General features: G+C 25.6%; 4 protein-coding genes across 5 annotated transcripts; all 4 read right to left on the reverse strand.

The window, feature by feature from the left end:
* Positions 1–6,838: 6,838 nt before the first annotated feature.
* Positions 6,839–16,362, reverse strand: LOC145830026 (NADH dehydrogenase [ubiquinone] 1 alpha subcomplex subunit 9, mitochondrial-like). Its single transcript, XM_082937921.1, has 11 exons — positions 16,268–16,362; positions 14,494–14,631; positions 14,144–14,241; positions 13,932–14,026; positions 13,460–13,613; positions 12,201–12,309; positions 10,798–10,954; positions 9,078–9,210; positions 8,534–8,662; positions 7,740–7,898; positions 6,839–7,594 (listed from the first exon to the last, which is right to left on the reverse strand). The coding sequence occupies exons 1-11, from the start codon at positions 16,302–16,304 to the stop codon at positions 7,532–7,534; spliced, it is 1,272 nt and encodes a 423-aa protein (XP_082794047.1). The 5' UTR covers positions 16,305–16,362; the 3' UTR covers positions 6,839–7,531.
* Positions 16,361–19,584, reverse strand: LOC145830025 (catenin alpha-2-like). The gene has a single exon (XM_082937920.1). The coding sequence runs from the start codon at positions 19,557–19,559 to the stop codon at positions 16,866–16,868; it is 2,694 nt and encodes an 897-aa protein (XP_082794046.1). The 5' UTR covers positions 19,560–19,584; the 3' UTR covers positions 16,361–16,865.
* A 17,249-nt stretch (positions 19,585–36,833) lies between these two features.
* On the reverse strand, positions 36,834–58,550 carry LOC145829694 (polypeptide N-acetylgalactosaminyltransferase 2-like). Of its 2 annotated transcripts, none has more exons than XM_082937549.1 (14): positions 58,396–58,550; positions 57,776–58,167; positions 55,017–55,186; positions 53,802–53,867; positions 51,244–51,453; positions 49,946–50,033; positions 49,099–49,202; positions 47,002–47,128; positions 46,565–46,657; positions 41,309–41,392; positions 41,038–41,167; positions 40,335–40,457; positions 39,515–39,672; positions 36,834–37,268 (listed from the first exon to the last, which is right to left on the reverse strand). In XM_082937549.1, exons 1-13 carry the CDS (start codon positions 58,510–58,512, stop codon positions 39,523–39,525), a joined length of 1,854 nt encoding a protein of 617 aa, XP_082793675.1. In that variant the 5' UTR covers positions 58,513–58,550; the 3' UTR covers positions 36,834–37,268; positions 39,515–39,522. The 2 variants fall into 2 exon arrangements, with proteins under 2 accessions (XP_082793675.1, XP_082793676.1); XM_082937550.1 differs by having other exon boundaries at positions 36,835–37,268; positions 39,536–39,672.
* A 6,713-nt stretch (positions 58,551–65,263) lies between these two features.
* Positions 65,264–70,899, reverse strand: LOC145828526 (ras-related C3 botulinum toxin substrate 1-like). Its single transcript, XM_082936281.1, has 4 exons — positions 70,894–70,899; positions 66,062–66,267; positions 65,751–65,922; positions 65,264–65,476 (listed from the first exon to the last, which is right to left on the reverse strand). Exons 1-4 carry the CDS (start codon positions 70,897–70,899, stop codon positions 65,264–65,266), a joined length of 597 nt encoding a protein of 198 aa, XP_082792407.1.
* Between the last annotated feature and the right edge of the window lie 1,190 nt (positions 70,900–72,089).

Genomic DNA, 72,089 nt, shown 5'->3' on the forward strand with positions numbered 1-72,089 from the left:
ATAATATTAATAAATAAGATAAAAAAAAACTAATAATCATAAAATAAGTCAACCTATTACTATTTTAAATTTTTATCTGTGATTTTAGCTCATGATTTAAACTTTTAACTTTCTTTGTTTTCTGGAAGAAATATATTTAGAGACTAATAATTTTATTTACACTTATAATATGTAGACTATGAAATATAATCGTTTAGTAATACACTAACAAACTACAAACAGAAAAAATACATATATTACAACTGTCTACAAACTAGACTGGACCAATGCTATTGAAACCCAGTTTATAAACCCCTACTCAATAATAATAAATAAATACCTACTCAGATAAAACATGGATACTAACCTACTCTTTATAAAAAAAAGTTCTTGTTCATCTTATTTAAACTCTATTGAATTAATTGATCATTTAATAAGTATTCTTTTAGTTCAACCTGGAACCTTCCAAAATGGCTTTGGTATTTTAACTTAATAGGTACGTCTTTCCAAAGTTTACTACCCTGATAAGCTAGTAATTCATGACCATTATTTCTTTTAAATTTGTTTTTGAGCACCTAGTTGAATGGCTATGTACATTATTTATATTTCTAAAGTAACACTTAAAATTTATCGGTAAAAATTATGTACAAATTTGAACAAAATATAACCTCATATACTCATCAGTAAAGTTAAAGTTTATTAACAATGTTTAACAGAAATTTGGAAATTGAAAATTTTATAACTATTATGACGTAATAATGATACAGGTTTTTGTACAATAAGTTAAGTTTGAAAAAATACGCTGACCTTGTTAGTTTAAGAATTTATGCATTTTGAAAAGTTTGGAAAGGTTGTATTAGAAAAACGTTTTAAACTGTATTAGAAAGATGTTTTAAACTATTCGTGTACTTGGATCTACAGGAAATACTTTAAAACAAAGATATAGGAATCACAAATTTTCATTTAACAAAATTAATAAAAGACATACAACAGAACTGGCAAACTACATTTGGAATTTAAAAGATAACAATACGGACTACAAAGTTAAATGGGAAATACTAAACAGGACAAAATCAAAATTCAATACTAAATTCGGCTGCAAACTTTGCAACTTAGAAAAAATAGAAGTTGATCAAACAAGAACATAACACTAAATAAGAAAAGCAACAGACAAAATATATGCATCCATTACCAAAAATACTTTTTTAGCAAAACTAAACCTAATTAAATACTAAGTTAAATCTAAGTAAAATTAAGCCGCGAACACAAATAGTTTAAAACATCTTTCTAATACAGTTTAAAGCGTTTTTCTAATACAACCTTTCCAAACTTCTCAAAATACATAAATTCTTAAACTAACAATGGTAAAAATAGTATGGTAAAAATCATCGTAAACTGAAAAGTTGAAAAAAAGCAAAACGATAAAAGTGTTAATAGTATTACTACAAAAATGTAAAAAGAAGCACCAAGTTTTGAAAACTGAAAAATAAAAAAATAATTTTACCATTTGTCTGCGAAGTAGAGTTTTTTAAAGCAAAGTTATTAAAAATATAGCTTTTCTAAATGTAGAGATTCTAAAACTGGTATTTAAACAATTCCAATATTTTATCCAATAAAAAGTGCATACAGGTATAAAGTTATGAAGTCATAAATAATGTTTGTAGTGCAAAGGTTTAAAAACTAAGTTGATATCAACTATGCTAACAAAACAAATATAAGCTATTAGTACTTAGTAATATAATATTTTTCATCAGTTGATCTTTTTTTGTTATAAAAAGTATCAATTGTTATACATCTTACAAAAATTAAAAAGAAAATTTAACTTATGTGAGCAAGATTTACAACCTTAGCGCCCTTTATGGGATTAATAAAAAAAATTATTCTTACAAAACGTTATACGTACTACGAAAATTAACTTACATGAAAGCTTTGAACATAAACTAGTGTTTTAGAGAAAAAAGATTTATCAAATACCTTAAAAGATATATATTTTTTTATTTAGTTGTTGCATAAACTTTTAAAAAATAAATTAGTTTACTAAAAGTTGCTTATATCCAGTTTTTTATTCTAAATAATCAAGTTTCAAGGATTTTTGTTTGCGCAAGAAAGTATTAAAATGGTTTTCATTTTTTATTAAAAATTGTACTTTTTTAAGTATGGTAACTATTAAATTCTCAACGTGGTACTTCAAAAAAATTAAAACAACTTTTAAATTTAGATAGTGTTAAAGGTTCCATCAAACGACTTTATTAACTTTATTTAAATTGAAAAACATTTCAATATATAAAAATAAACATTAAAAGTGCAATTTAAGCAGTAGGCCTGGTTAAAAAAACATATACACAAAAACTGGAAAATATTTTATTTTTTGTTTGTTCAAATAAAACATGAAACTTTTATTTAGAAACACACAACTTACATTCAATTATTTTAAAGACTATTAATGTTGTAATAACTAAATTTTTCATTACTTAAAAGCTCGGATTGGTCCTGGTGTAAATTTTTCACTTTAAGATTGAGTCTTTAATGCGAACTCATTAAATACTAATTAAATATTAGTTTTATCATTACGAATTTTTTAAAACAAAATGTAAACGACTGTAATATAAAAGAACAGTAAGAATATTTTAGTTTTAAGTGTCTCAAATCTTCCCTTGGTTGTGTGATTTTCTTTGTGATTTTTTTTTGTCTTTATCGATCGTTTTAAATAAAAAAGTATTTTTACTTAACAAAAAAATCTACAAATTTATTAGTATTCGTTATATTGCCTAAAGTACTTTCAAATTCTTCTTCAGTAGGCAATTAGAACTGATTAATTCAAAATTTTCTTGCATATAAAAGTTTAAAAAAGGATATTATTACGTAACTATTAATCAAGTTTTAAGGTAAATTTTGTTTTAAAAGTCTGTCTTTTAAAAGTTTTTCAAATAGTAAATCTTATTAGTATCTCTAGTTTAAACTCGCAAAAACTAAATGAAAAAAAAAAAAAAATATGAAATAAAATCAAAGACAAAGGACTAAATGAAATTAAATTGTTAAACTTTGATGTGTTTGATTTAATGTTTTATAATACTTTAAAATGTAAAAACAAAATAAAAATAGTAATAAAAATAGTAATCGAGCTTATTGTTGGTTGAAGTTAAAAAATCAAAAATAAATAGAGTAAATAATCGTAATAAATAAGTCGATAAAAGTAGTAGTGCGTATAACCTTAACTTGTTAAGTTATTAAGAAATGTATAATCAAAAAACTTTATAAACATTAAAACATGTTAAATAATAGTAACCTAGTCAATTATCTGTAAAGTGGTAATATAGTTTTGTTTATATTTATTGTTGCTTCGAGTTTATTGATCCATTTAGTTTCTAAAAAATCTAAGTCTGAATAATTTTTAGTGGTGTCTACAAAGATAATTGAAAAAGCTTCTTTTAAACATCATCTATCACTAACATCATCTGTGGTTGTACTCTTCCAGATGTGTCTGTGAGAGCACCATCTTTGCGAAAAGGACGTGATTGTCTGGCCGACATAGAACTCTTCGCATTCACTACATTTCGCCGCATATATCCCAAAATTTTTGCAATTTAAGTTTTTTTTCAATTTTATCGTTTTTCTGTTTTTTAACTTTATTAAGCTTGTTTTTTTTTACCATTTTATCTTTGCAAAGCAAACATTTACCACAAGGGGATGAAATTCCTTCTTCATTATTAACTTCATGAGCTAATTTCTTGTAGTTAGTTAGTAAAGTTGCAATAGTCTGCGGTCGTTTGTATGTTATCATCACGTTTTGATTCAGTTGTTTTTCTCTTTCTGTTAATTTAAGAAAGTCTGGAAAGATTGTCGTCCAAATGCTTATGTTTTTGTTACTTTCCTTCGTTCTTTTTGTTGGTGGTCTGAACCGATCTTTCCATTTTTCTGTTTTTTCCAGCATCTCTACAACTAAACCCTCGCAAAAGTATGATTTTATGCATATATCTTTTAATAGTTTCAAAGCTTCTAAATAGTCACAATCCCGTTCACAAAATCTTCTTAATCTTATAGATTCGCTAAATACAATAGATTTGTAAATTGAGCGAGGATGATAAGATCTTCCATTGATGTAAACCCTATTGATAGCGGTAGGCTTTATGTAATTTCTTACATAAAACCCGCCTTTTTCTTCTTCATCTATGATGTGATTGACATCTAAAAACTCCAACTCTTTGTTTTTACTTTGGTGAGAAATTTCTCTAAAAATAGTTTTAAATCATACTTTTGAAACACAAATTTAAGTTTGTCTTTGATATTATCTGTGGTTGTTTTTGCTTGGGTAAAAAAGATAATGTCATCGATATAGCGCTTGAAAAGTATTGATGCTTTTAAAGTTGTTTTAACTTGTAATATTATATGATGTAGCGCAATATTGGCAATTGAAACAGAATTGTTATCTCCGGTAACAATTCCGTTTACTTGCGAATAGAATGATGTTCCGTTTTGCACTACTACATTTTCTAAACAAAACATTGTAAGATCGACTAAAGTTTTATTTACTTGTTTTGAATAGTTTGTGCACTTTTCGATTGCATTTGACAAATTAATTTTAACTAGTTCTCGACTTATGTTAGGGTATAAGCCTTGTACATCTGCAGCGAGTAAAAATGTTTTTTTGTTTATTCAAATAATTTTGTGGTAGACTTTTTTTCCATAAATCTAAATCTTCTAAATAACTTTTGCTGTCTTTACAGTATTCATTTACATCATATTTACAAAATTTGATACTTATTGGTTTAAATAACATTTCTAAAAAGCTTGTAACTCTTGAAGTGGTTATGTTACCTGCAGATTGTACTAGTCGAGTTGGTATTTCAAAAATGTTTGTATTCAAAACTTCTGAGTTATTTAATTTATGTGTTTTAAACAGTGGGTAAGCATATGCAGGTTCGTTACAGTGAAAGTGTTTGGCTATTGTTCCTTTTAGTTTTGAGTAAATACCATTTTTATGTTTTATTCCGATTGTATGTTTCAAAATTTTATTATCTATGCAATTTAGTTTATGTAAATTTATAATCGAGTCATTAAATTTTTCACGTATGTTTTCAAAATGCTTTTTAATATTATTTTCATTTAGTGTGTCTAACTTTTTAAACATTTCAAGCTCTCGACCCATTATTTTTTTGTAGTCATTAAAGTTCAGAACTACTAATTTACCATCTTTATCTGATCTACATATTACTATATTTTTGTTTCTTACTTGTTCATTTAATTCAGTTAGTGCTATTTTGTTTAATATTTAAATTGTTTCTTTTAATGTATTGTTCTTTAACTTGTAATTCTAAGTTTCTTATTTTATTTGTAGTTATACTGCAATAAGTTTTAATTTTTTCATCAACTAGAGCATTTATGGGTCGATTAAATTTTTCCATTTTTAATTTTTCAGGTAAGTGAGTATAGTTTAAGTCAATTTCTTGGTTATCTTTACTTAAAACATTTTGCCATTCAACAGATCTAATATGTCTCATAAATCTAAGCCATTCTTTTTATCTTTAATATTGTTTTTCCATTTAGGTGTAGGTACAAAATTTAAACCATGCATTAGTAAAGTTTTATGGTTATTGTTTAGATTATAATTAGATTTGTTGATTATTGTTGTTTTAGCTTGTTCTAAAATATTTTTTTCTAAAACTGATCTATTTATCTTTTTACGGTTTTTGTATCTATGATAGCTTTTTTTATTTTATATGCAAGAAAATTTTAAAATCAGTTCTAATTGCCTACTGAAGAAGAATTTGAAAGTACTTTAGTCAATATAACGAATACTAATAAATTTGTAGATTTTTTTGTTAAATAAAAATACTTTTTTATAACATAAAAGAAGTAAAGTTTAAAGTGTTTTATGCATAAAAAACTTACAAAAGACTAATTCTGTCTATAAAAAGAAAGCGTTACAAAGTAGTTCTGCATCAAAAGTGTTAGAGTAACATTTTGAAAATAAAATCGAAAACTAGTCAAACAGTTCTCTAACATTTTGATTTTCTATTTTTAGTTTAAAGTTAAGTATAAGGTAAAAAACTGTTAAAAAGTATAAAAACATTGAAAAGATACTGTAAATATGTTTTTTTTTGATGATGACTAAAGTTTTTTATTTATTTGATAGATTTTTTGAGTCAAATCGAAATTTTACTACTGAACATGTGAAAATTCCAGGTTTTTTTGCCTAAATTGTCAAATTCCAGGTAAAGTGGCAACCCTGTTCATATTGGAGTACGTAGCCTAAATTTATAAGCTTCTAAGATAAAAAAGTCTTTTATGCTTCTAATACTTCACTTTAAGTACTTATTTTTGATTAGATATCTATTTAATTTCAGAAATGTTTACTAAGATTGGCATATTATCGGAGTAACACCGTAGTATAAAATTCTTAAACACAAATAAAATTGCAAAAGTTATACGAGCTTTAAAATAAGTTTTAATTATCTAAATTAGGTGATTTGAGTCAGATATTTTATTGTTTTTATTAATATTATAGTAATACTATAATAATTTATCTAAAACAATATTTACAAACATAGTAGTTCTTATAACTATAAACCACAACTGGTTTAAAAATCAAGCTGTATAACTCTTACATCAATTAATCCATAAACAAACCAAACTTTTTTGTAGTGTATAAACAAAAGAGGTCCTTATAAGGCGGTAAAAATAAACTTGCTTAAACACGCGCTAGGGAGAATTACTTTATAATGAGCTCGAGCGAGATATTTCTCATACTTGATTTATGCGGGCGTGTCGGGCTGAATTGCAAATAAATTGTTTTAATCGATTGTTAGTTGCAGTTGGTACTTAATATGTTTGATCGCTTTGTAAAAGAAAAACAAATTAATCATATTAAACTTTTTTTATTGTATGCGTATAAGAAAATAAAAGTTTAAACCTAAAAATTGATTTTTCATTAACTTCAATACAATTAAAATGGCTATTAAATGTGCTGAAAGTAATATTTTTGTAAATTTAAAAACATTTAAATAACCGATGACATAAAAAAATGTTTTTATTAAGATAAACACGATATGTTACTTAAATTGGAGAAAACCGTTATTGTGTCTATTTTTAGTAACAAAAGCGCTATAAACATTTTTCTCTCTTTAACTTCGAAAAAATCATGTGAGAAAAGTAGTTGTAAAATTTCGTCAGCATAAAATAAACTCTGAACTTATAAAAAATCACAAGTATAACACACCTAAAAAAAATTATATATAACACTTTAAATAAAACTACGTTTAAAATTTTCATTTGTATTTAGATAACGTTAGAATAATTTTAAAAATGTTTACAAACTTGATTAAAGAAAAATTTAATACAAACATAACTTAATATTTATTACAAACTCAATTATTTTCAGTTTACGAACTTTTTTTTTAAGTTGGCAAATAAGATAATAAGAAAAGTAACATGTATGTTAGTGGAAATATAATTTTACAAGTACTAAATATCTCTTATGGAAAATAAATATTACTTCTCATAGTTTAGTTTATTTTCTAGTACACGAAAAAGTAAATATAAAAAAGTATAAACATTATAATCCAGCCACAAGATTTTCTGCTCTCAAATTTCCACCGTATATATCATTTGTGCTTACCTGTTTGCGTTTTTAAGATTTGTTAAAACGTACATATCAATTTCCTTTTTTAATGTTAAACTTGGAATACAACAATCATCTATTTAATAATTAATGTGAATATTTTTAAACGCCATACACAACAAAGTTAAGTAAACCAACAAACCCGAGGTATGGTTTTGTTTTCGTTGAACTCAATATAGTGGCTGGGATCCGCGGTGACGCTGTAAAACAGTTCGTATATTTTCTGTTCGAAGCTGGTCGGTTCCATGAGCAAATCGTCGAAGCCGGGTTTGCCTCCGCTCAAGTAGTCGTTGAAGTGAATCTGTTCATTCAAAGCTGTTTTGAACACTTTTTACGCCTTAAGTACAATTTTCTAAAGTTAAAATAATTGTCACATTTGTGCTTGTAATACTTTAAGAATTACCTTTTTTAAAATTACTTAAAGTAAATTTTAAGCTACAGTATGTAATAATATTCAACCGTACGATAATGTAATAATTAATTAGTGGTTTACAAACATATTTGTTTATATAATAAACTACATACAAAAAATAAATCTTAACGCGTGTACAAAATTATACTACTAAATAACTAATTCCATCAAAAATAATTAAATATTATAAAAACATTGTCTTATTTTGAAATAATAAAAATGCTAAAAATAGTAAAATACACTATTATATACTTAAAACAGTCCTACTTTTGCTAATTACTTTACCTTAAAAAATAAAAATTTGATTGACAACAAAAAAGTTTCTTAAATTTATTTTCATAAAATACTGAAATTTATAATGTTACAAAATTACATACCAATGGTAAACATACAGAAAGTTTGATTCACATAAACAACGTGAGACTCATTTATAAAAATATCATAATTAAACCTTCTACTTGGAATGCATAAAAAAAATACTATAAATTAATACAATTATTTTAAAAAAGTTTTTAACAGCAAACCATTTTAAATTTTTCCTCAGACATCCATGTAGTTCTATCAAAATGTTTCCAAATAAGATCTGCAAACCTGGGAAGTAATGAAGGTCTGTACTGCCTTCTAAAGTACATATCCAAGGCAATGCGTGTTAACTAAAGAACAATAGAGTATAAATTATTGTATTCTTTTTTATTTTGTTCGTAACATACAGAACCAACTTTGATGCCTTAAATCTCAAAAATACCTTAGATTTTTAAGTTGTAAAAAGTTTTTAGTATCTGAGGTTTAGAAAAATAAGTAAGAACCCCCTACTTAAATTACTTGGTTTCCTTAATAAAATTACTAAAAAATTATCAAAATTGCCAGAGACACAACATTGTATTTTTTTATTCAATATTTAGTTCAAATTTATAAGATATTTAATGATTTTCACAAAAAGTATAATTCCATGGCCAACATGATTAGTAACTTTTTAAACAACAAATATCAGTCTTTGTAATATTTGCAATTTCCCAATATATAAATAAAACAATTTATCTGTTGTTACTGCATATAACTAAAACAAACTTGTTGAGAAATTTTGGCAGGTTCAGTTCTATCAATGGGGCCAATAGCATCACCAAGATGTTTATGTTCTTTTTCGTGTACTGGCAACTCATACAAGTAATCAATCATGTCTGACAACTTGAATCTGTCCTTTCTGTTGATAAAAAACTATTGCTTTGCTAGAATTTTATCACACAGAAAGAAATTTTATACAATTTTTAGTATATATATATTTAAGGGTAACAGGAGGTCTAATATTTATTTTTTTTACAAAAATTAATATAGGCTTATATTTGAAAGCTTAGAGTATGTACTATAAAATACTTTTTATAAATCAAAAAAAAATTAATTAAATTTTGAGATATAAGTAGTTTTGTGAAAATATCTGATAAAATTGTACGAAATCGAAAATTTTTAAGACAACTTTTCTCGGATTTTGAAAAATTCACTAAAAATCTATCTTCTCCTTCATTTTATAAGCTATTGACTACAAATTTTCAGGATATGTTCCTTGCATTATAAAAAAAATCATATTGTAATGATTTTAAAAATACTAAAAGATAAAAATTTTATGACCAAAATAAGAGTATAAAATCAATATTTTTAAATACTTTTTTAAACAAAAGTATATTTTTACTCCAAATTATTTAATTGGCTACTATAAGATTGTTTATTTTAAGTTAAGATTTAACTAAAATATTTAAAAAAAGATTGCTTAAAAACTGTAGAAGATATATTTTTAAATAAATAGTCTTTTTTGCCTTTTTAGTATCGCCCTTACATAAGGATCCTATCCAACTCTCCGACTTTGTCCTCTTATTTCTCAAAAACTGACTTTTATTATAAGAAAATTAAAAAAAGGATCTGTAAGCTAAGTTGTAAAATAAGATCAACATGTAAAAAAGTGCCTTACCCCCTCCCCCCTTAATTAACTTTATAATAAAACCGAGTTTTTACAAATGTTACATATTTTTATAAAATTTTTGTTTTTATTTTAAACTTTGCAAGTGTTAAAAATATTGTGACGTAATCCTGATGTTAAAAAGTTTTGTACAGTTAGCTAAGATTGAATATGCTTTTCGTTTTGTTATTAAATTTTAGAACTTATGCATTTTGAAAAAGTTAGTTTTAGTAATTACTATTAAAAAAAAAAGTAAATACAAGAGGAAATATAATATTAGAAAAATGTTTCAAACTATTTGTGTAAGCGGCTTAATTTTACTTTGATTTTAATTTAATTCTATATTTACTTTAATCAATAAAGTTTGCAAAGTTTATAAATAAGAAGTTAAGAAAGTGACTCATAAACTTTAAAAAATGCTGTGCACACATTGATATTGAAGAAATATTCACTATAAATTAAGTTTATACTTCCGTACCAGACCTGCTGGTAATTTTTACTACAAAAGATAAAACGTTTAAAAAAATCTCAGCTCAATGTGTTGTGCACGTCAGTAAGTATTATGTTTTTAAATGGTTAGACGCTTGTTAAATATGCTATGTAAATACTCAAATTTGACAAAATTTTATATATTTATTACCCACTATCCGTTTAAAAATTAAAAAACAGCTGGTTTTTTACTAAAATCACTACATATACAGCTATTTTTCCAACAATTTTAATTTTTTACCATACAAGTATAGCTAATATAATTATCTTGTTTCAAAATAAAACAAACAGATTGTCGATAGCAGAATGATTGAATATGAAGCAGTTTAATCAATTAAAATTAAAACGAACCCAACAAATTCAAACATTTGCCCTCTACAAGCTTCTTCTTTAGCAATCGTACTGATAGCTTTGGCCAGGTCGGATATAAATACTGGTTGAACTGTTGTGTTTTTTCCGCCTCCGTGTAAACAGGGAAGTGCTCCTAGTATTGCCATGTCTGCCCATCCTAAAATGATTGACACAACATTGCAGTTAAAAACAAAGTTTGTAAATAATTATTAAAAGTTAGTTTGAATTTAAGGGAAAAACTATGTTGATACTAAACTTAACGAAAAAAAAAATTCAAGCTGTTTTGAAGGAATAGTCAGTTATTACAAATCTTAAAATAATATACTTCACAAATTAAAAACAGCTAAAAATAAGTACTTGTTAAAGTCATGTGGGGGTAAAAACTTTAAAGATTGCATTATTTCTCACATTGATAACTAAGCTACCAGTTGCTTTTTAAAACTAAAATAAAGTTTAAGTTTTGACATGTTAGCAAATAAAGTTGGAGAGTTGTTAGGTCCTTTAAGGCGAAATGTACGAACTAATTTTTTTTCTTCTTACTAATTGCTTCCTACGGAGTGGCTACTGGTTTTTTAAAAATTTCTTCCAAATTTTTTCAGGTTTTTGAAAGTATACGTTTTTGGGTCTACTCCTAGTTTAAAATTAAGTTTAAAGTAAAAATATGTGTTAGGTAGTATAAGAACATTGAAAAGATACTGGAAAGCTAATTAAAACATGTTTTTTTTAATAAAAAAAAAATTATGATGACAAATTTTTCTATCTTAACGATAGATCTTTAGTGTAAAATCGAAATTTCACTACTAAACACGTAAAAATTGTTTAAAATTCCAGGATTTTCTAAAATTAGTTAAATATTTCAGGTTTTTTTTTTCAAAATATCTCGAACTACAAGTTTTTTTTAGCCTAATTTCCAGGTTTATTCAGGTTTTTCCAGAACTCCAGGTTTAGTGGCCAAATTGTTCCTACAGTTTTCGAGCAATATAACAAAAATTTGTTAAAAAAATAAAACTCGCAACCAATTTTTTTCAACAAATAAAAAACGACTATTTCATTCATTAAATTTCTATTTATAACGATTTATAGAAAATAAACTTTTTTTTAAAATTGAGACGAATTGCTGTAAAAACTTAAGTGATACATATTTAGTAATTTTTTCATAGTTTCAAGAAAATCGGACACAAAAAATCATTTACTCCTCATTTGTATTGAGTTTTGTTACTGATAATATCTAAAAAATTAAATAAGTATTTTTTAAAACTAGCTTTTAACATTTACTCACAAGCTTTTGAAGTAAAGCTAAAACCAATAAAAAAATGATGTAACCCCTAATAGCCTAAAATAATTTATGGGATAATGCTTGATATAGAACAGTACCAATCTTAAAATATAAGTAAATCACAAACTTGGATTAGTTAGTAGGTTGACATATTTATCCTTTGCCCCATATACTTGTGCGCTTCTAACAATGGTGGTATCTGGATATATTTCTTTCATGGCACATTCTGCTTCATACTGTTTACAACAATATTATACTTTTTAATAAAACTATCTATCAGTAGTCAAGGAAGCTAGGTTAAAACTACAAAAACTGGGTTCGTATGCAAAATTTGACAATTTTAGACAGATTTATAAAACGAAATAGTCTAATAGTTCAGTTAATACAGTATAGCCTATAACTATTGGACTTTTTAGCTTTTTATATTGTTTTTTTTTAAATTTCAAACTAATTTATTAGATGTGGACCCTTAATAATGTAATAATAACTTGAGTTGTCAAAACTTGAATTGTCATGTAACTACTACAAACATACTTAACGTTTTACTTTTAGAATGCTGGCTATATAAATCTTGAACTTTTTAAACAACATAATAAACTACAGCAACTTTCTAAGTTTAAAACTAACCTTTTTTAATATAAAAAGTAAAAATCAAACACATTTTAGAAAACTCCTACTTCTGATAACTTTTGTTCCAATAAAACTTTTTTATTTAGATTAAAAAATCTGATTCTCAAATTTAATTTTGAAACTTATAGTTTTTGAAGAACTTGTACTAAAAAATCATGATGTTTTGCCAATAATACCTTAGTTTTACTAAAATTACTTTTTACTACAAAAATTAATATTTTATATTAAAAGTAATTTACAATTTAATTATCTACTCAAAAAACTTATTTTCAATTTTTTTAATTTTTAAAATTACAAGTAATTAAATTAAACTGACAAAAACTGACATTTTTTAAACTTATCTATTTCCAAAAATAAACTGATTTAGCCTGATTTATCCTGAAGCGTATGAACCCTATTAAAACATGACTTTAAATACCTTGTAAGAAAATGAAAACATATATAACTTTTAAATAAAATGACAATCAAAAAGCTTACTTTTAAATCTTGTTAAATACATCTCAACAATAAAAATTAGTTAAAACTATAACAAATCAAAAAGTTGACTACTAATAAAATAAAAAGTTATTTCAAAGTCGGTAATTTCATGGCTTACCATTTAAAAACATTTGTCTTAAAATTTAAATCAATGACAATAAAATCTCCCTATTATATTTATATAAGTAGTATAAATAAATACACTAAAACTTAATATAAAAGAATAACTGTAGGCAGATACAAAAAAAGACTACTGTACATTTTAAGCTAGCAATTTACCTGCAAAGCGAGAATTTTAGAAATCTTTCTAGCTTTTTCCTGGTGGCAAGCAAGGTTTGTCATATGAATGAGTTTTGTTCCGTCATTTTTTTCAGCCACCATTCTTGCCAAGTTTTTTGGCCACTCCAAGTTAACATCTTCCAATGAATAAAAACTGAAGTTACATGGATTCAAATTAAATAGTTTAAAGAAAAAAAATACACTTTAAAATGCTACAGTCATTAAAATAGACAATTTTAATGTAATATACACAAGAACATTAATAAATAATTGATATCTATAAGCAGATAAAATAATAGAGAAAACTCAATTCAAAGGTAGTGAGAATGATTGTTGATTTTATGATTTGTATTTATAACTAATCATATAAAAAGTTAAATAGAAAATAGGCAAAGCTACCCTTTCAAAATGATAGTTAACATAACATCACAGTTCTTAAAGATATATTTAACTAAAAAAATCGCATACTAACTTGAATGGGCGGTCACTGCCAACAAAGTTAAGTACTACATTGGAATATTGGATGAGTTCACGCGTATTCTCTTCGTCTTCATTTATTCTGTGTGGCTATAAAAAACATACAAGTTGTGAAATATCACAATACTTGGTTTATAAACACTTATCAAAAAAAGTGGTAAAATTTAAATAAACAAAAGTTGTTTCACATAATTTAAACTTTCTTACCCTAAACATCATTTGTCCCAAGTCACTCATAACTTTGAGAGGCAAAACTCTTTTGTCTTCTCCCCTAAATGGAATTATTAGCTGTGTTCCAGTAGATGCTAAAAACAGAACAAATTTAAGCAAAAAACTTGTAATTAATATCTAAAAAGTTTGTATATGGCTAAGTCATTTCTAAAGTAGAGTATCAAAGTACATTGTACCTGTAAGTTCAGTTGCTTTTAAAATTTTGAGTAAACTATAGCAATTCAGAAGATCGTGCATTGAGTGCACAAAGAAAGCTTAAATAAAGCATATATGTACTACTATTACATTTTCCAACGAGGTATTTAAAATCAAAACAAGTAAATAACCGAGATGATTAGTGACAGTCCTTCCGACGTGACCTGTGGCACCAAACACAGTAGCCGACACTCCACTGTATGAAGATCTGCCGCCTCCTCCCTGAGCTATGTTGACTTGATGCAAGCATCTCACGCTTGCTGTTCCAACTGTGACAGTAAAGTTGGATCTTACTTTTTTTTTCATTTGTGAGCGCACTTTATTTTTACTTGTTTATTTCAGAAATATTAGTATTAAATTAAAATGTTGCAGCCAATTTTACATAGTGGAGTTTATAAAGCAGTTTCATGGTTAAAATGAGTGTATTCAAAATAATTTCTAGATTGATAATTTCGTTTACAAAAATTAGTTTTATTAATGATACTTGAATAAGTCAGCACTGATGTTTTTAGTGAGATTTTCTAGAACTCAGAAATTTTTCTTCAAACTTTGTGAACTAGTAATATAACAGTAAATTTCCTATAGACTAAAATAATTCTTAATAAATAAAAAAAAGCAATAGCTTAAGTTTGAACAACCTTATATTTACTAAATAGTAATAATCTATCTATACAACAATTGAAGCAAATTATAGCATGTTTGTATTAACCTGAAAGTATAAACGCGTCTACTAATCAGGATAGCCAAATGTTTTTGGAAAATTTTCTCCAAGTTTTAAAATTTCCTCTAGGTTTTTAAAAGTCGCAGTTTTAAGTCTATTTTTAGTTTGAAGTTAAGTTTGAGGTTAAAACTGTTTTAAATGGTATAAAAACATTGAAAAGATACTCTAAAGCTACTTTAAATGAGTTTTTTAATAAATAAATTTTTGATGATGATAAAATTTTTTTATCTATATGATACTTTTTTTGTGTTTTATCGATATTTTACTATTTAACATGTAAAAATTGTTTAAAATTCAAGGTTTTTTTTTAGTTCCAGGTTTTGAGCTTTTTTGGCAACCCTGACTAATAGTATTTTTTCCATACTTCTATTAATATAAGAGAATTTTAATGACTGACAACTCAACAACTTGTAAACACAAAAGATTTTATTTTTTAAAGCTGTTAAACTTTAAAAAATTTAAAGTTATTTTCAATGCCACGTACTGATTAAATTTAAATAGACTTACATGTTGTATAAATAAATAATTCATAAAACTTCCAAATGATTACTTTTTTACAAATTTTAAAAAACTTAGAAAATAGATTAATCAAGTTTTAGCAGTTTTTCATCTTCACAAAAACTTTAGTTATAACATTTTAACCTGGTAAAATTTTGAATTATAAGACAAAGTTGTAGGTATCTTGAAGATTACTGTTTTTATCTTTACTTATTTTTTCCATTTATTTTAAACCAAGTATTGTAAAATATATTCAAATGTAAACACTGTGGCTTTTGTGAAAAAACTACTTTTTATTTACACTAATACACGGAGAAATAAAGCTACTGATGTGCTTAATATTTTAATATTCTTAATATATTAAAGCCTTACTATTATCTACTACATATTAATTATTTTTTCTAGTACAACTAAGTGTTTACATGTTATCTATAAACTGGTTTATAAACAGGTAATTTGAAATATTATAACTTAAATTTCAGAGAACATAGCAAACATATAGTACATGGGGCTAAATAAAACTATTTCCAACTAACTTGGAATACTTTTTTTAACTATATAACTAATTTTAAGACAATAATATAAAAAATAATTTATATTAGTTATCATATAACAAACTTACACCCAAAGTAATTGTTCAAAACACCACTTAAATTTTCATAAATTTTGAGTTTTTATATACTTACTTGACTTATCAAATTTCTTTAGAAGTTTTGTGGTCATTTTAGATAAATTAACAAGCAAAAGCTACTATTGCATATGGTATTATCAAATGGTCACTGAAAAATACAATTAACAATAACTTAAAATAAATGTACAAATTATTCTGTATGTTTGGTCACAATAACCATTGTTTATTAGTATACTTATGAAAAAATGTAAACAATTAGGAATACGTTTCTTAATGAAACAAAGCAAATGTTACTAAATTTTTAAGTCAAAAGAAATTTTTATGATGCTCAGAAATACTCAAAAAAAGATGTATATCATTTATATTTGAAGACAATAATTAGTGTAAAAAATCAATTGTAATTAAAATTCTAAAGTACCATTTAATAAAAATTCACTTTATAAAAATGTCAGTGATTTAAAAATAAAAACATGATCACAAAGAACTATTGTACCGACAGTTTATATGAAAAAGTAGCTATATACATAATTCATCGTGTACAAAGAGTAGAAAAATAAAAAGCACCATTAAACAACTTCAGCACGTCAGGACTTACAATAATCCAATAATCTACAATTACAAATCACTATCAATAAGTCACTTTTTGTTTTTTTTTACATATCATGTTTGAATTCACTAAGAGCTTCACCATGACTAATTTTCTTTTGTGATGCTCTCCTCAAAACAGGTCGGTCTGGTTTTTGGCTTGTACTTCTAACCAGGGGTTTCTTGTCAGGCACTTTCATTTTCCACTGAATCTCGTTTCCTTTGTTGCTACCTGCTCTATCAAACTTGGTAGATGCAACATAAGATGTTTTTACAGTTAATACAACAGAATTCATCAAGTTCTTGGCTGCTTGTATCAATGACATAGCTCCTTCTACACTTGAAACAACCATTTCAGCTGAAATGTTTTGTACTTCAGCTTTGACCTTAGCACACATTTTAAGCTGATGGCAGTAAAGAGAAATACGCTCCAAGTAAGCAAGCAAGTCATCTTTAACAGAGGATTCTGGACACATATCAGCAATTCCACGTGCAATGCTGTCTAAACGACTACCAATGTTTGCAATTTTTTTGGAAGCTTCAATAACATCTGAAGTGTTTTTGAGTTTACCGCGTCCTCTTGTAAAGTTAGTCATGTCCAACATGACAGCACACATTTGTCTTGCAAGTACAATAATGTCATTGGAAGTTTCATCCCATTTACCTAACTCTTGGTCTGCTACTTCTCGCTCCTGTTTCAGTTCTTGTTGATTGAGTTCAAACTCCTTTTTCTGCTCTTCATTCATAGCTTCAATTATCTTCTTCATATTTTCCCTTTCATCTGGTTTACCAGTACGATCAATTGTGTCATTTGTTCTTCCGCTAACTCTAGACATGTTGTCACCATCTGGATCATCACTGTCAGTTTCTAAGTCTTCTGGGTCTTTCAAAGCAAGAACAGCTTGCCTAACTTCACGGACAGCATCATAAACCATCCTGGAAGTATCAATAAATTCATTGTCAAAAGCTTCACCCTTATCACCACTAGCAATTGCATTAGCAGATTTATCCAATTGCTGACTAAATTGAACATTTGCTGCATTTTCAAGGGCATCACATGCATCAGTTACTTTTTGAACATAAAAGTCTGGTTCATAGTTTTCCATTTCACCTCTGACAACATGCACTACTCTGGCACTTCTTCCTAGAATATCATTACCACTGTTCAATAAGTCATCCTGACTATCCTCTTGAATAGCTTGCACACACTTGGTGATGTCTTCTAGGATGTGATTTTCACTAATAGCTAAAAATTTATCTATTGGGGTTATTTCATCAACTGCATCAGTCAATAAACCAACATGCTTCAACCAAGTATCTTTGTAAGTGTCCATGTTCTTTTGTGCTGGCTCACTTTCAGGTCTTGCAGCTAGAGTGAGAGCACTGTTTATCACCTGAGGGCACAACACTTCAAGAGTTTTGGCAGCCAACTTAACCATTCTATTACCTTCTTGGTTGCCAGAGACTGAGCAAGCAAGGTTTGCAACTTCAACCAATTTGTTGGCATGGTCCCTAAAAATCTGAGCTTCTTCTTTGACCAAATTTTCATCTCCACTTTTTGCAGCTGATATTAGTGCCATAATTGGTGATGAAGTGTCAAGAAAAGTGTCAGATATATGATCAATAACTGCTTTTTGCAATTGACGCCTGAGATCTTTTGTTTTTTCTTGCATATAATCAATAGCATTTTCAAGATCATCAGTAGACCTACCCTCTGCCTGAGCACTCATATACTCATTAAGCAAGTCTTGCAATGCTTGGCGTACTGCATTACATTCTGCAACAATCCTCTCACGGCGTTCTTCTCTGGTACATGAAGAATCTGCCATTAAAGCAGCTCCACTAATAATACTTTCAAGGCGTTCTTCCAGTGAAGGTCTATGCTTTCGCTCCTCAAAAGACAATGGATCCATGTTAACACGGTTGAGCAGGTCTTCCATAGCTTGCTCCAACTCGCCATTTGAACTATCCTTTTTACCATGAGAATTTCCTTGGACTGCTGAATTCACTTTATCCATTGTTCCTATAAGTCTTTTATAGATAGCATCTTTGTTAGCATTTGGACCAGCAACATCTGGATGGTGAATGCTAAGCTTTACTGCATCATACAACATTTTTCCATTTGTCAAAAGTTCAGCTCTTGCTGCAGCTAAATCATCTCTATTTTTTGGATCTTTTAAATCATTTTGCCGACTAAGCAGGCAAGGTTGCAATTCTTGCATTTTTGTCATCAAATTTTCATATGCATCTTCAAGCCTGTTAAAATCAGAGGCATCACGTACATCTGCAGCTGATCTTTTGAGCAGCTTCAACTTGCTGAGAAGTCTCATGACGTCAGCTATGTCAGCCAGAATCAAAAGCTTAGTAACAGAAGAAAGAAGAGCTCTTGCTGCTCTAACCATACTACCTCTTTTCATTGGTGACAATGGATCATCTGCAAAACTATGGGAAGTTTGTGCCATTACTTCACCATCAGCCTGTGTTTGCTCAACAGCTTTTTCTAACTCAGTTCTAAGACCTGGGTTTTCTCTGGCAATTTCATTTCCTTTTGTTATAAAAGCTTCAGTGGCATCCTCTACACTCTTAACTAGTTCTTTTGGCTTTTTGCTTTTGCCCTTCTTTTTGTTAGAAATTTTATTGTTGACCAGAGTAGTAACTTGAACAACGAGTGGTTCAAGAAGCTTCTCAACAGTAAGAGTTTTAATTTCCAACTGCTTTGGATTGTACTTTACTCCAGTACTTGAAGCAGATAATGTTGACATTTTAACTTATAAACTAGATTAAAATATATCTGCAAAAAATTCAACGTATATAAATAATTTAAAAAAAATATTTTTTATAATAATCTTTTTAAAAGACTTAGCAAAACATTTTAAGCTAAATAAAACTTATACATACTGAAATGGATGTTTAAAAACTTTATTCTTAAAACTTTTAATGTTTTAAATTGTATTTGGAATGAAAATACGGATTGCCACTCTTTGAGATCAAAAAAACTAGCATGAGTTTATTTAAGAATCTCAATTAAATATGTTGAGCCTACAATGCATTATAATTATATAAGTGTGCGTATTTTTTAATTATAAAAATAAACAATTGGTAGCTCAGTTAGAATTCTTTTTTTTTTTTTTCATTATCTACTACCTTAATTTACATTAAATACAAAATATTTAATTTGTTTTTAAAGAATTATCATTTATTTTTCATAGACACTATTAAAATGTTTTTATTAAAAATATAACTCTCTTAATTGCCTTCTTAGTTTGGAAACTACTGCTTAAAATTTTCTTATTTTATTTTAAAATTTTTGACTGGAGTAAAACAATTTTTATACTTCATTTAAAACCAAAAAATAATGTTTCACTTAATTACATTTATAAGAAAAAATTGCAATTGCAATTGGCAGTTTTACTTAGAATCTACAAAAATTATTTTAGTTTATTCTTCAATAAAACATAGAAAAATCAAAGTCACTTTAAAATTCTAAATGCTAATCAAATGTCTGCAGTGAAAGTGTACCTGATTTTTACTTAGTTAAGTAGAAAATATTTATGACTATCATTTATTTCATTTAATTTGCATTATTTTTATATTTTAAGTACTTAAGTATTATTGGTAACAGCTATTAATGAAATGTTACAAATGAACACATTTTATAAAAGAATATTTAACATAAAACTATTTCCTAATTAAGCTAAATAAAATTTAATATTTAATTATGTAGTTATTAACATTTTAAAATTTAAATAAAACTAGAATAAGCTTTAACAAAATGGTTAGTTTTAAAAAATATTTAATTAAGCTTGTCAAATTTTTATCCTTTATTTAAAAAATATTTAAGGGCATAGGGGGGGGGGGGGGGTAAACACCCTTTTTTGGTTTTTGATCTTATTTTATATAGTTTTTACTAAGCTACAAGATGCTTTTTACAGATTTAAAAAATTCAAAGTATTTTTTGAGATATAGCCGGTCAAAGTCGGAGGCAACAATAGGATCCTTATGGGAGGCGCAAACTAAAACGGCAAATAACTAGAAATCACTAAAAATCTATCTTCTCCTACGTTTTTTGAGATAACTACCTCAAATTTTCAGGAAATGTTCCTTGCAATATTTAAAAAATTCTGTCGGAACAGAATTTAAAAAAATTAAAAAATAAAAATTTTATAACAAAAACACAAAAAAAAAACTGTTTTTTTTGTTTATTTTTTAAATATAATTTTTATTTTTTAATTTTTTAAAAATTCCTTCCGACAGAATTTTCTAAATATATCAAGGAACATTTCCTGAAAATTTGAGGAAGTTATCTCAAAAAATGTAGGAGAAGATAGATTTTTAGTGAAATAGTCTATTTTTGCCGTTTTAGTTTGTGCCTCCCATAAGGATCCTATTGTTGCCTCTGACTTTGACCGGCTATATCTCAAAAGTTATTTTGAATTTTTTTAATCTGTAAAAAGCATTTTGTAGCTTAGTAAAAACTAAATAAAATAAGATCAAAAACCAAAAAAGGGTGTTTACCCCCCCTATGCCCTTAATATTTTTCTTTGTTTGAGTACCCAAACTTGTACAAAAGTAGTATAAATAAATTATTCTTAAAACCATAAATTAAGGGCATAGGGGGTTAAACACCCTTTTTTGGTTTTTGATCTTATTTTATATAGTTTTTACTAAGCTACAAGATGCTTTTTACAGATTTACAAAATTCAAAATAATTTTTGAGATATAGCCGGTCAAAGTCGGAGGCAACAATAGGATCCTTATGGGAGGCACAAACTAAAACGGCAAATTATTAGAAATTACTAAAAATCTATCTCCTCCTAGGTTTTTTGAGATAACTACCTCAAATTTTCAGGGAAATGTTCCTTGCAGTATTTAGAAAATTCTGTCGGAACAAAATTTAAAAAAAATAAAAAATAAAAATTTTATAACAAAATAACAAAAAAAAACTGTTTTTTTTGTTTATTTTTAATATAAAATTTTTATTTTTTATTTTTTAAAAATTCCTTCCGACAGAATTTTCTAAATATATCAAGGAACATTTCCTGAAAGTTTGAAGTAGTTTTCTCAAAAAATGTAGAAGATAGATTTTTAGTGAAATAGTCTATTTTTGCCGTTTTAGTTTGCGCCTCCCATAAGGATCCTATTGTTGCCTCCGACTTTGACCGGCTATATCTCAAAAATTATTTTGAATTTTGTAAATCTTTAAAAAGCATCTTGTAGCTTAGTAAAAACTATATAAAATAAGATCAAAAACTAAAAAAGGGTGTTTACCCCCCCCCCCCTATGCCCTTAATGTTAAGTATAATGTATAACACTTAAAACCACAATCTAGCTCTAAAAAATATAATTTCATAATTATGGGCATAAAAGGTACATCTATATCAACTACAAAATCGTAATAATTGGTATTTTTCACTTAATAATAATAAAAGAAGTATGCATTTAGAAAACATCAAAGTTTTATTTTTTTGTTTTACATTTTTTAACAGAAGACTTTAAAATGTTCTATCAATCAAAACAGCAGGTTATCCCTTGAACTTGAAAGATTTATATTTAGGCGAAAAATGTTAATTAAGTATATTTAAGGATTGCAATTCTTTGAGGCAAAAAAAATACTAGCCAGAGTAAGCCTCAGTTTACTACAAAGACTTAAAAAAAGTTTTTACATCTTAAGCACAACGATGTTTGAACTTCGGAGAGTCATATATTAGATTTCTAGGTGCAAATAAATATTTAAAGTGAAAAATATATTTAACCATAAGCAGTCTTGTTATAATCTAATAGTTAAACTTTATGATGACATGTAACTATTAAAACAATTCAAGTTCAAAAGAGTATACTTTAAATCAAGCTAATCAAATTATGTGTACACCAAGCTGCAAAAAATAAAACCGGTGCACCCAAAGATCTAATTTTAATAAGTGCCGCTAGTGGTCGGACTGCGTAAACACTTTTATTAGTGCATTTCTCCTTAAAAATCATTACTCAATTTCTATTTACATGCAAACCATTTAGCAACTGAAGGTAAAACTTTATATTTGATCCTCTTTTTAATGACCTCTTTATATATTTTACCATATTTTCACAATGATATTTTAGTTATATGGCTTTGTCTTACATACTTATTAATTGAACACTTCTCCCCAATTACTACAAAATTCCCAGTTCAGTATTATTTAAATACTTTATTAAATATTAACTACATACTTAGTCTAACTCTATTATTAGTGAACTTTGAAGTTTTATGAAGATTCAAAATAAAAATTTGTCTACACACACAAGCAATTAATTCATTTAGAATCAAATAATTAATACTATATAAATTGACATAAGAAATCAAACATCAATATTTATTAATAATTTACAACTATATTAAATCTATTTAAAAAGTATTTTGAAAATAATAAAAAATTCTTCATTGTTTTATTAGTTGAATTCAGTTTTTGGTACTTATAACTGAATTTAGACTGTTATTACCAAAAACACTATGTTGAATTGTTAGTAGTTCATTGATTTATTTAATAAATAGAAACAGATTTTATTATTAATAAACGAATCAGCAGATATAAAATATTATCACTTACAACTTTATCGTCGATATTAGCATGATTTTTAGTCTGCTAGTTAACAACACGTTAACAAACTATTTAATTTATTGTACTTAAAACTTTATTTATGCTGAGTTTGATGATACCTTCACTAATTTCTTTTTCTTAATCAATACTACAATCCAGATTACAAAGTTCAAAAAATGTAAGTTTATCAGTGCTTTCTGCTCAGCACAAAGTTTACTTAATAGTTAAAAACAAAAACATTATCAAAAAAGAATATAATATTGGTTTTATTTAATTTTTAAGTCAAGTACAAATAACCATTTTATACTAAAAAACTATACAGTCAGTGTTGTAAAAAGTTTATAATTATTATACAAACATTTTTATTGCAAGTTTCTTAGAAATTTAAACGATCAAAAATGTATCTTTTATTTTGATACTTGAGCAATAGACCTAAATTAATATATTTTTCAAATTATTAATTTTATTCAGCCAAATGACTTACAATAGGTTCTTTATGGTTGGCTCAAACTAAAACAGCTAATAACTAGAAATCTATTTTCTACGTTTTTTAAGATAACTACCTCAAGTTTTCAGGAAATGTTCTTTGCAATATTTAGAAAATTCTGTCGGAATAAAATTTAAAAAAATTAAAAGATAAAATTTTATAACAAAAATACAAAAAAAAACTGTTTTTTTGTATATATTTTTATTTTTAAATTCTTTTTAATTCTTTATAACAGAATTTTCTAAATATACCATGGAACACTTCCTGAAATTTTGAGGTAGTTATCTCAAAAAATGTAGGAGAAGATAGATTTTTAGTGAAATAGTCTATTTCTGCTGTTTTAGTTTGGGCCTCCCATAAAGAACTTATTGTTGCCTCCGACTTTGACCAGCTATATTTCAAAATTTATTTTGAATTTTAAAAATCTGTAAAAAACATCTTGTAGCTTAGTAAAAACTATATAAAATAAGATCAAATTGTGAAAAAAGTGTTTTACCCTCACCTATGCCCTTAAACAATGGTAATTAAAAATAAATCAAGTAACTAACTTGAGCATATCTGTATAAAACTGTATGTGTTTATTTTCTGTTGTACAATATATTATATATAATATCAAAAAAAGTTACTAAATTATTTCAAAAAAGGTCAAACATCCCTTAATATCAAACTTTATGTTCTTATTTATTAATTTATATTTTCTAAAACCTTAACTGATTTTTCCATAACTTTTCAAATTAAATAATTTTAAAAGTTTCAATCATATTTGCCCACATAGTTATTTGTAAATCTGCTTGGAATGTTTTGCATGCTGTTTTAAGCAATTGTTTGTGCTTAAAAATAATTTGTGCTTATGCCTACTTTATATAAACAATCCTTTTATTTAATTTTTTTATTAAAGATATATCTATATCATACAACTAGCTAAAGTTTTATTTAACAAGTCTGGTTTTTCAAGATATTCAAATAAAACATGAGTGTGTGGCAACCCTAACATATGCATTTTTTTATTAGGGCCATAGGGGGCTAATCACTTTTTTTTGGAACTAGGTCTAATTTTGTAGAGTTTTAACTAAGCTACATGCTGCTCTTTACATATTCTTAATAATCTAACTAGCTTTTGACAGATAGCCGGTTTAAGTATGTGAGTACAATGGGTTCCTTATGATATGAGCAACCTAAAATGGCGAGTAAATTCATTGAAAATAAATCACCTCCTAAGTTTGGTGAGAACTCAAATTGTTAGGAAATGTTTCTTGTAATATTAAGAGAAAATATTTGTAAGAAATTGTTAAATCTTAACTTTTAACTATTTTAGTTTTCTCCTCCCATAATGAACCTATTGTAGGCTCTTGCTAAATCTTAAAAATTTGAAATCTTCTAAAAAGCAAATTGTATGCAAATTTAAAGCAACTTGTAGCTTAGTTAAAACTCAATAAAAAAATAGCTTGAGATAAGTTATAGTATTTTAAATTTCATTAAAACATACTTGTTAGTTAACTAATTTATCAACAGATAATAAGTTAAGTATTTTGTAATAGTCTTAAACAGGGACATCACATGGGGTTAAAGCATTAAAGCAGTACTTCATCTAAAAAATAAATAAAAAACTATTATAAAGGTTACCAAAAAGGTTTGAAAAAATTTTTTCCAGGTTTTTGAAAGTACAAGTTTTCAGGTCTATTATTAATATAAAACAATATACAATTAATTTAAAGGTAAAAAGCTGTCTTTAATAATATAACAACCTTTTAATAATAATGTAAAACTCCTTTAAACATGTATTTTAATTCAAAAAAGTTTTGATGATGACAAAACATTTATATATATGATGTATTTTTGTTTCAAATATAAATATCAATACTGTTAATGTAAAAATTCTTAAATTTCCAGGTATCTTAGTGATTTTTGTACAAAATTTTAGGCTTTTCTAGTTTTTTACAAAGTTTCTTAAACTCAAAGATTTTCCAGGTTTTTTTAGCCTAAATTGTAAATTTCCATATTTTCCAGGATTCAAGGTTTTTTTACATCACTGTATTATAACATTATAAAACTGTTTTAATTTTTATTTTTCTGATAACTTTTCTTAATTTTCTTTTTGTTATGGTAAAATTTTTATCTCATTAAATTAGTTTTTTTAAATATAAAATAAAGAGTTTTTTTAATACTAGTAAGTTTCGTGCACCCCTAACTAAAATATCACATGTTGCTACTGGTCTTAAATATATTATTTTGTTACAGCTTTAGCAGATACTTGTTTGGGATCTAAGCTACATTATTTTCCCACACATTGCGATTTTTAATGTTGAAATTTTAACCTTGTCAGCCCACTCTTCAAGGCAAAAATTTCAGACTGCATGAGCTTAAATTACATCAACTTTGCGGAGTTAGACTTAGTTTTTATAAAAATTTAGATAAAAAGTATTATGATTATAAGTTTTTAAAAAAAAAACTATTACTATTAAAGCTTAAATACTTAACCTAAAACCACCAAAATTATATCAAAAGTAGTTAAGGGCATAGGGGGGTCAGACTTTTTTTTTTCCTAAAATAACATTGATGTTATTGAAAGCTTAAAGTACAAACTACAAGCCAGGTTTCCAGTGCAAACATAAAATTTTGTGGGGTAAATTTTCTCAGAAATTTAAATGTCACCAAAAATATATCTTGTCCTTCATTTTTTGAGTTAGAGACCTAACTTTTTTAGGAAACATTCCTTTTATAGTTAAAAAGACTTAGTATGTTGGAATTTTTATAAATATTAAAAAAATAAAATTTAAGAATAAAAAAATTAAAAAATAGGCGGTTTTTTTCTTATTAAAAAATTTATTTTTCAAAATTAAAGAAAATCCTGAAATCAATCTTTTTAAAATTTAATAATATATTTTCTGTGAAAATTTGAAGAAGATTGCTTAAATATTTAAGGAGGAAATTGATTTTTAAGAAATGGTCTTTTATTGCGTTTTTAGTTTGTGCCTTCCATTAAGAACCTATTGAGGTCAGTAACTTTGGTCGCTCATATCTTAAAAATTTCTTTGAATTTTTTCAAGGGCTAAACATGTCTGATAGCTCAGATACAACTCTTTAAAATAAGATCAACTTGTAAAAATCAAGGTGGAACCCCTAATGCCCTTAATATAATATTAGTTTAAAAAAAAAAACTAATATTTAAGGTCATAAAACTAGTCTAAGGTTCATAATACAGGGTTGTAGGGGTAAAATAAAGTTTAAAATAAAAAACTGTGTTAACTAGTGTAAAAACATTGAAAAGATACTGTAAAGCTACTAAGTTTTTAATATAAAAAATTTTGATGATGACAAAAAAAAATTCTTTATGGTAGATTTTTTGTGTCAAACCAAAATTTTTCTACTTAACATGTAAAAATTGTTTTAAATTCCAGGATTCTAGTGACTTTTGTTCAAAATTACAATTTTTTTTCAAACCCCAGGTTTATACCCTTAATTGGCAAATTCCATGACTTTTCAGGTTTCCAAGTTTTTTGGCAACTTTAATAATAGCTTGAGAATTTTTCTTAAACTTCAAACTAATCTGAGTTGGCCTAGGGTTTTCAAAAATGTCAAACTTACCTGAATTATCTCTATGTTTCTTTGTCAAACTATGTGCTACCAAGGATATTTTTCAAGAATCAAAACTTTTTTTATATATGTGCTATCAAATGAGCAGATAGAGTTAAACACAGGGTTGCCACTCATTTTTTCAAAATTTTTCCAGGTTTTTAAAAGTACACATTTTTGGGTCTATTTTTAGTTTAAAGTTAAGTTAAAGGTAATACACTGTGTTATATAGTATAAAAACATCAAAAAGATACTGTAAAGCTACTTAAAATATGTTTTTTAATAAAAAAAAATTTTGGTAATGTCAACAATTTTATATTTATATGATAGATTTTTTGAGTCAAATTGAAATTTTACAACTGAACATGTGAAAATTGTTAAAATTCTAGGTTTTTATGCCTAAATTATCGAATTCTAGGTTTTTCAAGGTAAGGTGGCAACCTTTTAAACAGTATGTAACTTACCTACTTTTTTTTTTTTTTTTTTTTTTTTAAAGGTAGAAACTTTACCTAAATAACTTCTTATTGTTGTGAAAGAAAAGAGATACTTAAGTTTTCATCACTATAAAACTAATGTTTTTAACCATAGAAAAGACCATAGTGCTGTTTTCAACTAAATGAATTCTGATAAATTTGTAATTAGATACCTAATGTTCTATTTAAGACTCATTTTGAATAAACTAATTTAAGAACATTTTTTTGTTTTGTTTAAACAGATAGTCAAAACTACCACATTTTCTAACTTATTGTAAAAATTTTACTGTAGGTAGAAATAATTCTACTTTGATCAAACTTTTTTATGCATTATTAACTTGTAATTGTATATTATAAAGCCTGTTTTTTCTATTTTGTTTAGAATTGTAACCTCCACTGAGACAATACAGCATTTCTGAGCTTGAAAGACCATTTTTGTATACAAATAATGTATAAGGGCGTAAATTAAACCTTATAAACAAACAGTTTAAGGTAGGAGAGTAACACAACAGTAAATGAAACTTTTTTTAATTTTATAGATTTTTTAATTTTTCAATGGTTCGTTAAAGTTTATAAAAGTTATATATTAAAAAACATTTTTATATACAAGACATATTTTGTTACAAATTTTCTATCACAGTTTCAATTAAGCGTTAGCATATCTTACAATTTATTTATTCTATAATGAAAAGATTTCTTATGCAAAATAAAATAAAATAATAATAATACAGTAACAACATCTGAATTTGGAATAATAAAATCATCTAAAATTTAGGTGCTATTACCGTTATGATTTTTTTTTTTACTTCTTACTTGCATAAGAAAGTTTTGTGTTGGATTAGCCCAAAGCTTAGGGAAAATGATTTAGATTAAAAATTGTAGTAAGTTTTTAAACGCTGTTTTTAAGGAAGCTTTATTTATTAAAGCAGTTGTGCTTTTATAATAAGTCCAAACCTTTTTTGAGTTTAAATTGATCCGGCCCGCGAGTGGATGATCCGACCCGCTAAGTATTTTTAAAACTTAAACGAAATCCGTCCTGCCAATGTAATTATTACAAAATTTCTACAACACTTTTTTGAAATGTTTTCACAAAACAAAACTGTAAGACTTTGACCCTTAAAACTTTTTTTTAATAACTTTTTATTTTATAGTTATAAAAAAACTCTTTTGTTATAGTACCTCGTTCTGTTTCAAGTCAGTTAAAATAATCATTTCTCAAACTTTCTAAAAACAGTTGTTTGCTGAACTAACTTTAATGATCTTACCTACCATATTGACTTTCATAAAAAATGGACGTACCAAAAATTTCTGTCTTTCCCAGATGGGTAGTGAGTTGTTTTTATAAATGTTTTTTTTTTCTTTTTAAACATTGACAATTATTTTAAGTCAAACTGCTCAACTTTACACTTCAGTAAAATATTCCAAGTGACTTCTTTTTAAAGTAGGTATTCTTTACATTTAAAATATAATGTGACAGTTTTATGTGTTAGTTTTTCGTAGTCATATTTTTGTCAGTGAAGTTGATCTTAATATAAAAGTCTATTAAATTGATATGTTTATCATATTAAATATATTAATTAAAATTCTTTTTTAGTTCTTGTTTGTTATTTTATGTTAGTACTTTTTTGAAAGTTTTTCAAATGCATTGTTTGATAACATTATTTTTCAAGTACAGAAGCTAGTTAAATTTCAGAAGTTATTCATAACTGTTTGATATTTTCAAAGTAAAAGTATTAAAATTTTAAGCCAAAGTAATTTGTTATCTAAGTTTGACTGTTTTTTAGATTAGTTGGTATATGAATTTAAACCAAATAGATAATTTTCGTTACTTTAAGTATATTTTATTGTCAAAAAGTAAAAGTCAAAGTTTGTCAACTTAACAAAATGACCATGAAACTAGTTGTATTGTTTTAGACTTCATACATTTGAAACAAACATTTCCGACCATAAACATCAACAAGGATTTTAAACCTAATCGGTATTCCAGAGCACTTGCAGATTTTCCCAAAACGTCATGTAATTAGATTTAAACAACTCTAATATGTGATCAACCTTAAATGTTTCATTGATATATTTTTTTTTTTTTTTTCGCTTTTTGATAAAACTGTTTATTATATCAGAATTCTTTGTTGTTTTGTTTCTTTTATACGTGCTAAACGTGTAATGAATCTTATAAATTTGATTAAATTGAAAGTTAGTAGTTTATTATTGTAATATTATTTGAATTCTGAATAACATTATTAATATAAGCTGCAGCCGAGGATTGCTAAATTAGATAGGTTCGAATAGTTAACAATTTTTTAATGTTTTATCTTAAAAATTTAAACTCGAGTAACTTTTAGTAAGTAAATTATTGTTTTTAAAAGATTATTCTCATAACTAGTATTAATTTGGTCCAGAGTTATAATAAATATAGAGTTATTAATACTTAATCAAAACTAATATAAAATTTTATACTTGAGAACCTTGGTAATAAAAAAGTTGATTAAAAATTCTGAAATACCCGATCAATTAGCATCAAGCCGGATCCAAACCTTTTTGAAATTAGTTTCCATTAGGATCATGATCTTTGTTCTAAATTAGTATATAGCCGGATCCGGATAACACTTTCAAATTAGGATCCGGATCTAAAAAAGGATCCAGCAGAATCCGGTAGATCACTAACTCGAAATGCTCCAGTCCGCTGAGGACTTATTTTTTTAGGATCTGGCCCGTCAATTTTTTACGTTGCCCACCTATCCTATCCGAAGGTCGTATAATCAATCTGTACAATCTCCGTGATAGGTTAACAATCTGTACAATCTCCGTGATAGGTTAACTATATGTCAATATCAATTGATATTACAGCAGATCAGAGATCACAGCATCAAATGTATGGTGTTGGATAAGAGAAAAACACACCAAAAGAAGCTCTTCAACTTGTGGAACAAACAAAGAAAAAGTAAAACGCCAGACTGTATAATCAACTTAAGTTCCTACAAATTGTCACTAAGTGAAAGATCAGCATTGATGTTTGGTTTCAAACGAAGCATTATGCCTAAACATATTGATGAAATAAAAACTAAAGCTTCTATTGAGAGTCAAACCAAAAAAGTTTGTTTAAACGAAAACAAAACTCTGAATTAAGTCTAAAAAACAGTACCACAAAGTTTACATCTGAGAGCAACAAAGCATATGCAACCAACAAAAACAAAGCAATACACAGAACACTAATAAACCTTGCTAGGAATAAAAACATTAGGTGCCTAAATATGTACAAAGGAAACGGAGTTGTGATAATGAACACAAAAGATTACAATGATAAAATGAATGAGATTCTAGAAGATGGCAGTAAGTTCAAAAAACTTAACTTTGATCCAAACTCAAACAACTACAGCAGAGCACCTTGGTACTTAAAAGAAAAAACTATATACAGACTTGTATACAAATACAATAAACCATTAGTCACTGACAAAGTTTACTATAAGTTAATATCCAAGGAACACAACCTGGAAAAATGTTTAGTTTTGCTAAAAACCATAAAACTAATTTTCCCCTCAGACCAGTACTCTCGGCAATAAATACCCCAGAATACGCCTTATGTAAATGGCTAGAGATAGAACTTAAACCATACTTAAAAAGTGACTGGATTATTAACTCCAGCTTTGAATTTGTTGAAAAATTGAAAGAATACCGACCATTGAACACAGACATTTGTGTCACATTTGATATCAAGAGTTTGTATACCAACGTGCCGTTGGAGGAGACTATTAATAAAGTTACGAAAGTAGTATACATTGACAATCCTAGTTCAATATTTGCTCGATCAAAAATGACTCAAACAGTATTTAAAAACCTTTTAAGAGCATGCTCACAAACCATCTTTATGTTCAATGGGACCATATATCAACAAACAAACGGTTTATCAATGGGCTCACCTCTTGCCCCTTTACTGGCCAACTGGTTTGTCAGTCAATTAGAGACAGAGCTGCTTAACAAAACTGCAAAGCCTAAAATGTACTGCAGATATGTTGACGACATTTTCTGAATTTTCCAAAATAAAGAACAAATACATCAGTTTGATGAAAAAATCAACAATATGCATAAAAACATGAAATTTATAATCCAGACTTGCCAAGAAGGTAAACTACCATATCTCGATACACAAGTGACAATAAAAAACAACAAGTTTATAACATCAATATTCAGAAAACCAACAAGCACGGGCGTGTTCATGAATTTTAACTCGTGTGTACCGCAGTCGTGGTAGAGAAATTTAGTAAAAAATCTGAGTTACAGAATCAAAAATCTCGTCTCAGAAGATCTACAAAATGACGAGTGGCAAAAGGTAAAAGAGCTGTTGGTGAAAAAATCATTTCCGGCCAAGTTTATCGATCAACAAATACAAAAGAAAGACAACTTTGAGACACAATTAATTGAAAATAAAGATGATAAGATAAAATACATTACAATACCATATGTTAAAAAGACGTCAGAGAAATTCTCGAGGAAAATAAAAGCAGTATTTGAGAGCATCGGGGTAAAAGTACGTATTGCTTATAGATCAGAAAAAGTAGGGAAATATTTCTCACTAAAGGATTCAATAAGTCGCTTGTATCAAAGTTGTATTGTCTATAAATTTACGTGTCCAGGTGATCTGAACAACCAGTATATTGGTGAGATAGAAAGACAATTTTTCGTAAGAATTAAAGAACATGTGACTCCAACCAACAGTGCGGTATTTAAACATATTGAAAATTGTGTATCTTGTACTAATTATAAAAACATTTATAATTGTTTAGAAGTTATTAAAAAAGCAAATTGTATAATGAATTATTATCTTCAGAAGCTCTACTAATTAAAAAACTCAAGCCAAATTTAAATAATCAGCTTGGTTCTGATAAAGGATCAAGAGTAACTATTAATATATTTAAATAGTCCATTTTGTCTTATTTTTTATAAAAATCAATTTTCAATTGATCCATTGAATCCGTTTATAAAACAAAATTTATTTGTTAATTACTTGTCGTTTTAATTAGTTGTGTTTTTTACAAATGATATAATTTCACTCTATTTAATTGTGCTTGTTTATCCAGGGAGTGTATAGTATTTTGATAAGGGAACTTGGATATTCCGAAAGCGCTTAAGTTTTTAATAAAGTTTATAATGAAAAAATTTGTTTGTCTTGTAGTAGAATGGTACTTAATTACATTAAAAGGTCTAAATATACCTTAAGGATTAATTGAGCACAAAGGATGAAAATAATTTGAAAATAAAATTTTAGACTTTCAAGGAGAAAAGGTACACCCCATTTCACACTCATTTTGTAACATTAATAACGCACCTTGAACCCAGGTAAAAGTGTGTATTCTTCGTGAAATGCGTACCTAACAGCTTCAAGTTCAACTTAACTTTTTTCTCACCGAATAATATATAATAAATAACTTTTTACAAACATTTATTTATTTGAAAGTTGTTATGAATTAAAAAATATCTGCGTTTTATTTGCTTTAACAGTATTATATTGTTATTGAACGATAAAAAAAGCGCTCAAAAAATTTGGTCTAAAAACCTGGTGTACAAAGGAACCTTTCGGTTATCGAGTCGTACACCACATGCTTATAAAGTTTCTTACAAGCTATTACATACATAGTTTTTTATATCATTTAAATATTTAAATCTTTAGTAATAAAACAATCAGCTAAACGAAAAGAAAGATAGGAAATAAAACTAGACGAAAATTAACTGAATTTTGTGTTTAATAACGTACTATGAATCTTGTTTAGTAACAAAAGAACTGGAAAATATATAATTTTAAATTAACTTTTAAAAGAAAATAAACAAAAATAATAAGAAACGTGTTTGCTTATGGTTAATGAACTATAGGTTACAACTTCTATAAAGAAAGTAAAATGTAATACGCTAAAATATTTTTGCGAATTCTTTTTTATAAGTATTTTGTGCTAAAAAGGTAATTTTTATTTTATTTAATAATTTAACTTGAACAGTAAAAATAATTTTATATTTGAGTAGTTAAATAAACTATTGTAAAAATATCTTTAATAATTTTAAAGAAGTTATTTTTACAATAACTAAACTTAACTTTTATAAATGAAAATATGAAGATAAGTACTGTAAAATTTATGCCTTTAACGAGCAAAAAAAAAAAAAAAGACAATTTTAACAATAATGATATTAACAACAACAAATTTCCCTCTATTTTAAAATATACTTTTTTTTTGAATAGTTGTCCAAGTCTAAAACTGTAATAATAGAAAGCAAGCAACGTTTGCAAACATAAAAAAGAAGAATTTTTTCTTTGATTTCCTCAAAAAAAAAGATATTTTTTAACTTAAGTTTTTTTGAAACAGTTATATTAGCTTACTTTTTAAATACTTTATTTTCTGTAAAAGTAAAAACATCTATAACTCATATCTAACATTTTAAATTTGCATCCTAAAAAACAAAAAGTTTTTAAGTATTCTGAACTTAATTCAAAATAATAATCTTAAAGAATAATCTTAAAAAATAACTAGATAAGAATGCTGAAACCTAGACTAAACCAATGTTACTGTAACCAATCAAATCAAATTTCGAACAAAAAAAAAACAAAATATAAAATAAAATTTTGGATATTAAATGACAAATACTATTAACTCCTTGAACAAAAGTAAATAGACGAGTAGAAATGATCACTAATGACCTTTAGAATCACTATTTAAAAGATAGTTTTCAAGTTCATCCTGGAACTTTCCCAAATGACTTGTATTTTTTAAACATAATGGTAGCTTAATCATAACTTACTTCCTTGGTAGTAGAGCGATTTATGACCTATTTTGCTGTTGAATCTAGGTATGAAAAAAATTGTTTCTGAAGACCTCGTATAATAGTTATGGAAATTTTTAATACTTATATAGTACTTTTTAACTGGTAACAAGTTATTATTAAACTTAAACATAAACAGACCTATTTCATATATATACAGACATTCAACATCTAGTATTTTTTTCTGAGTTTTTAACTCTCTTACACTACCATCATATTTCTTATAATGTATGCATCTAAGTGCTCTGTTTATGAGAACATTGATACCATTTATACATGTTTTATTTGCTCTTTCCCAACACAACAAGCCATATCTAACATTGCTCATAAACAAAGAATTAAAGATTAAAAATAATGCTTTTTTATTTAAGAAGTGTCTGGTTTTATTTAATATACCCAATGTTTTTTGTAACTTTGTTTTTATAGCTTGTATGTGTTCTGTCCATTTTAAGTTTCTGTCTAAAATTATTCCCAAATATTGTGTTTGTTATAGCTGTTTTACCTATTCTAACATTAAGTTCTATATTTTTCCGAAAACTATTTTTGACTGATGTAGAATCATGCTTCTTGCTTTATTAAATTTTAGTTTAAGTTTATTTCCCAAAAGCCAATCTGATTATTTTTTTGGTCTGTGTTAAAATTTTTACTGTCATTTAGGTATGTGTCTTTTGTGAATTTTTTGTATAACGTTGTATCATCTGCAAAGTTGAGGACTTTGAGACTAGTATTATTTTGTAAGTCATTTATGTGTATTAGGAATAACAAGGTCCTAATACTGAGCTTTGTGGTACCCCAACATCACTTGTTAAGATATTTTTTGTTCGTTTAACACCATTTGTTAAAAAAATAATTATTAAAGATTTGTTTTTTAAAGTTATTTTTGTCATACACTTTTTTGACATTTATTGTCCGTAATGTGTTGCAAATTTGACTTTAAAAAAAATCATATTCTTTGTTATTGCATAGCTATCAAATTCAGCAATAAACTATTCACAGTTAGTATATTGACTATTATAATTTATTAAGTGTTTTCTATAATCCTTCCTTTTCCGATAATAATTGATGCACAACTTCTTTCTTCAATTAAAGAAAAATTCATGTCAGTTAGGTGCTGCTATTTTTTAATAATAACAATTAATTGTCCTAGGTTTTTTAAGTTTTTTATTAATTAAGCCTTTGCTACTAATATTTTTTACTAATAAGGCTAGTTAATAAATAACCACAAGTTTTGTCATATAAACAAATATATCTAATTTCGCTTAATTTTTGAAAACTTTAATGTATTGATAGCAGTACATTATTATAGCAACACCCAATTATTTAAGGAAAAATAAATGGTGTGTTTTGCCTACTGTTTACAGATAATTTATGAGAAGTATTTTTTGTTTGTAAATTAGTATATGTTATTATAAGTATAATGATTAGTTGAAATAATAAATATGTAGTTTACACTTGATTTTTTTTTTGATGTGCACTTACAATTTGATAACCATGGTGATCATTAATAATCTTGGCTATAGAGTAACAACTAATGAAAAATAGATTAATTAAACATAAAACTTAGCTCCATAAAACTTTAATTTAAAGTATTTAATGTTTTTATCTACTGGTATACATTAATATTTCGTGGAGTTTTGACTTTTGAGCTTGGGGTGCACGGATTTTTATATCAGTTTAGTGCGCACAGACTTAAATTAATGAAGACAACTGATCTATAGGGAACAGAAGCTGATAATTAAATCTATAAGTATAATCAAATGAAGATAAAGACAATATTTTTCATTTCAAGACATATAAAAGTCAAGGGAGGAATGTTTAGGAGGTCCTAGAAATTCTAGTCGAATAAGATTTATTTATTCAACTGGGGGTCTCGTTTAAATTATTTCAAATAAGTTAAACATTATTTTGACAATAAAATATTTTAAATTTGAAGTTAAATTATTCTCATTACTATTAAGTCGAAAACTTTTAGTGTAATCTTTAAAATAATAAGTACAGAAGATAAAAATTAACAACTCTACTCAATAAGAGCATTAAGATAAAGAAAAATAAGTTACGATGATGTATGATTTTATTGCGGAAAATGTGAAATTAAGTGTTTAAATTGCACTAAAATCTCACTACCATATAATGAAACAGGAAAAAAGTGATTTAATGTTTTAAAATAAATTAAATGAAAAGTTATATGGAACATATAAGGCAGCATGATGCTGATTTAAATTTTATATGGTAATTTATGTTTATAAAAACATTTAATAAATTGTCTTCTTAAACATGATTATGCTATAAAATTTAAAATATATCAACATTTTTAAGATATTTTTACTATAAACACACGGTTAATTTTTTTTATATAAATAGTAATTATATTAAACATTTATAGAATTTTTTTTTAAAGAAATAACACAGTGCAGCTTAAACTTTTATACTGCTTAATCTAGTACTGCAACTAATAAGGCACAACTAAATTCAGCTAAAATCCAAAAACAATCCAATAGGATTATAACAGATCCTGGTAACTCATTTGAACCTTTCATTATTACTATGAAATTTCAATGCTATCTGTAAAAAAATAAAACTATTAAAAAAGTAAGTTTTGTAACTTTACATTTTTTTATTCAGTTAATAATTGTTGAATTACTTTAAAATCAAAACTTTTTGTTTCGAAATGCCAGATTCCAGTCTTATATAAACTTTCTTTTAAAACCATTTATAGCAATTGAAAACTTTTAATCTTCGTCAGCAAAAAATAAAAGTAACTTTGAGCCACACCAAGAAATTTGTTTTTAAAATTACATAATGTAAACATTGAAAAAAAATGTTACAATTACTTTTTGATGTTTTTATTCAGCCTAATTCAAATCTAAAAATCAAAACAGTTTTTAGTTATTCTTAATTCGAACTTTATTAAAAATTAATTGAAAACATTTAAAATAGTTTAACGATTTTAGTTATTAAAAAATAAATTAGGTAGTTAAATAAATACTTTTTTTTGACTGTTCTATAGCTTAAAATAAATAAATTCACACATTGTCTGAAAATACTATAAAAATAATCATAAAGCTATATAATGTATAAGAATTACTTAATGAACTAAGGAAATCTAAATGAATGATATATTAAATATAAGTTGCTTTTTGAAAATATTGAACTTGAAAAAAAGTACTTATTTTATTTGAATTACCTATTATTCAAAAAATATGATGCATATTGGTATAGAAAATGAACAATCTAGTAACAAATTATTAAGTTTTCAATTAATTAAATAGCGTAAAAATACTACGATTTTAGAATAGAGTTTTGAATATTCATTTAGATAAAAAACGTAAGCTTTTTTATCATACTCCCCCAACGGGTAGCTGTAAAACTTGCACGAGCGTACAAAATTGCACGAAGATACTTTTGCACGAGCAGACAATTTTACACGTTTAGATTTTTGCACGGGTTGAATTTTTTAAAATTAATTTTTATTAATTATTATTTTTTTTTTAATTTAGTTTTTATTTTACTATCACTGTTACCCTTAACCCTTACCCTTGGTCGGTAACTTATTAATTTTATTTTATTTTCTTTTTACTATCAGTGTAACCCTTACCCTCGGTCGGTAGCTTTTTTAAAATTAACTTATTAATTTGTTTTTACTATCACCGTTACACCTAACCCTTACCCTCGGTAAGTAATTTTTTTTTCTGTTATTTATTAACTTATATTTTAGTTTTTTTTTCTGTTTTTTTATCAATCTCGTGCAAAAATATAACTCGTGCAAAATTGACCCTTGGTGCAAAATTGTCTTGGTAAAATTTTGTGCCCTCGTGCAAATTTGTCTTTGTGCAAAAGTGTCTTCGTGCAATTTTGTGCACTTGTGCAATTTAGTCTCCTAGTGCAATTTAGTAACCTCGTGCAATTTTGTTACCTCGTGCAATTTTGACCCGTAATAAATATTAGAAACGCATTAGTATTTTATAATTATGTAACAAAAATTAGCACTCTTAAATGCAAAATTGATTATTTATTTAAAGTTAAAGCTACAATTTTTTCAGTATACATAACAAATCAATCGACACCATTTTCAAGGTATACAGGTTTTGCATATGACAACAATTAAAACATAACACATTCTTAAAATTGAAATAAATATATTAAAAATGTATTCTTGTTTTTTTCTTTCAACGGCCAATTTTCTTAACACATTAACCATTGATTGTTATAGGCACAAATGAAAACTATTAGTAAAACTAAATAGTCAAACACTAAAACTTTGTAGAACTTATACAAGTATAAAACTTAGGGAATGGTTCTTACAATTATAAAAAAACCTGTATTATAACTATGATAAAAAAAAGTATATTCTATCAAAGCATCTTAAAGTTTTTTTTTTTCTCTTCCATATCAAACAAAAATTCATCTACTTCAATTTTAAAAAAATCAGGGTTGCCACTTTACCTGGAATTTTAACTATTTTTTCATGTTCAGTAGTAAAATTTCTATTTGATTCAAAATTAAAAAACTCTATCATATAAATAAAAAATCTTTGTCATCATCAAAATTTTTTTTATTAAAAAACATATTTAAAGTAGCTTTACAGTATCTTTTCAAAGTTTTCATACTATTTAACACAGTTTCTTACTTTAAACTTAACTTTAAACTAAAAATAGACCCAAAAATGTGTACTTTTAAAAACCTGGAAGAAATTTGGAAAACCTGGAAAATTAAAAAAAAAAAACGAGTGGCAACCATGTAAAATTAAAGCACAAATCATCAAAATACAATTTTTCAGCACAACTGCAATGTAGAACATGCAAACTCACACCACAGTTCACCAGTACAACCTGTGCATTCTCAGTCTGAAGTGCTGGGCGTCGCCGTGGTCGCACTTGGACAGCACCAGGTGGTCCATGGCCTTGCTGAACTCAGCGCACAAGTCGCTCGACTTCAGCCGTATCTGGTTGTTGCTGTGGTCCCATTTCTGTCAATTGGTCTTTTATTCAAACGCAGTTGGACTTGATGGCAATAAAAAATCAATACCAAGACGTTGGTTTAAAATTTTAAATAGAAAACTGGATTAATAATTAAAAACAAAGTTGGAAAACAAAGTTAAATTTAAAATTCACCAAAATCGAGAAATTTTAAACAAATAGTAGTTGTTATTGTTTAGTTGTAAAGTTTGACATAAACGTTTAGAAAATTTTAATTGATCTAATGTTTACTCAGTATGTAATTATCATTAAACAAATTTTAGTATAATATAATAAATAATAACAAAATATTGGTTTTATCAAAAAATACTTATAATAAACCTTTCAAGTTAGTACGTGTACAACTACTTCTGTTTTTATAATTAGTATTAGAAGTTCATAATTTATTGTATCAGTAATATTTTAATAAACATTTAAAGTAGTTACTACTAAATTAATTTTTTTTTTCAATACTGTGGTTTTTTGACTAACTAACTAATTCTAAAATTTTTATTTTATAATTTTATTTATTGCTACATATGACTTATTATAACAGCTTTGATAAGTTTATAAGTTGTTATTTCGTCAATTAAAAGAAATAAATAGTTATTCGCATTTTACAAATAAAAATGTACATTTATACAGTTAAGTTTTATAATACAGTATAACTAGCTTGGTTCGAATTGTTTTTGTTGCAACTTCTTAGCACAACAGGACTGTCCTGATACGCGCCATTAACACTAGTGAAGCACATTCTATTGTGAAGGATCATCGATTGCTCGTTTATTTGGAATTGCTGTGAATTTATTTTGACTTAAATTCAGGAAAAAATGCTTTAGTTTATATAATTTGAACTAAAAAACTAGATTTTATGATGTGAAAATAAAATATTTACTTCAGTAAATCAAGTACTTTAAACTAGATCAATCATATTTTTGTAACTTCAATAAGTAATTATAGGCAAATCTTTTTAATTTGTATGTCAACGTTACTATAATTTGCATAGTATAAAGTAAAAACTTTATATCAACTACTATAGAAACTTTTAAAGAAATAATAACATGATTTTACACAAGTATTGCTCAATTGTTATACACTTGTTTAAAATATTGTTTTTCAAAATAATATTTTGTCCTTATATAACATAAATATTTATTTGATTTTCAAAAAACAGCAATTATAAAAGTAAAATTTTTGAATCTCTAGGTTTAAGATGAAAAACATATAACAGTTTAGTTTTTTGAATTAAAAACAATCTGGAAAACTGTTTACTTGCATAGAGATAAATTTACACTATTAGTTAAAAAAGGTACCGTTAATAATTTTAATATTTAAATAATTTAAAACTATAAAGATAAGATAAATTTATGACAAACTTGGTTGCCGCCCTGACCATGGCACAACACTATATGTATGTAGTCAGTGTTCATGCTGTCCATGCAGTATCTCGGATTGCTCCCGTACATCTCGATCTCACCAAAGTGTGACGGATCTTCATCGGGTACTCTGTGCAGTACTTAGAACTAGTTTCAGACAACCACAAAAAGTTTCAAAAATACATGATTTTTTATCAGTAAATTTTAAATTAATTATGCAAGCAGAAATGATAATATGAATTATAAATTGTACTTTTATGTTCAAACTTACTTTAGTTGAGGATATACATTTTCTAGGTACCATTTGAAAGGCTTGCACTTATTTTTCTGTCTGATTTGCAATCTTTCGCTTATACTGTAGTGTTTAAACTTTTTAAAGCTAATCTAAAACTAAAGCGATTCATCGGAAAAGTTAATTACAAATTACAAACTTTTTAATTAAATTATTAATTACAAACTACAGGAAAAGTATACACTTGAACATCATAACTTAGTTCAAAAGTTTTTCTTAAAAACTTATGTATTTACATAGATAGTATACCAAGGTTACCACAGATCTGGCTGAAAAAAATTTCCTGACTTTTCCTGACTGATCCAGCATTATAGAAAATGGTTTAATTTGGTTAACTCCTGGCCTTTTATTTTTATGTCCAGCACCAGTCAAATGGACAGTGAGCACCTTTCTTCCCATATTGTACAGTGACAAAGTACATAAGAACAACTTACATGTAAATTCTTTCTATCATCATCTTAAAGAGCCATTCAGAAAAATGTTTTTCATAAAACCAAGAATTGATTTTATACTTTTGTTTTGACTTTGACATAACTAAAATATCTAGTATGTATAAGAAATTTACCAAATTATTAAAAGCTTATCTTAAAAGAAAAAGAACAATGCAATGATTAGTCTGAGTTTGAAAGCCATGTACATAAAGTACTAGTTTTCTGGGTTTACTATCATTTCTAACCCGATCATTTCTAACCCGATCACTTCTAACCCGATCATTTCTAACCCGATCATTTCTAACCCAATCAATTCTAACCCGATCATTTCTAACCCGATCACTTCTAACCCGATCATTTCTAACCTGATCACTTCTAACCCGATCACTTCTAACACGATCACTTCTAACCCGATCACTTCTAACCCGATCACTTTTAACACGATAATTTCTAACCCGATCACTTCTAACCCGATCATTTCTAACCCGATCACTTCTAACCCGATCGTTTCTTACCCGATCACTTCTAACCCGATTTAAGCCTATCATTTCTAACCCGATCATTTCTAACTTGATCGTTTCTAACCCGACTGTTACTAGTTCGATCTGTTTTAATATGTTGATGTATTATTGTAATAAAGTAAAGTTTTAAAAACAAAATAATCTCAACAAAGTTGTTTTTTTATCGAAATTTAGTTTATTTTGTTTAAAGTAAAACTTAATGTTTTGATAGCTTTAAAAAAATTCGATTTTTGGTGTTTATTGTTATTGGAAGTTTTTTTTTTCCTACGCTAGACCCACACATAAATAAAAATCTGGGCAGCTTTAACTAAATAGCACATAACGAAGAGACAAAAATTTATATATCTTAAAATCAAAAACTACAGTTTTATTTTTTTTAGATTAACAGCAAAAAAAATCAACACTTAGTATAAGACTAATTAACTTATTTATGATTCGAAGGAGAAAATTTTTAACAAACTTGGTTTTAATTTTATAATAAACAATTTAAATATCAACTCGTTCAACGATCAGTAAGCTCCAATAAAATAAAATACAGCTGCACAATATTTCATTTTAGAATTAACTTCAATTTCTTTTCAACAAACAACCTTCTCTGCAAAATTCAGCAATACATATTGAGACAATTTAGTAAATTTCTTCTATGATTTTAGTTCAGCAATCAGCAAAATAGTCTGAATAGGTTACTTTTGTAAAATTCATTTAGATTATACTACAGTGTAAGAATTCCAACAAACTACAATGTAAATTAATTAATGTAAAACTTCTTCTTTTTTATACATCTACTAGATTTTCACATCCTAACTTTTAGAGTTAGGTTCTGCACATTTGTGCAACCGTTTGGTATTTCATTGTTTTTCTTTTCATTTGTTTTGTAGCTTTGCCAAAGCATAATCGAAAAATTTAAATACATTGACTAACCACTAAGTTTAAAACCTTAAGTCCAAAGCACATTAATAATACAGGTCAAAATAACATTTATCGGAAACATTAGAAAATGATTTATTATTTACATAGGAAAGGCCATTATAATAAAATCAAATTGTAGAATGAACAAAATCCTACATATTAAATCAATGGTTCATAAGTATAAAATTTGTTAAATTACTGATAGTTTCTTATATAAATTATCTTATTTTAATCAAGTAAGCTTTAATCAAATCTGTTCAACTTTATGTGAAGATTAGTTTTGTTTAAAAGCTAAGTCCACATTTAAACTGAAAGATATTTATGACTGCATGCATTTTTCGATTTATTTTCGTGATAATTAATTATTTTAATAGGGTTCAAAAATTGATTATAAATTAACTGTAGTTGTTAGTTTTAAAAGCATTAGGAAAAGTATAAGTCTTCTGAATTCTAAAGATTAAATATTAAGTTTTGATAGTCGTCAATGTAAAAAATATAATGAGCATTGCAGCGGTTAAAGACTATTCTTTACTTTTTTTGAAGAGATTTTATATGGTTAGTATAAATTCTAAGTATGGAGACCAGATTGGCAAGTTGCATTCAAATTTAGGGCAAATTTAAACGAAAAAACATTTTTTAAGAGTATTAGTATGAGTATATATGAAACTTAAATAATACAGTTAAAATTTAGTAATCGAAATTAGTATGGTAATTTAATTTAAAAGTATCATCATTAAATCATAAGTTCTTATAAAAAAATTAAACGTTTATTTCTACTTTTTACTTTGTGTTAAACAGTATACACTTTCGTTTTAAGAACTAATAATTTAATGATGATAATTTTAAATCTAAATTAACTTCTAGTAAATGACAGAGTATACTTATAAAAAAATTAAACGTTTACCTCTACTTTTTACTTTGTGTTAAACAGTATACACTTTCATTTTAAGTATACTCTGTCATTTACTAGAAGTTAAATTAGATTTTCTTTCTTTTAGCCAATAGTAAATTATATATAAAGATTAAATAAGAAATATTATATAATAAACTTAAATAAAAAAGTTAGGTATCGAAAACTTATATTTTAATTTTTTATAATTCTCTAAAAATATGTTGTATATAGAGCAAAATAAATTTAAATTTTTAATAAAATTTTAAAAGTTTTAAAAATTTAAAATTGCAAAAATAATTTTACACGATTAATAGTAAAAACTTTATTAATATTTTTCTTGATATCTTTTAAAATTTATTATCCTACAGATTTCCAAAAACACAAAAACTTTAGATTATTTAGCGATCATTATGTATGAATTGTAAAAATAAGTTAATAGATTCGTTTATACAACTCAAAAAATGAGGTAAACAAAGAAAATTAATATTGTGTTAAGTTTGTACTAAAATAACAAATTATACAAAAAATATTTTTTACGTAACACATTAAATCATTATGTTTTAAAAAAATAGAAATTGAAATTTTTAAAATTAGTTTAATTACTTTATTATGAATTGTTGGTTTATAATTAAATCCTTAAAACAAATAAATGTAAACAAACAAGTAAAATAGGTTGGAAACGATTGGACAGAAACGATCAGGCTAGAAGTTATCAGGTTAGAAGTGATCGGGTTAGAAGTGATCGGGTTAGAAATGATCGGGTTAGAAATGATCGGGCTAAACTGGGTTAGAAATAATCGGGTTAGAAGTAATCTTGTTAGAAATGATCGGGTTAGAAGTGATCGGGTTAGAAATAATCGTGTTAGAAGTGATCGGGTTAGAAGTGATCGGGTTAGAAATGATCGGGTTAGAAATGATCGTGTTAGAAGTGATCGGGTTAGAAGTGATCAGGTTAGAAGTGATTGGGTTAGAAGTGATTGGGTTAGAAGTGATCGTGTTAGAAGTGATCGGGTTAGAAGTGATCGTGTTAGAAGTGATCGGGTTAGAAGTGATCGGGTTAGAAATGATCGGGTTAGAAATGATCGGGTTAGAAATGATCGGGTTAGAAGTGATCGGGTTAGAAATGATAGCGGGTTAGAAATGATCGGCTCCCAGTTTTCTGTACAAGTAATTATAAAAAAACAACTTAAATAAAATTAACATACTTTCTACACACATGAAATCATAAATTTTCTTAATTTAATAAAAATTTAATTAGACGCAAAAATAAAGATGAATTGCAAAAGCAAAGTTTTTTAGAAAATAACATTAGCAAAATGCAGTTTTTAGTGATGATAAATTTTCTTATTAAGATCATGTTTATATTAAACTTCTTGAATTTTCTTGAATTTTTTTGAAAACCCATACTTTTTCCTGACTTATGTCATTTTTTTTCGTTTTTCCTAAGTTTTTGGCAACCCTGGTATACTTATAGAATGAAACAAAACACTAACTAAAGAAAACTTTAAACAAATGTTTCGTATATTTAACTAACACTTAAGTTAGGGTTGTATTAAGGCTTAAGATTTTAAAGTGCATAGTAGACAAGGTTTACAAAATCCTTCTACATCAAAGCGTAATTTAGTTAATAAGTATAAGTTTGTGTGTTAAAAACTTTGCTTTTTATGTAAACTATAAATTCTAAATTAACTTATGTTTTTTTTTTAAACAAAATGAACTTTTTGTGTTATTTATATTTTTCATTTCTTCGTTATGTGTATTTCAGTTTAAGTGGCTTAGGTTTTGATTCCCGAGTCGATCGTATTGACAATAAATTTGCAATAATAATAATTATTTAATTGTAAAGTAAATGCAATATCAAAACATTATTAACAGAATAAAGTCAAAAAAATTGAGAATTACAACATATTAAGCATTGTTATTTGCTTGTATAACACTTGTACTATAATCGTGTGATAACTTATATGTTTCTTCTAAAATACAACTATATTTCAAACAAAAAATTCGTTATTAAAAGTAAGTTTAGTTTTTTCTAAAATAGAAAATTAGGAGGCAATAAGCAGTAAAGGGGCCAAAGGAGAGCCGTGAATAGTAAAGAGGCCATAATTTGAAACTTACACTAGATATTCTGGAGTTGATGATGAAGAGCAAAATTAAAAAAGGTCTCAGGTGTATTTAAAGGTAGTTTTGAAAATTATACTAAATAATATGGGAAAATTTTAGAAATTTAGGGGGCCATAAGCTGTAAAAGAGGAGCCATAAAGCCATAATTTGAAAAATTTACTAGATATTCTGGAGTTATAATGAATAGCAAAAGGTCTTATGAAAAAAAGTTGATGAAACACTGGTCTAGAGACTCTTTGTTATTGTACTCAGTATATGGTTTTTGATTTTAATACAAATAAAAACTGCTAAAATATTTTTTTAAATTCTAAATAAGTCTTAATAAGAGAATTAAATAAATTATAAACAAAAAACGAACTCTCCAAAGTTTACAAGCTTGGCAGAAGGAACTGCTTTGAAATAGTATTTTTTGTAGTCATCCATCCAAACCTCAGCTGCTCTTCGAGTATTTCTGTAAAATATTTTAATACTCTTAATATTGTTATTAAAATTAGTTTAGTAAAACAATATTTTTTAAATAAGATTTCAGCTCTACAATTAGTAATTCAATACGAAGTAATGTAACTCAGTTTAATAAATAATTTTTACTTATTACCTTTTTAGAAAAAAATCACTATTTTTTTATATAATGGTCAATACACCCTAACAAATTAAGTTTCAAAAATTAACAATTGGTTTACTTGATGGAAAAATCAATTTAAACTTCTATGATATACCAATGTAGAAACAAATTAAAAATATATTCTTTAATTAGAAATTTAAAATCAATACTATTTATTATATAGTAAATTTTACCTTGCAAAAACATTACCACTTCCGCCTGGGAAGCTGTATGGATGCTGCTTTCTAAACACGTGACCCACTCTACTGCACGGAATTATTTCCAATCTACCGCCGCACTGCCACACACGGAACGATATTTCTTTTAAGTTAAATTAGTTAATTTTTTATTTTATTATTTTGTTTAATCAAGTTTCAGTATAGTTACTATTTGGTAATTCTTGATTATTAGTCATAAATTTGTAACATTTTAATGTTAATTTTTTGTCTAATATAAGCTACATTGAAAAAGTGAAAATTAATTGAGTTTTCATTAATGGTAGTTGAAAAACACTGAAAAACTTAATATATTTATATACTGCACAACAATTTTTAACTTCAATAAAAAGTTAAATTAACAAGGCTTTGGATTAATTGTCATAACTATAAATAATTTTTGTATGATTGTGGTTTAATAAAAAAACATATCTTAAATTTATAAAAAAATACCACGGTTTGACTTAGTTAATTAAAAACAGCATACTTAACCGAAAGTATGAAAAAACTGAAAAACATACCTTTTTATATATTCAACTTAGCTTGTTTACTATTATATTAAAATTTTACTAATGTGTACACAATCATGCAATCAAATATATAAAACCAGTCAGCTTAAGTATGCAAAACATATTGGAAAAATAACAGTTCTCTGTTCTAGAAATTAAATACATAACTTACCGTTATTATTAGTTTATATATCAAATAATTACAATTAAAATAAAAAATCAGTAAAATTAAATCACAGATCGAATATATACTGTAACAAAATAAATAAATTTCTACTACTATGCCGCCCATTAGTTTTTATCTTGATAAAAATTAAAACAAAAAATTAGTTTAATTTACTTGTATTAAAATTAATTAAAATTGAAATCTATGACCATTTGAGTGAGTAAATCTTTTAAATAAACAATTAATTAAAAACAGATAACAAATATTAGGTTTTGAAAAGTTTAGCATAACATGTTTAATGCAGAAAATATTAAAATTATAAAAATCACTTTACGAATTAAAAGTATCAGTTTACGGTAAACAACTAAAAATATTGAGAACAAATATTGAAACTTATGCAAAAATTATTAATAACTATTTATTATTTTTTTTACCTATATAAATAAGAATCTAATGTTTTACCATAAAAGTTTTAATATATTTTTACTGCAACTCTTCAGAAACTTACTGCAGACATTTGAAATAAAATAAAAACAGTGAACATATATTAAAACTTTTATGGTAAAACATTGGATTGTTATTTATATAGGTAAAAAAAATATAGTAGGCTTATGTTCGTGATATTAAACAGAAAATATTTATTATATATTTGAAAATTACATTTTCTGTAGTATTATGTTTATTGAAGGCTTTTGATTTTTTGTTTTAAAATATTTACAAAATAGTGTATAAAGTTTGGTCAATTGTTTTATAATTTATATGCATCTGGTAAACTTCAATATTTTACATTAAATTTTTTTATAATGTTCAGGAAGATAAAGTATAAACATTTATGAGATGGTTCAAATGAAACTACTTTAAAGTGTGAGCTTTCATCTTTTTTGATATTGAGTTTCTTATATTGACTTGTTAAAGTTTGTAAAAAGTTCAATACAGTGAACTAAATAAACATAGTTTTGATTGCTTTAAAAATTTTAGATTATGGAAAATTTCAAAAAATGATAATAATCAATGAACAAAAGGTAGTATATATGTGATAAAAATAAAACTTTGTTGTTTTTTCTTGAGATTAAAATGTTAATAACTGTAGTCAATCAATATAATGTACAGACTGTGTATTAGTAACAAACGTAAGAAAAGTTTATATTAAAACTTATACTAAACTTATTTCAAGGTAATTATTGTTAAAACTTTTGTAACAAGAAATTTTCATAAAGGTTTAATTCATATTATTTTTTATTATGAAGGTTTATAAATTTAAAAAAAAACCAATTCTATGAACTAAAAAAAAACGACTATGAGTAGATGCTTTATTGGCTGCCTAACGATCTTTATGCAAACAACTAATTAATATGTTACTCAGTTAACACCACATCGTATTTTTAATTATGTTCAACAAACCAAGATTTTCTCCTCCCCATACGTCCATTTGTACGTCGTACTTGCCTAACTGATCAAAATAACTTTTGTCCATTGAAAACAAACCTCCTGCAATCATTGGTGTGCTGTTTGAAATTCGTTTGCTTAATTAAAACAGTTTTGGTTTGGATTTAATATTATATTATAAAATTGTGGTATGTTAAAATTAAAATGTTTATTACGTTAAATAAGACCATGAAATAGTTTTATTTTTAGCCTTAATTTTAAAGTAATTCTTGTATAGAAGTAATCATTAATCTAGTTCAAAAGAAGGTATTCTTGATTAAAAACATAAAAAGTTATTTACTTTAAATTAAAATCTTTATATTCACAAGGGTAACTTAAACAAACTATATTAGCACAAACCAACAGCCGAAAAAATCTAGCATTTCTTAAGCAAACAAGTGTGATCGTTCAAGCGTGAAAAGGCGGTATATTGCAATCAATGAGGCGTGACTGACTCGCCGAATGGGTAGACGTTTCGAACGTTTTAAATGATAAATTTATTGATTGGTCTTTTATTATAGTTTTCTTTTCTCAAATGAATAAATTAAGTAGCAAGTTTCCAGTTTAATTGCCTATCTATACCTTTTATATTTGTTTGACTATTAGCTATGCTTGGGTGTAAAGCTTATCATAAGGCAATTAGAAAAAATTACACTTTTAGAAGTATTTAAAATATGTATTCAGTTATAAACTTAGTGCATAAGCAACTTTATACAAATTAAAATAATTAAAAGTGTATAAAAGCTGGCAAACTGTTTTTTTACATGCCTGTTTTACTTGTTTTGAAAAAAACTTTAAACGCATCAATTACAATATAACGAACTCTATAGGACTAATGGGGGCTTTATATCTAACGAATCTTTCTTGTTGGTTCATATTATCCCACTTAAACACCAAGTTCCAATCGAATCCTGTTTTTAAAATGTTTTATGTTATAAAAAGAAAACTTTGTATACTAAAATGAACCTTGATTTCTATATTACTTGACTAAAATTTAATGTAAAATTAGAGTTTATATTAATTATATATATAAATTTATACTTACTTTAAAAACTAGTTATAGAAACATTTATAACGAAAAGAAAGATTAAGGAAATTCAAAGAAAAAAAGATAAACACATTAGGGTGCATCTGTTGCCCCTTAAAAATGAAAATTTTGAAATAGAGTTTAGTTTTAGTTTTTGTGCGTGGCAAATCACATAAATAAACAACACGAAAAATAGCTTTCTAGCTTTTACCACCGTCGCGCTAGTTACATTTCTAAAATCAACTTCTATGTAAATTGTATGGGACCTTAATAATTATACCTTCAAGTTTTCGGCTGAAAACGTTCTACATGTAACAATCACCACAGAAACACATTATACGTGTTTTCAGACGATTTGAAAAAAGTTTCATGGAGGAACTTCTGGATTTTCTTAAAAACACAAAAATAATGAAGAGTTATTAAAAAAAAAAAGATAAAAATTTCTCCATGAAACTTTCTTCAAATCGTCTGAAAACGCGTGTAATATGTTTTTGTGATGATTGATACATATACAAAAAACTTCAGCAAAAAACTCGAAGGTATAATTTTTAAGGTCCCATACAATTTACATAGGGGTTGATTTTAGAAAAATGTAACTAGCGCGACTGTGGTAAAAGCTAGAAAGCTTTTTTTTTGTTGTTTATTTAAGTAAATTGCCACGCACAAAAAGTAAAACTTTGCTTAACTCTAAGGTCGGGGGCAACAGATGCACCCTAATACACATAACAAAAAATGTAAAAGTTCTAATAAAACAGTACTGTCTGTATCAGATATAAATATTTAATGATAAAAAGCATAAGCGAGCATCTAAAAAATTAAATGATAGTAAAGTAGTCAGCTAGCATGATTTTGACAACTTAAATTATCATATAAAGATATTCAACCATTATTTACATAATAAATATCTAGTTTAATGGGAAGTTGAATAATCATTAATTGTTTAAAATTGTTACAAAAACCTAATTGAACAATTTTCTTATAAACTATGTTGAATTGTCAGTTAGTCACCAATATAAACTCAACTGTGTGACTGGACAGTAATGATTATAAACAATACCAATTTATCAACAACTTTCCAAAACAAAATAACCAACCTCCTTTGAGTTCGGCGCTGGCAGCAACATACTCGAAGTTGTCCATGGAAATTACGTCTATGATGGGTGACACGACGTTGTGCGGGTCATCGTGAACCCTCTGCAGCAATGGTTCCAACCAGCCCTCGTTGCATTCAACATGCGAATCTAGGAAGGTGAGAACCGGAGCAGTTGCCAGGTCTGCTCCCCTCACCCTGGAACGCATCAGACCTACAGTGTTGAATTTAATGTTCAACCGCTAAGAATTAGTTAAAATAGCTGTGTTTACAACAAAATATTACAAATATTTTCTGAGTATAACTTTTAAAGTTAATATGGTGTCAAAAATTGTGAATTTAATGACTTGCAATTAAAAATGTGTTGTTAAGTTAAGTTTGACTTTTAGTATACATTTTTTTTCAAAATTAAAACATAAGCCTACTATAGTTTTTTTGCCTATATAAATAACAATCCAATGTTTTTTAATAAAAGTTTTAATATATTTTCACTGCAACTCTTCAGAAATTTACTGCAGACATTTGAAATAAAACAATAGTTTTTTTTTAACTGTAAACAATAAACTTTAGAAAACTACTGTGATTAATTAGATTGCTGTAAAAAAACAATCAACAAAAACCAATTTTAAAATTTTTGTAGATTAATGTAAAATAGTAATTAATGCAAAAATAAAGCCTTTAAATTATAAAACAAAACTAAATGTTACAAACAAACAAAGACACTTTTAAGTTAATAAAGCAACCAAAGACACTTTTAAATAAATAAAGAAACCTTATAATCAAACTCTTTCTGCTTACATAGTTCAGGTTTATTTAAAAATATTGAGATTGCTTCTAATCTAACCAAATCAATGGAATTTGTACAATTGTTAATAACCTTAAATCTCGATAAATCATAGTTGTTTGCACAATCGACGTTATTAATCAGATGTTCTGCTATCAAAGATCTTTTTGTCTCATTTATAACAGCTTTCGTCTTAGTATTAGTCTTTTCTCTTATAAAGTTTAATACAAATTTAGTTATATGTTCATTCACTCTCGTTTTTAGATGCCTAGATGTTTGTCTAATATAACTTCTTTTGTAGAAGTAATTAAATTTATAAATGTTACAACTTTTATCAAGGTAAGATACTGGGTCTTTTAGTTCCAATCTAAGAACTGGCTTAAGAACAAATATTATTTTAGGCTTTATTTGGTTATAAGTCGACTGTGTTAGTTCTTGCACTTTCTTCTTAAATAACCTTGATATATTACCGAAATATGGTAGTTAAAGAACCACAGAAAATTTCTGCGGGCCAAACAATTTAGGCTTCCTACGGTTGTCATCGTGTTATTTTATGAGTCTTTTTATCAACTCTAATGGATAACCATTTTCCACTATAATTTCCTTAATCTTTTCTGTTTCAGTATGAGGCAATTCAGGAGAACAAATCATACAAGCCCGATGGTATAAGGTTCTTATCAGATTTATTTTTCTTTTTTGGTACAAAAAGATTGAAAATGTCAACATTGCCCTGTAAAAGAAGGCTTTCTTTGCACACTGGTAAGGAATTTCGCTTTAAAATTTTTAATTAATATATTCAAAAAAGGAATTTGGTTATTGATTTCTATTTCCTTAGTGAATGAAATTTTTCCATGTAACATGTTTAATTTACAAAACATAGTCTCATTAACTTTCTCTGTTTGTGAAATAACTAGTTAATCGTCCATGTACCTTATGTAAAGAACTTGGGATGATAAATCATCAACCAATTGAAATTTTAAATATCCCATAAAGATATTAGCGAGAGGAGACCCTATAGCCACTCCGTCTACTTGACTACAAATCTCGTTAGCTAAGCTAAAATTAACTTTGCTTGTAGCTATTTTCATTAACTTTATAAAACTTGTTTTCTTGATACTTAGTTTTCTTAAGCTATATAACACTTCACCACAAATTTGTATAACCTCATTGAATGGGATATTTGTCAAGAGTTTTTTTCACATCAAAGTAAATACTATTTTTGCATTAATTACTATTTTACATTAATCTAGAAAAATTTAAAAATAGGTTTTTGCTGATTATTTTTTTATAGCAATCTAAAAAATCACTTAAGTAGTTTTCTAAAGTTTATTGTTTATAGTTAAAAAAAACTATTGTTTTATTTCGAATGTCTGCAGTAAGAGTTGTAGTGAAAATATATTTATTTTTATTATATCAATATTAATTAAATATGCCATGCAGCTGCTTATATGTTGTTTCACATTATTTAAATTTTATAGTGTTATATGAAATGAAATTTTTTTTTAGATCAATATTGTTTTATTGGCTATAAAAAATTCATAAGACCTGTTTTTTACCTAGTAGTACTTAAAATAAAATATTTAAGCTATTTTCACTTTGTTGTTAAAGAATTGATTACTTATTAGATTAATTTAAACTTTAATTTTTGTCTTGAATATACTGTTTTAGTTTGTTTATCTTTAAACCTGTTGGCTTTTTATTGAAATTTAATTAAAATATTTAATTGAAACTGTTAAAAATTTGAATATGCTTAAATTTAAAACCCTTAACTAATTTACCTTCTCTTTTTTCATTTCTTACAACATAAACTTTTTCCAAATTTTTCAGTTCTTCTCCATCCGAGGCTGTGATATTCAAGAAAACTTATTGATAATGTTACAAATATTCAATATACCTTATCTATTTATTGTACAGTATAGGTAACATGAAATGTTTAAGAAACGTTTTTTTTTCAACATCATATTCTATAAATGCTTAACTGATATATTTTAAAGTAAAATGATGAATTAGTATTTATGTTTTAAAGTGTAGATAGATAAAACAACTGTTTTAAAAGTATGTTAATTTTTAAGTGTTATACAATAAATAATCATGGTAAAAAAATTTTGAGTTGTAACTAAGCTGGTTACATATATGATTTAAAAAAAAATAAAAACTTTAATTTATTTTAACTCAGAATCTATGATTATTATATAGTGCTAAACTTTGAAAATTTAAATTATCAAAGAGTATGACTTAAAAACTTAAAGGATGTTTTAAAAGATGAATATTTAACAAGTTTTCTATTCACAGTCGTACATAAACTTGAATGTTAAATTAGAATTTCAAATATAAGCTGACAAACAATAAATATTTTATAAAAACATATTAAAATTTAAAGTAAATTCAAAAGTGCTTAAAAAATTTATTGAAACCAAGAGATATGAAAAAGTTTTTATTTCATTTAGACATATCATACTTAATTTTCTTAATGTTCTATTTTTAACAAAATTAAATTAGTAAAAACTTTAAACAAACTATATGATAAACAGACATTTATTTTACAATAAGTTACTATTTTTAGAATTCTTTTTTTAATATTCAGAAAATAACTAAACAATGTTTTTTTTTACTGTACAAATAAAACTTAAATAAGATGTAATAATTTAAAAATATAACAAAATTGTTAAATAAATTATTAAATTAATAAACTGTTTCACGTATAAAAATTTTTAGTTTCAATTTTTTATGTGGATAAAAAAAATATTAGTCGATTAAGGAAAGTTTGCACTTAAAAGAATTTATTATCTTTTCATAAACTAATCTTGATAAAGCTTAGATGTAAGTTTTTGATAACTTTACAAGGTTATAATTGTTGAAATTTAACTATACATATACAATAATAAACAAACTATCCAGTGTTTAAAACTAAGAATTCTCTAGATAAAATATTATAAGCTCAAAAAAAGTAAACCAAACTAAACAAAAACGTCATGTAAAAGTAGTGAACATACCAGAGTCACTGAAGTCATCTACGAGAATTATTTCTTTAACAAGTCGTGGTGGACTCCTGTTTAATATGCTGACAATTGTTCGTATCAGAGCAGATCTTGCTTCGTTGTGAAATGTTATAATTATACTCGTTTGAGGCAAACTTTTGACGTCATAATGAACACCAGTGCAACTGTTGTCAATTGTTTTAGTTAGTTTAAGTGCTGAAAACAATACAACTGTCCCAAAAAACAAAAGTAATTATTTCGGACAAAGCTTTTGCTTGAATGCAAGGATTGTCTGTATTATAGATTGACTATGTTTGTACCTTCATCATTAACAACTTAAGATAGTAAGTTCTCAAAACTTTTTAAACTGATTAAGTAGTTTTTTAATGTTGATAGAAGTTAATCTAATAAAAAATGTTAGCAGCTAAAATTTATCGTAGAAGAAAATTGATTCATCATTTAAATATTTCATATGCTTATAACAAGAAATTAGCGATCAAACTAATAACGAATATTCTTATACAACGTGTGACAACTTATTTACAATTAAACTGTTTTAGAGTTAAGAAAAAAGTTTAATCAAGTCTTAAAAATTTACATGCTTATAACCAAATAAAAATTTCAGTAGTTATTTAGTTAGTAAAGTATAAGATTTTAAAGCTTTAAAGTGAATATATATACTTATTTTGAGTGCACCCTTAGGCTATTAGTTTAAAAGTACGATTAGTGGTATTATAAACATTTTAGTTGTTTGATAACTTAGTGTACTCTTATTTTTAAACTTATACAAAACTACTAAATATCAAAATTTAATTTCGTAAGTAAAAAAATCAAACATACATAAAACATAAAATTTAAGTTTCATTTTATCTTACAACAACTAAAAACTTTAAAAGAAAGACTCAAAAGTGAAATTCAAGCTTATTTAGAAAATATTATAAATACCGTTATTAACCATCAACATAGTTAGAAAGTATTAAAACATAATTAATTTAAATATTTAACCACACTTAAACAATATTCGTATTGTATTTTGAAGATAATCATTTATATCAACATTTCTTTTGTGTACAGTAATGTTCGAACACGTATATTTAACATGCAAAATTATTTGTGATAGAAACTTAAAAAAGTTTGTTGAAAAGGTATATCTTATTTTTTGCCTTTACGATCAAAAAACTGTATCTCTTAACACTATTTAAAAAAGTTTTATAAAATCTAACACAATTAAATTACAATGATAGTAATTTTTTTATAAAATACATTTATTTAATCTTAATTAAATTGTGTGCACAGGAAATTGTTCATGATTTAGACCTAAAGTGCATAGCTTTAAAAAACTTTAGAGAAGCTGGTTAATAACTTTTCTATTGCAACAAAATACCAGGATTTAAAAAACAACTTCTTTCAACAAAATTTAGTTATACAAAAATAAGTTAAAATACTTATTCCAAAGCTTAAAGTGCACTTAAACTAAACAAAGATTTTTCAGGATTAAACTTTACATTACTTAAAACAGTTTAGAAGCAGAGCAACATTACCAAGCATGTGTAAGTAGCGTTCTTCAAAGATAAGTGTTGGCCTAAGTTAACTTCATAATAAAAAAATATTTAATAAAAAACTAAATCTTTTAAAGTAATAATTTATTTATTTCTTTTAGTATCAAATATGTTAAATATTATAAAATATTAGTTTATTTTTTTTTTAAAGAGATGGTTTTCACATTGTTTTAAGGAATTAATATTGAATATTATTTACAGTTCTCCTAACTTACAATTTCTGTCACACAATTATCAATAAAAATTTAGAGGTTACTAAAAACTTAATATATAAAGCTTGTTTCTAAGCATGTTTTACTACAGCAATGCAAAATATGTTTTTTATTGTACTGATTAACGTTAAATTTGTTACTTTGTCAATCTACCAGTTAAAGAAATAATGCATATTAGCAAGTAGAGATTTTGTTATGTATCTCATTGTTTAGTATACCACTTTATCTTATCTTTACAGATAGTTCATTATTTTTTAATAAGTTAAAAGAGTTGCCACTCTTTGGGCCAAAAAACTGTCCTGAGTGTCCACAAACTGTCCTGTTTCACCTTAGGTTTTTTTTCTCAAATACTTAAAACAAAACCTAACAACTTTTCAAATCAATAACAATTAACAACCTAGTTATTCAGCAAAATACAATATAATATGTAATAATAAAGTGTTGAAACTAAATCTCATTCAAAATCTAGAAAATAACTACCCTGAGATTTTTAGAACTCTTAAAACTCTCCTAAGATTTTTACAAAAAAAAAAAACTATCCTTAGTCAGCCAGAGCCAAACTATTCTAGTACTTAGTATTAGCAGATACCTAACTAACATGAGAAAAATTTATTAAAGTTTAACTTATCTTTGATTATTTATTAGGTTTTCGAAAGATGAAATGGAAATGTTTTATAAGTGAGATGATTCAAGATATTAAGTAAAACTTGTTATAATATATAAATTACTTAACTGAAATTAAATAAATAAATATATATAAACTCATATGTTTTGAAATTGTATAAAAACAAATTATTCAACAAATTTATAACGACATATAGGTAAAAAAAAAAATTATTATTATTATATAAAACAGTTTTATTGTCAAGTAATTTATTGATGTTTAGTATTAAGGTGTTATTTTATCACTGTAATGTTTTAATAAGTTAGCTCTTACTTCAAAAGAACGAAAATATATAAGTATGAAGTTTGTACTAATTGCAGAATCTGAAAAAAAACTAACTGTGAATGTCTTGTGTCCATTACATTTCTATCCGGCTTCAGCTTATCACTCTCTAGTTGATTAAACTTGTTTCTATGATAAGGATTTTCACCTCTGCGTAATGCTGTAGCTCCTACATACCTCTCAACATCAAACTGTTGCCAAGGTACAGAACCAACTTCAAGGTGAGAGCTTACATAATCTGTAACTATTATTTTATTTTCAGTATCTTTTTGTTTTGCTGTTTTGAAGCCTTTATGAAGTTTTTCAAGCCTGTCTGACAACCCTGGGCGTTCTATTATTTGTTCCTCTTCTTTATAGTTATTATCAATTTGATCAATATACTGCTCTAAATTACCTCCAAAAAGGTCTAAGTTTACTTCTGATTTTCTTTCATTTTGGTGTTTACTTTCCTATAATGAGTTGTTAAAGAAAATTTCAAATACTTAAAGTATTGTAATAGATTTGGTTTTGTTTAAATATAACATTGAATAACAAATAGGTTAGGTTACAAATTTAAAGTAAAAACATATTATAAATAAAATTTTTGGGTAAGAAAGATCTTTTATCAAATTTTTTTTAAAGTTTATGCTTTATAAATAGAAGTTTGTTTTATAATTATAAAATAATAAATATATTACCTTATAGGGAACTAGCTTGAAAGATGATGTTACGTAATAAAAAATACCACAAAACCAAATCAGTACAATTGTCAGAAACCATTTAGTCCTGTGCCTTCCAAACAAGTTGATTGGCATAGCAGTAGACTTCAGTTAACAAAACTAATTTTAAGAAATTAAGCTGTTAAAAAGTACTATGCTTTATATAAAACTCAAAACACTTGAAAAAATAAAACCTTAGTACAAGCTAAGTAAACTATTATTAAATAAAGTTTTGGTAACTTTTTTATTCTTGAAGAATACACATTTTTTAAAACACCTTCTTTAAATAAAAAAATATGTACTGTTTTTTGGAACAATTTTTGATAGCAATAAGTTTTGTTTTTATACATAATGTTTTTTATAGATGAGACAAATACTAGAGTTTCTTTGAAAGTTGAGCTGGGAAACTTCTAAAGTTACAAGTTTCCCAGCTCAACTTTCAAAGAAACTCTAATTTGAAAATAAAAAACACTGTGTTATTTTTTAAGTCAATTTTAAAAATTTTAACAACTATGTTGTTTTAATAAGTAATTTAGTAATTGAATTTCTTCAGTCAGTTTGTGTATCAGGCTAGCATTTAAAAAAGAGTGCAATAAAACTTTATGTCTAGTAAAAACACATTAAAGTTATCTATATACAGGAAAAAAATATAAACGACAATGTTTCAAAGGTTTTTGATAATGTATCTAATGTTTGTTTGTTTTTTTTGTAAAATTGAGCTTTTCAATTTTTTTTTAGTCTTTTTGGAATTTTGATGTTATCAAGAAATTAAAATGTAAATTAATTAAACAAATATCAAACGAAATCAATATTATTAGTTTTTGTTTAAATCTTGAAATAATATAAACTAGCTGGGAAAGAATGAGCTATATAATGGGGAATGGATCAAATATGCACGATGGGACAATTTTGCACTAATACCTTCTGCTCAAAGAGTCACTTTTGTACGAGGGGTCATTGTTGCAAAAAAAAAATATATATAATTACTGACTAAGGGCAAGGGTTAGAGGTAATAGTGATAAAAATAAAAAATAACTAATAAAGATTATTAATAAAATAAAAGCAAGAAAAAAATTAAATTAATGTAAATTAATAAAAAAACAAAAAAAAAGTTACCGACTGAGGGTAAGGGTTAGGGGTAACAGTGATAGTAAAAAAAAAATAATAAAAATATTAAGTTAGTTTAAAAAATGTTCAACCTGTGCAGAAATGACCCTTCGTGCAAAATTGTCTTTGTGCAAAAGTGACCCTTCATGCAAAAGTGTACCTTTGTGCATATTTGACACCTACCCATGTAAAGATATGTACTAGGTAAATTATTTGAATAGTTTTTACTTTGCATAAAAATACTTTACTCAGTTAAACTATATAGTAAACCCTTGGGAAAAAAGTAACATAACACATAGAAAAATGTTTTAGCTATTAACTTATATTTAAATACTTTGCCTTAAGTGAGAATAAAACTTTTCCTTTTTTTATTTAGTTAAATAATTTTTCAGTATATTAAGAACCTTTTTAGTTATGCTTATTTGTTAAACTGAGATAAGTAAAATAAAAGGATGATGTATAAGTAGGTTGAAAGATAATGATGTGCTTGATTTTTTATTTACCTGAAAATATTGCTTATTAGTTATAGACTATAAATGCTACTTTCCATAGATCAAATCTTACTATTAGGTATTAATAGCTTTAATTAAATTTAGTACAATTATTATGGGACATTTATACATACTACATAATGTTTATTTCAAAGAGCCAATAGCCATTAGCTTTCCAAACCTCTGAAAAAATGATATAATTTTTGTCAATACTAAGATTTTTAATTTTATATACCAATCTACTTATTAAAAAACACTAAAGAATTTTGTTGTGAAATAAGTAAGGTTTTTTACATTAGACGTAACTTCTATTATGTTACCTATTATCAAAATCTTACTTATAAAAAAAATTAAAAACTATTTTTATCTAAGACTACCATTAAACATTTATATCTTGCTTCTGTTAATATTTTAAGCTAAATAAAAATTGTACTGATGATGTTAATTTCAAAAAAAAAAATATTTTTATTGACCTAAAGGTTAAACTATTTATTGATAACAATTTTTTCATATTTAAAATAACAACTATATAATAACTATATAGTGTATAATAGTTATTTAGTAGTTTTTATAATATATTTTTAATTAAATATAACATTTTAAATTATTCTACTATAGTTAAAGACATAGTTAATATCGCGTAGACTTTTTTTTTGTCTTAAGTTTTGTTTTGTCTTCAAACTTAAAATAAATTTTAGTCATTCAATTTTGTTTCAACAATTTTTTTTGCTTAATTAACTTAATCACTCAACACTAAATATCTTAAAATTTTTAGGTAGTTAAACTGTTAGGTGTAGTTTTAATCAAAACTTTTATTTTGTTGAAAGAATTGGTTATAATGTAGTTTTTTCAAGTTTAAAACTATTAAACTAAATATAAAAATAAAACTTCTATTATAACCATCTCTGTATGAGCAAAAAAAATATTATTTGTGTTATAGCTATTTGTGTTATAGCTATCTTATGTTCCAGTTTTAGTAAGAAGCTTTATCCTACTTATGCTGTTAGGAACATAGCTGCAACAAAAAAAGTTTTTTTAATTAAGCAGTTGTAAAAAGGTGATATTTTTATTTGTGTCTTCTTGATCTCAGTTTTTATAGACAACAAATTTTTAATCAAGTTTACTTGTTATTTAAAGGGTAAGTTTAAACGTTTGTAAATTTTAAAATACAATAGTTAAAAGAATATTTAAAAAGTTTTCTTATGTTTTTAATCAGAGCAACAGGTCTACAAAGTTAAAGTTGTTTATTATTATTATTGCAAGTTTATTGACCATATGATGGACCTAGGCATCAAAATGTAGACCACCTAAACAGAAAGACACATAAAAAAAAAACACAAAAAGTTTTTTTTTTTTTTAAACAAAGATAAAAACATATTTTAATATAACATATATAATGTTTATGTACTGAATTTTATTCTATTAGAAGTAAACTGGTTTTAGCTTGTATTTAGCATATATTTTTGAGTCTAGGAAGTAGATCTCAAAGAGACACCAACATACTTTACACTTAAATAGTAATACCTCTTTCATAAATATTTTAGTTAAAGTCATAAAAAAGTGTTAGAGCTGTTAGAGATTTAGAAACTTTGGTTTTTATAACTCTTCTTTAAAAATTATTCTAAACCCCCCATACAGTTGACATTTAAATTGCTGCCTAGTGGTAGCTATAGTTTATGTAAAAAAAACCAAGTTGAGCAATTAAAAGTCTAAAAACTGTATTCTAAAAAAGAAAAAAGCTACACTCAATTTGATATCATAAATACAAAATAGCAGTTGATTATGTTGTATTTGTACAAAAATGAATATGAGCATTATGTTTGTTACTGTTTGAAGAAGCTTTGTAATAAAAAGTCTACTTACTTCTTGTAACTTTTTTTCTATACAAAACAGATGGCATACTAACTAAAATTAATACAAAGTGACCAAAATAAAAAACCTAAATATTTTAATTAAAATAAGTAAATCATGTTAAAATTAACTAAAAAATATTATGAACCACTAGTAGTCTACTATACATTATTTAAAAAAAGCAAAATATGTCATCTTATTTACTCAGTATGTCACTAACACCATGTAATGTATTGAGTTTGAGTGGTAAAGTATACTGCCATTGCCACATGTTGTAAGATGTTAAACTAAATGTTGCATTCAAATAAAATGTACTTTTTCTGAAACTAAACAAAGCACATGTTTTACAACTTACAACAAGTGTTAAGGGAAAACACCTTTAATACATTAATTGAAAGTTATATTTAATATTTTTCAAAAACTTAAAAATTTAAAAATGTTTTATTTAATTACGTTGTTACAATATTTATTTCTTATGTTTATTAATTACGTGCATTAGCAAGTGAAATTTAAGAGTAACAGGTAGTCTTTATAAAGTTATAATTATTTAAGTGGTTATTTTTTATTAACTAACAAAGTAAGTATAATAAGTATTACTGACTAAAAAATGTTCTTAAATTAAGTAAAAAAAAACAAATAAAGATAAGCAAACTTTTGTTTATTAAACAAAACAGTAAACAAGAAACAACTTTATATAAATCAAATTACACAAAAGAGAAACTAAACGTTACGATTATTCATATAAGTGAAATTTAAAACTAGTAGCTGTTCACAAAGTTTTGTCTTATTAGTCTTAACAAATACATATTTAAATGATGTATTGTAATTTGTAAAGTACGTGCTTTAATTAGTACTGAAAATATACTAACATTATAAAGTTTAGAACATTCAAGGCTATTCAATAGATGATAATATATTGCAGACGAGTTTTTGTTGCAAAACTTAGATCCATTGTCTCATCAGTTTTTTATTGCTTTTAACAACGTCTTTGGCTTCATTTTAAATAAAAAGCATGCAGGTCTTTGTCAGACGTACGTTACATACTGTCTTAATGGCGTTACTATTTTGAAAAAACATTACTATTGTTAAACAATTGGGTTCAGAAATAACATCAGGGTTTTTTTGTGAAGTTTGCACTGTCCTAAAATTACTCTTAAGTCTTAACTGTGTCTTTTATTTTTTACAGAAACTTTGAACTATTATCTAGAAAAAGGAGTTCTGAGATACACTGGACAGGGCATTTTTTGGTAATTTTTTAAGTACAATAAAAGTAAAATAAAAACTATAACTGTATAAATATGATTGTTAAATTAAAATCTAACTATTTTTTAAATATTTTTTTAAAGTGTGGTATAAAGTATAGTTTTACATTACTTTAAAAGCTTAATCAAAATATAGAACTCTGATCCCGCCCCTGTCAAACAAACAGCTACATTTTATCTTGCTTGAAGCTATTTTCGAACTATTTATAAAAAAATTTAAATGTATCTTTAATAAATAAAAACAAGTTATGAATTTAAGAACTTTAATTGATTGAGAATTTTAACTGTTAGACTTATATCAATAGTGTACAACTAAAGTTACCTTAGTTTGTTTTTTTAAGCAGTTTTGTAAATATCTTTGTTTGTTCCTGCTTAACTACTGTTACATTATGTCGAACATAATGTTATGTTTTATTTGAATTCGTAGTTTTTTTATATCAATTCTAGAGTTTTTACTGTTAGAACTTTATTAACACATAAAGCTTAAAAATACATAGTAAATAAGTTTTTTGTGACTCGTTAGGCGAAAGGTATTTTTTACACAAGGACAGTTGATCATATTTGTTTCAGCATTATTTCAATTTATTTATTATGTTTACTACATGACAAACCAAACTGTTATAAAGCTTTTAAGGCACCGTATGTCAAAAAATAAGTTGAGTTAAATAAAAAAACACCACAAGATCAAGTTAGTAAATATTATGATGGTTAAAGCATACGGAAAAATATTAATTACTGGAAATAATTTATGATCGAAGCTATACTTTAGTAAGTTGAAAAATAGTTTTAGCTATATTTAAAAGTTGTACTTAACTAACATTATAACACTAATAACAAAAAACAAAAATGCTCATAAGAGATAGTTCAGAAAAACTCAGAATTATTTGAAATCGTCGTGAACCCGTTATAAGGATAGATTGTTTCTTTATGTAAATAAGCTGTTAAGTTTTACATTGTGCGTGTTCTTAGTAAACTTTTAATTTTACTTTTTATCTTTACAACTATAATAATATAATATTTTATATTATATATTAATATAATATAATAAATATAAAATATTATTTCATAGTTTTAAAGACTTTAAAATAAAGCTTAACGAAAATTACTAAACTGTTTTTTATAACAACAAATTTACATCTATGATAAATTACATATTAATATTTTTTCTATTGATCTGATCGCACCATTATTTAGTTACTTATATGAATACTTTTAGTAAAAGTATGTATTTTTAAAATTTTACTCGTGACTACTTGTAGTTTTTTTTTCCTTCGTCTAATTAAAAACTTTATAAGTTAAAATTAAACTAATTGTTTTACTACTTATATTTAATTTAACACAAAGCACTTAAATAAATTGTTTTGTTTCTTTATCTAATCTTTATCTTATGTAAAATATTTTTTACAACTTAAACAACAAAAATACATTTGTTCACAATCATAGCTATACTTTGAATTAATTAAAAATTTCTATATAAAATACTTTTTTTAGACATAGTAATTTAAACAAGTAAATATTTATCTAATTAATTTCATGTAAATATGTTTTAAAAAATAAAATTTTAAAGCTTAGAAATAAAACTAATTGTTTTTTTTCAATAGATAGAATAATGATTTCTTTTTAGAACAGTAATAAAAATCACAAACAAAAAACAATTACTTCCGAAACTTAAATTTAGGTATTCCAATCTATAACATTGTAGTTGTATTTAAGTCTACATCTAAAAAACATACTGTTAGTAATATAAACCATTTAACCTTATTTATATTTACATATATTTTTAATAATAACAAATTAAAAAGTATTCTTTCTTTAATACACTAACACATGTTTCTGTGTGTTAACGGGTTAACACACTTCAACGGAGCTATGAAAGTCTAAAAATGTTCATATCTTTTTGTTTAGTTTAAAGACATACATGGTTTAAAACTAAAAACACAGAACTAACGCAAGATTTTTCTTATATTTAAAGGTTAGTAAAAGAAATTATTTAACGGGTAATAAAACTTTTTTCTTAATTAAAAAAAATGCAGCTTAAAAAAAATATATTAAGTTTAAAAAAAAAAAAGTTATTATGTAAAAATCAATCAAGAGTTTTAGTCTTTTGACTTTTTGATGATAAAAAAAACAATGTTCTTATAAAATGTCACATTTTTTCTTGTTTTCTTGTTTAAACTTGCTTGGATTCAAAACAGCTCTCACTGAAGTTTCAAACACAGCTTTTAATCCTTGCTGGGTGAGAGCAGAACATTCCATGTACTTGACAGCACCCAACTCATTAGCTAGTTGTTCACCTTGTTGGGTTGTAACAATTGTCTGGCCCTTTTCTTTCATTTCAGCCAGAAAATTCTTTAAATTTTGTACAATTATTGATAACATTTAAAAGGTATGTTTGTTTATACTCATAATCTATAAATTAACTTTTAATTTGTTGATTTTAATTGTTCTATTTCTTTCATTTATCAACTAAACTTTTTTTTAAATATTGTACTTGGTTTTTTAGTTTTAATTAAAATTTCTGTGTATACAATAGAAAATAAACATGTAACTTTTAGAGAAAGCTAGAACTTTACAACAATAGTGACTGCAAATAGAAAGACTTTTAATATTATACAAAGTGTACCTCGTCCGTTTTGAGATCGATCTTGGTACCAACCAACAAAATAGGAACTCCAGGGCAGTGATGCTTCACTTCGGGTATCCACTTTGCTTTTATGTTTTCAAATGATGTCGTGCTGATGATGGAAAAGCAAACCACAAAAACGTCGGTCTGTGGGTATGAAAGGGGGCGCAACCTTTCAATTGACAATTTAAAAGGGATTTACAACAGGTTTATTAACAAACTAAAAGCAAGTACAAAACTAATTTAAACAGTACAAAAAAAAATGAGTTTTTTATTTAAATCGTTTAAAGTTTTTATATAGTAACACAAACCTATCATAGTCCTCTTGTCCCGCTGTATCCCATAAACCCAAATTAACAGGTTTTCCATCAACCATAACGTTTGCAGAGTAATTGTCAAAAACAGTTGGAATGTATTCTCCGGGAAATGCATTAGTCGTGTAACTGATCAAAAGGCATGTTTTACCCACAGCACCATCTCCAACAACTACACACTTGATTGACTGCAACATAATAATCTCGTATTAAAATTAAATTTACATTGAAAACAGCTACTAATTTAGTTTTATACTTCCATTTGTATTTAAGAAAAAAGTTAGTGCGCTGTAGTTTTTAAATCTTTAAGAACATTTCAAAAAACTTGCTTTGTTTAAGCTTTTAGGTACAAAGTATATAATGATAAAAAAAAATTATAATAAGTTATAAGTTTTACTTTAAATGCACACCTGCATAAGCGAGTTTTGATTTCTATCTAATGAATTGAACAAACTTGTTACTAGAAAATCAATATTTTTGCTTTCAGTAACTTTTTCAAAACTGTTATCTAATAAAATATATAATATATTAAACATTTTAAACTTTTCCAACTAAGTATTAACACAATAAACTTTATTTTTCAATATTATTTGTAAAAGATTATGAGTACTTGACAACTAAGTTCTATTTTACATCTAACAATTTAAATTTTACCCCGGTGTTAAATGTATATAGTTATGTCTTTATTAACAAGCATAAAAGTTTTTTCAAAAGTTATTATTTTTGTAAGGTATTACTTATTAGTTTTTATAGCTTTTGTGAAAATTAGTTGTTAAAAGTTTATTGTCTATTCTAGTACAATCAGTAGTTGATTAGCTGCTCTAAGCTAAAAGTTTTTTAAGTATTTAAGTTTAATTTTAAATAAAAGCTTTTAAACATTTATAAAAGTAAAAGTTTAGCTTTAACTGAACCATTAGTACACCATTATCTTTAAAAACTTTTAAAACTAGTTTCCTAGGCTTTTTACCTCGATCAAAATATCTTGTATTTAAATTATTGGACGTCATAAAATCACAGAACTTCCTGGTAAATAAACATAGCAAAATTGTTTGTATAATGTTAATAAAAATGTACAAGGATAAATTGTATACATATACTAAAATTGGTTTAGTTTTTCAGTAAAATTTGCAAAACTTACATAGCAAAATCCATCTCCATACGATTTTAAGTGCATTTGTTTATTAATAGTTTGTAATTAAGCTATCAACAAAAAAGTCAAGTTTACATAAATCTCTAATTATAAAAAAAGTTACTTTTAAACTAAACATTTTCAACTGAATACTTTTCTGTAAACTAAAAAATTAAAAGTACATAGAACTGTTAAGTTATGTAAAAATAAAAAATATTAATAATAAAACTTTGTTTGACTAAAAACTTAAAGAAACTAAAAACTAATATTCATCTTATGATAGACAAAAACTCAGCTTTTTGTTCTTAAAGTAAATACTTATTTAATTTCAAAAAGTTTGCAACCTTTTAAAAGTTTTTTTTTTTTCAAAACTGTTATAATATCAGTTTGTTCTTAAAATGAATACAAATACACTTTTCTACATCAAAAAGTAAAAAAAAATATTTGTCTTAACTAAAACTTTATTAAAAACTTTTTATATACTAAGTACTTTTAATTTAGTTTTAAAACTAGAAAGTTTGAATGAATTTTATCTTATATAATACTAAAGGATTGTATAAATCTAATGTACTTGATTTAAATTTTTTACAACTATTAATTTTATTAGCTTACGTTCTAGATATTTGTACAAGTTGTAATTAGTTCGTTAAACAAAGTATTATAAACACAGTGTAACTTTAAGCTACTATTTTAACTTTTGTTCTAAATATACAATATTAAAAATGGTTATTGTTATTATTAAAACTTCTAATAGAAGTAAAATAAAACGCTGTTGTAAGTTAATTTGTAACAACCATGTACAAATTTAGCTTTTGTACCAAAGACTTATATTGTAAAAGATTATGTTAGAGTTTAAATTTTTTAAAGTATTACAACGAAAAACTTTAAAAAAATGTATATAAAAACTTTATAAGTAAACTAAATAAATATAAGCTGCTAGTTAAAAACTACTTTTTCTATAAAATTTTTGTTCAATCCCTAGTTTAGTTACTGTAAAAAAATACAGTTAACTTAATCAAATTATAATTACTAGATTTAAACAAGTTTAAAGCTAATAGATTTCCTAAAATATTAAAATTAGCTTTAAAGTTATACAAGGTTTGTTATTTTGATAAATTTATTTTACAAAGTAAAATTTTTGAAAGTTCTACAACTGATTATGTAATTAATATTAAAATATTTCTAAAGTGTTAAAACAATATAATAAAAATAATATGATTATTTCACATCACACAATAAGATAAGAACTTTAAGTTTTAAATGTATAAATGTCTAATAACTAGTACGATGAACTGAAAAAGTATTTAAGCTTAGTGTCTAAAGTTTTAACAATTTTTTTATATCTTAGGATTCAATATTTTTCAAATTAATCTAAGACCTTTTCTGTGATTTTACTTAAAACATAATAAGCATTATCTTTTAAAACAGTCAATTAATTTACAATTTTCAATTTATATTAAAGAAAGTACTATTAACATGAACAAATAGTTTGAAAGTATTTTTTCTAACTTAACAAAAAAGAAACGATAGTTTCTAAATATAACAAAACAACTAATGGCAAATGACTAATAGAATAAACACAGCTAAATTTAGTTAGTGATTTTAAAAGATCAAATAATAGAATACGGTAGTTAATTTTTTTATAAGTATTCAACTAGTTTTCAATAAGTTAATAATGTTTTAAGTTGCAAATCTTCTAACATGCGATTAAGTGAAGCACATGCATTTTCTATACGTTTTTGTTGATTAGTAAAAAAAGTGTTTAAAAAGTAATTTAATTGCATAAACAACTAGAAAATACATAGAAAAATAAGATATAGTACTAGCATCTAAACACTTTTCAACAAACAAACCATATTTGAAATTCTTACTTATTCTTTTAAAATAAAACTTTTATTTTGTAATTTTGTACTTTAATTAGCTACTGACTACTTTTATAAAGTTATTTAAAAATATATATATACAATTTTTGTTTTAAATAACTAAAAAACTCTCATTTAACGTAACTTACTCGTGTTTTCAGAAAATACCATGAAAAAAAAAATTACCTAAACTTTTTTTTTAATAGTTTAACATTTTTATCGCTTTTGTGAGAAACTATAAACAAGTACTTCTTTGTTATTTTATAACGTTTAGGTAATAACACAAGTAAACTTTATTAATCACTTGTTTAAAAAATGTTTCAAGTTATTCATTATAATTTTTAGCGTGTTATAACTAAAATTATTTATAGTACATTTGTATTCTTTTAAGTTTCACACTTTTAATCTAAATTGTATTTCAAAAATATTTAAAAATTGTATTTCTATATAAATTGTATAAAATACAATAAAAAGCTTCTAAGTTCTAAACATTTTTTTATGACAAACCTTTCATCATAATTTACGGCTCAATAAAACAACTTGCGTGACATAAAAAAAATAGATAAATTTTATTTAAAAACGATTCAATATTTTGTTGACAGGTTTTAAAGATGTATCTAAACTTTTTAATTAACTGTTTAGTTTTGAATCATTATTCAATTGAAAGCTATCTAGTAAGTTGATACAAAAATTTTACATCAGTACTATATAGCAAAATTATTTTTAAGCAAGATGACACAAACACAACTGAAATGTTGTGATTTAAACAGCTTAAAATTTTTTTATGGCAAGTGAGATGTAATAGGTATCGACAAAATCTTCTGAAGTATCCTAAAAGTCGTATAAGTACTGTAAATATACATTCATTAATATTTGTACTATAAAATTTGTACTATTAATATTCATTAATATGTTTAATAACTATAAAAGTTGCTCTTTCGTAGCAGAGTTTACAATAAGTAAATAGGATAATAGAATAGTCAAACGTAAACTATAACAATATTATATTTTAATCAAATCAGTTTTAACACGTAAAAACCTTAGCAATTCTTAGTGTTTTGACTGAATGTGCATAACATAGTTACATTAGATATTCTAATATATGGTAATTCGTACAACTAAAGTTTTGTTAGTTTATAAATAAAATAAAAAGCTTACAATAAACAGTATAGTTTAAGTTAAATTATGTTCATCTATCGGGACAGGATCAAATATGCATGATGACATTTTTGCACTGAGATATTTTTGCAGGAAGGGACACTCTTGCACGAGGGGTCATTTTTGCACGAAAGTAAAAAAAAAAAAGTATAAATTAAAAAAAAAAACAAAAAAACAGAAAAATTAAATACCGACCGAGGGTAAGGGTTAGGGGTAATAATGATAGTAAAAATAAAAAATGAAAAGAAGAAGAAACTAAAAAAACTATTAAACTAAAATATATATATATGAAAAAAAAATAAAAATAAATTAAAACTTAAGAAAAGAAGAATAAAAGGTTACCGACCGAGGGTAAGGGTTAGGGGTAACAGTGATAGTAAAAATAAAAAAGTAAAGATAGTTTGTATAAACTATTAAAAAGTATATATAAAATAAAAAAGTTAATAAAAAGTATTTAATAAGAAAAACACAAAGAAAAAAAAAATGCCGATCGAGGGTAAGGGTTAGGAATAACAGTGAAAGTGAAATAAAATAAATAAAGTATTAAAATTAATAATAAAACAAACAGAATTTTTTTTTAACCGGTGCAAAAGATTTTAACCCGTCTTAGTGCAAAAGTGTCTTCGTGCAAAAGTGTTCCTTTGTGCAAAAGTGTTCCTTTGTGCATACTTGACACTTACCCTCATCTTTTATACTATAAGAAAACATTGTTGTCATTTACTTTAATTTTACTCTAAAATAAATCAGCTAAAATAGTCTTGTGAAACTAAATCAGGGATCGGCAGAACTACCTAGTTTTCGGGCCAATTTTAGCAGATAAAAATCGCTTGCGAGCAGCAGTTAATTAAAATAATTGTAGTAATAACTATAAAAATATGTTTCAACCAAAAATGCATGAGCCTAAATGTACGTTTTTAGCAAAAAAATAATATTTTTTCTTAATTTAAATAATATTAGCTAAAAATAGAAGACCAGCCAAAAAATGTTTTTTTGAAGGTCAAATTTAGCTTGCGGGCCGCAGTTTTCCTATCTCTAAACTTAAGTTTACCAGTATTTTACTCTACAACAGGGGTCGGCAAACTGCGGCCCGCGAAGGATAAATCTGCGGCCCGCGAGCAAGTTATTTTTTTGAACGGAATGCGGCCCGCGAAAGAAAATTTTGCGGCCCGCGAGCACGTAATTGTGGCCCGCTGAGCAAAAATATATTTTTAGTTAAATTTGTTTGATCAATTTAGTTTTAAGTTCCTGTATAATACTTTAAAATAATTAAAAGACTTCACTGATGTAGCCTGAAATGTGAAAAAGACAGGCATTCCACCAGGTTTTTTCTCAATTTTATAAGAAATTTCTTCTTACAACAGCAAATTATTTTCTAAAAAAAAAGAGTGTAAAAATTGCTTTGAATTAGTAAAATAGTTATATAATACCTATTTGTAAAAACTAAATGCAAATGTTTTCCGTTTTGTACAAAAGTAAGCACAGTAATTAATTAAAATGTTATTCTTTTACAGTTTAGTTTTTTAACACATTTTTTGTACCTAGGTTTCTATTACAGATGTTTTGTTACTAAATGTTATATTCTAGTGTGCATAAAAACATTGAAAATAACATAATAACAATAATAAGAAATAAGGTTAAATTTATTTTGGTTTTGACACCTTTGATTTTTTAGAAGATTTCTTTGCATTTTAAATTAATTCCTATGCACACCAATGAACTAAGATGCTTATATTTCAAAACGCTTTTTAATTAATACTTAACAAGATAAAATTTAGTTTAAGCATAATTTTCTAACATTATTGTTTCTACATGTAATATCTAAAAGTGTACAGACACATTTAAAACAATATATATGACATAAATTAAAAAGTTTTTG

Source organism: Thalia democratica, chromosome 2 (assembly GCF_965202585.1).
Source record: "Thalia democratica chromosome 2, ktThaDemo2.hap1.1, whole genome shotgun sequence".
Classification (NCBI taxonomy): Eukaryota; Metazoa; Chordata; class Thaliacea; order Salpida; family Salpidae; genus Thalia; species Thalia democratica.

Coding starts and splice junctions, on each gene's coding strand:
- LOC145829694 (XM_082937549.1), bottom strand. CDS start 58,512: ATGCCAATCAACTTGTTTGGAAGGCACAGGACTAAATGGTTTCTGACA. Junction 49,203..49,945: donor GCCCCCATTAGTCCTATAGA/GTTCGTTATATT, acceptor AATTTCAAACAG/CACACCAATGATTGCAGGAG. Junction 46,658..47,001: donor AGTGGTAATGTTTTTGCAAG/GTAAAATTTACT, acceptor AATATTTTACAG/AAATACTCGAAGAGCAGCTG.
- LOC145828526 (XM_082936281.1), bottom strand. Junction 65,923..66,061: donor GGACAAGAGGACTATGATAG/GTTTGTGTTACT, acceptor GTCAATTGAAAG/GTTGCGCCCCCTTTCATACC. Junction 65,477..65,750: donor TCGATCTCAAAACGGACGAG/GTACACTTTGTA, acceptor CAAAATTTAAAG/AATTTTCTGGCTGAAATGAA.
- LOC145830025 (XM_082937920.1), bottom strand. CDS start 19,559: ATGTCAACATTATCTGCTTCAAGTACTGGAGTAAAGTACAATCCAAAG.
- LOC145830026 (XM_082937921.1), bottom strand. CDS start 16,304: ATGACCACAAAACTTCTAAAGAAATTTGATAAGTCAA. Junction 14,632..16,267: donor AAAGAAATTTGATAAGTCAA/GTAAGTATATAA, acceptor TTACTGTCACAG/TTGGAACAGCAAGCGTGAGA. Junction 14,027..14,143: donor TGGGACAAATGATGTTTAGG/GTAAGAAAGTTT, acceptor TGTTTTTTATAG/CCACACAGAATAAATGAAGA.